Here is a 71,063-nt window from a genome sequence, read left to right as displayed (position 1 = left end):
TCACAGACACCAGGCGGACTTCCCGGTGCTACGACAGCATCCCACTAGCAGTCTATTTTACACATGCTAGTGTGTGTGTGCCAGTGCTTCTCTCTAAACTTGGCCCACCACCCCTTCCCCTCCTGTGTCCACAGGTCTGTCTCTACATCTGTGTCTCTATTCCTGCCCTGCAAATAGGTTCATTGGTACCATTTTTCTAGATTCCATATATATTCATTACCATATATTTGTTTTTCTCCTTCTAACTTACTTCACTCTGTATGAAAGACTACAAATGACCCAATTCCATTCCTTTTTATGGCTGAGTAATATCCCGTTGTATATATATGTACCACATCGTCTTTATCCATTCATTCCTCAATGAATGTTTCAGCTCAGTTCAGTTCGTCACTCAGTCACGTCCGACTCTTTGCGATCCCATGAACTGCAGCACGCCAGGCCTCCCTGTCAATCACCAACTCCCGGAGTTTACCCAAACCCGTGTCCATAGAGTCGGTGATGCCATCCAAGCATCTCATCCTCTGTCGTCCTCTTCTCCTGCCCTCAATCTTTCCCAGCATCAGGGTCTTTTCAAATGAGTCAGCTCTTCACATCAGGTGGCCAAAGTATTGGAGTTTCAGCCTCAACATCAGTCCTTCCAATGAACACCCAGGACTGATCTCCTTTAGAATGGACTGGTTGGATCTTCTTGCAGTCCAAGGGACTCTCAAGAGTCTTCCCCAACACCACAGTTCAAAAGCATCAATTATTCGGTGCTCAGCTTTCTTTATAGTCCAACTCTCATATCCATACATGACCAATGGAAAAACCATACCCTTGACTAGACGGACCTTTGTTGGCAAAGTAATGTCTCTGCTTTTTAATATGCTGTCTAGGTTGGTCATAACTTTCCTTCCAAGGAGTCTAGGTTGGTCATAACTTTCCTTCCAAGGAGTAAGCATGGCTGCAATCACCATCTGCAGTGATTTTGGAGCCCAGAAAAATAAAGTCAGCCACTGTTTCCACTGTTTCCCCATCTATTTCCCATGAAGTGATGGGACCAGATGCCATGATCTCAGTTTTCTAAATATTGAGCTTTAAGCCAACATTTTCACTCTCCTCTTTCACTTTCATCCAGAGTTTAGGTTGCTTCCAAGCCCTGTCTATTGTAAATAGTGCTGCAGTGAACATGGGGGTGCATGAGCCTTTTGAAATTATGGTTTTCTCAGGGCATACACCTACGAGTGGTATTGCTGAGTCACATGGTAGTTTTAATTTTAGTTTTTAAAGGAAACTCCATTCTGTTCTCTATAGTGGTTGTATGAAGGCACTTTTATTTGACATCAATGTCTTGGGATTTTGTTATGCCAGTGTGTGCCAATGATGGATTGTGGCCCACTGTGGATTGTGAAATTAACACATATAGGTTCTGACTAGTGTTTTTCAACTGCTATATAATAGTAAATACGAGGGTGTATCATATACAGTTATAGTAAGCACTTTTTGCTAAAACTTTCATTTGAATTACAAAACCATGTACAACTCCTGTTGTCCTTGTTCTTGAAATAAAATGCTGACTCAAGAGTTAACCACTGGGAAATGTGAAGATGTGAGAACAAAGAATAGCTGTTGGGCTGGGGATCTAGTAACAATTTAGACTATAAATCTGCTACATAACAGAATCATCCAACTCACAGTTCCCTGAAAGATATAGATAAAGGCCTGACACATATTCCTAAATTGGTTTTACAAGAAGCAGATCTCCTCCAGATGAAAAATTGCTGACCACAGGAACATAGACCCTAGACTGGTTGAAACCAGAAGATTGATGATGCTTGAAACTTCACCTTGATGCCAATCAATCTGAGAATTATCCATGAGCTGATCACATCCTGCTTCCTGAACACTATAAATCTCCTCACTACCCCATCCAGGGTGAGTCACAGTCTTGAGGGCATTAGCAATAAAAGCTACTCTTTTCTACTTCCTCCAAAACTCTGTCTCTGCATTGGCACCAGTGAACAGAGGCTGAGCTTTGGCAACAGATACATTTGTTGTGTGAGTGTCTGTAACAGCGAAGCCAAACCTGCTTTCGCACTGGATCTATTCCTTTAGCTCTAACCTTTGTGCTCTGTAGCCTTTGCTTAGTCATGCTGGCTCTGTACTTTTTGTAAAAGAATGCTACCTATAGCCTGAAATACACAGGATAGCCCATTTTCCATGGATCTATTCCTTTAGCTCTAACCTTTGTGCTCTGTAGCGTTTGCTTAGTCATGCTGGCTCTGCACTTTTTGTAAAAGAATGCTACCTATAGCCTGAAATTCATAGGATAGCCCATTTTCAAAGTCTTTTCCTTCATATAAAGATAAAAGTCTTTTCCTCCATATAAGGATAAAACAATTGCAAAACAAAGAATAACATTTGTCTTGTTGGAGGTTTATAGAAACATTATGCTCAGACCTATGTGGATGGTTGGAAGAACAAAGAATTCACATCCTGTGTCATTATGAGTCGGGCTGACAACAAGAAATTTGCAACCAACCAGCCACGCCACCCTCCCCTTTTAGTATAAGCTTGAATTCTAACACAGGTTAGATGGTTCTTTGGGACTCTAGTCCACCATCTTTTCAGTCTGCTGGCTCTCCCAATAAAATCCCAGGCCTTGCCTCGACACCTCATTTCTCTATTTAATGGATGGCTGTGTGGTTAGCAGTATGAACCGGGACTCAGTAATGTGTCAGTATGTGATTGTGTGGTCTGGGTTGTAAAACGTAAGAGACACTTGTGCCTGGGACCAGCCGAAGAAGTCTGGTAGATGTTGCTCTAGTCTAAGGTGTCTGCACTAGTGACATTTGGGGCTGGATCCTTCTTCGTTGCCCTGTCATCGGAGGATGGTTACTTAGCGTCATCCCCAGGAGCTGCCAGCAGCATAGTGCTCCTGTCCCCACCATGGCTGGGTGAGTTCAGCAGTGGTCTTGGGAAAGTTTTATCAGTGATGAGAGTACAGAAACACAGGAGGCATTTAAAAGCAAGGATTCGATTGCTTCGACTTAGGGAGGGACAATTTCAGTACCATTTTTAGTCAACAGACCGCTGGCCAAAAAAAAAAATTTTTTTTTTAAATTTTTGTAAGATTTTGTGGTTGTTGAATCTTTAGCAGAGAAGTCTTTGCACAATAGTTATGTTTCAAAAAAGGCATGTGAAACTGGTACCCTGTAACTTACAAGGCCCATAAGGTAGAAACAAAATGATACGCCAAAAATACCAGCTTACTTAGCAGAGTAACTACAGATATGGAGGCAACTTGATGACAGCCTCTCCAGCTGAGCACTGCCCACTCACACTGATGGACTAGGATGAATGACAGTCAACTTTAGAAGTCACATGCTGAAAATACACCATGCTTGCACAGAGAACTCTTAAAACTTACATGGAAACTTACACTTACTGTACACTACCCACTTCTGAGTGCTTGCACTGCCCACTTGCTTCTTACTCCTAAGATAAATATGCCACTCAAAAAGGATCAGGAAGACAGATCTTAGCATTGCTTCCTGTCTCCTTGCTTAGCTGCCCTACTATAAAGCCTTTTTTGTTGTTGTTGCAAAAGACCATTGCCCCAGTATTTGGCCTTTCTCTTGGGACAAGGAGCTCACTTGCTTGGTTACAAAACTTGAGTTTTCTGTCAAAATAGTTTAAACATTCCAGAAGACTTTTATTTATTTGTGCATCTATTTTCTTCATGGACACCTTGTTTTTGGCTGACACATGATGTATTTCTTCTTTTTAATAAATTTCCTTCAAGCTTCCTCCCCTAAGGCCCCTTCTGCAGTTTCAGGTATCAAGAGAGAATGGCTGGTGGGAAACAAGATAGGAGCCTGATGTGGAACCTGCTTTTAAAGGGTTTAAATTTAGTCAGAAGAACAGGTTTGTCGACAACCTACCATGCCCAAAGAGCCCAATAGTGACTTTATTTTAATTGGTTCTGAGCCAAGGATCATGATTCTAGAAGTCAAGCAAGTCAGAGCAAGGGGAGTGGCTGAAGGCTGAGAAAGCACAGGCTGCTGTGCCCTGCCTGGGTCGGCTCCACCTTCACAGGAGCATCATCCAGGCTGTGACTTTTCCATCCCTCCCTACCCTACATTAGGGGTGCTCCTCATTTTTGTCTAGAACCTATTCACAGATATTACAAGTGCTTGTTCTTCAGTTCTATTTCCAAATCTTCTCCCTTGGGCTTATTTCATTTTTTTTTTTTTTTTTCCCCTGTGAATTCTCTTTTGCCCTGGAAGCTCCAACCTCACTGTGATTTTGCAGGGTCTTTGAGATTCTGAGGCTTCTGTGTATGAGACATTTGTTTTATTCTTTTTAAGTTGGCATTTCTGCTGACTCCCATTATGTTGCATCCTACCTACTGGGGGCCTTCTCTGGTGGCTCAGATGGTAAAACGTCTGCCTACAATGTGGGAGACCCGGGTTCGATCCCTGGGTCAGAAAAATCCACTGGGGAAGGAAATGGCAACCCACTCCAGTACTCTTGCCTGGAAAAGTTCATGGGCAGAAGAGCCTGGCAGGCTACAGTCCATGGGGTCACAAAGAGTCAGACACGACTGAGCAATTTCACTTGCACCTACTGACTTCATGAACATTTTAGAAACCAGCTCTGTGCTCCACTGATGTACCTAGCTCTTCCCTCAAGACTTCTCGAGTTATAGAGCTAGAAGTCAGCTAGCCACTCCTCCAAGTTTGTAATTAATACACTGTACCCCAGAGAGAGCATGTGTTGGCCAGCTATTGAGTTAGTGATGAAGTCTGGATTAGATCTTAGTCCTCCTGACAGACAGACTAGTTTCTTCCTATTGTATCTATTTTGTTATTGAATTTCCACAGCCTGAAGAAATTTCAGTTTCTGTGCCCCCACTAACCTGTGAGCTGTCAGGAAGTAGTGACATCATCATAGTTTTTAACACAAGACATTGCTCAAAATTCAACAAACCTTCTGTGTAACGTGGCATGATTAGACAGCCCAAGAACCACACGTGTTCTTTAGCATTTTCCTTAGAGGACTTGCAAGTTTGCAATTCAGTAGTTTAGAACAATTAACTAATAAACTTGGATCATGATCATAAAGTAATCAATCCTGCTTATAAAACCCAACATTGTGCTGTTTAAACACGACTATCAAAACACTAGAACTCTCCCACAAACTGAAAACCTAATGACTGTGCAAAAAAATTGGGCAAGTGCTTTGGCAGGGTAGCCCAGGAGAATATTTAAGTTGGCAAGTAGACAGAATTTGCAAATTATCTGTTGGGCCGGAAACAGGGCATTTCAAGAGAAGAGCATTATTTTCTTGAATTGCCTGAGAAATAAATCCACATGCACTTGCCTTACTATCCAAATAGCCCTATGCATTTGGATTCACTTGCAATTTTGAATCTTTTCTTCGTAAGAAACTGTGCCCAGGCTTTGGTCCCTATTATTGAACAGGAAGAAGGAGGTGAAGGTGGAGGAGAAGAAGGGAAAGCAGCAAGCTACTCTGTGCTCAGTCACAAAGTAACTCATACAAGCAACAAGCTCAAGGTGGGGAAATCAGCTTTGGAGGTGCAAATTCAGATTCTGACCCACCGCCATTGATGACTGACTTCCCAACAGGAACTGCCAGTTCAAGTGACATGCAACCAATCACATATATTTTCTCCTCATCGCTCAAGTGGGATTCCCCAAATGTTTGACTCTGCCAAATTCCAGTCCAGCAAAACTGTGTGATTTCCATATGAATCACACTGATACACTATCTAGTCCAGAGAAGGCAACTCTAACATAAGCTCACAGATCCCTCCCGGCACTGACATGGTTGCATTTTCAAACTGCTCTTAGTAACACTCTATTTTCCCCAAATCATCAAATTCTCTGCCCTCACTTTCTAAATTCTTGATTATTATTTTCCTCTAAAGACATGTCCTTGAGGAACTAATAAACAACACTTGAATCATCTCCTGAGCACACCAAGAAAAGGCAATAACACCAGGTACCCACATAAAATAACACATTGAAAAATATTTTCCTCCTGAACCAGACATGAGAAACTACATGAGGATGATAAGGTCAGTACCAACCTAATAAAAGTCCTGCTGCCTCTCTGCTCAGTTCCTCGATGCCAGTCCTTGGGTGTATGCTAGATGCTTTAATAATTTAATAACCAGCCCCCGCTTTGGTGGGGTGGGTGGGTCCAGTAGGGAATAGCCCCACACAGTTGACCAGGCTGGCAGAACATTCTGTACATGCCACAAAGAAAGTGATAAATCAACAATGTTCCATTTCAAGGTGATCCATAAATGCACACACAAAGATTCCAGATTTATTTGGCTGCCAGCAGACCGGTGGGGACCATGCTTTCATGAAATGGGATGCCAAGTTTATGGCAGATGGAAGAATCTTGGAGGGAGAGGGAGAGTGTACATAAGAGGGTGATGGCAGAAATGAGGATATGGTCAAGGGAATAGGAAGAGAGAAATCTAAAGTGGTAAAAAGAACTACATGAGGAATGCTATTGCAACTCCAACTGTATACACCCCAAATAACCTTCCCAGTTTGCCCTCGCTCTGGGTGGGAGGGCTCACTGCATCACCTGGGTCATTTTCAGACCATTCTTTTCTTGACTGCACCTTGGCTTTTCTCTCTAGCCCCAGGGCCTTTGCATATACCGTTTCTTCTGCTTGGAACACCCAATTCTCGTGTGTCCTCTAACATATTAATTTTTTGTTTGTTTGTTTTTGAAGTTTTTTTAAACATCCCGCTATAGTTGATTTACAATGTCATATTAGTTTCAGGCATACAGCATAGTGGTTCTGTATTTTTATAGGTTATACCCTATTTAAAGTAATTATTATCATATCACAATTTCAACCTTATGTTTAATATCTGCTTTCCCCCTGTGAACTGTGAACTCCTTGAGGACAAGACTGCCAAGGGCTCACAGTTGACTACAGTGCCTGGCACATGAAAGGGACTTCATCAATATACATAAAATACATCTTTTTCTTTTTGTGGGCTTGCCTCGCAGCTTCTGGAATTTTAGTTCTCTGAACAGAAATTAAACCTGGGCCCTTAGCAGTGAGAGCATGGAATCCTAACCACTGGAGCACCAGGGAATTCCCATAATTTATATTTTCCTAATGGAAAAATTCTAACATATATAAATGTAGAAAAGAGTTACAAGGAGCTTTGACATACCCATCACCTTGCTTTAACAATTGTTAGCAATAGTTTGATGCAAACTGCAGGTTTCATTTTTGTTTAATCAATACATGATTTAATGTGTATCTTTTAAGCTTTGGAGAAATTACTTACATTACAGAAAAATTGCAAAAGTGGTACAGAATTTCCAAATACCCTTTACCCAGTCTCCTCTGACGTTAAATCTCACATGACCACATTACTGTTCATGGCGCAGCCCAGGGAGTGCAGCAGGGCCATGCCCATACCAGGAGCTCACAGAGAGCAGGAGAGGCCAGTCGCTTTCAGGATTATTGGAGACTTACTGGGCTCTGAGAGAGGCCCAGAGGGAAACCCAGCTCTCCCTGGGTAGCACTAAGGTGAGGAGCTAAAAGTGCCATCAGGTGGGAACAGTTGGCCAGGAAAGGAGCGAAGGTGAACTGGAGCACAGATCTGTGTCATTCATGGGATGAAACAGGTTCATGTCACCTCCTATCCTCAGAACCAGCCCCAAGGCAAGCAACTTGTAGAGCCTTATACCAAGGTCACAGGGGTAAAGCCTTGTACCAAGGCTACAGATTTGGAGCCCTGCACCAAGGTCAACTCCAGAACTGATAGAGCCCCATAGCCACCATTACCATGAGCCTCCTGGATCTACTAAACTGGCCATCTCCCTGGCTGCATTTTAGGTAAATATACCAACCCTATAGCACCTAACCAATCACCTAATGCCACCCTTCCAACAGGAATTTTCTTTGTCTTGAAGTTAAAAAATTGGCTTGTTGTTGTTGTTCAGTCCCTAAGTCATGTCCAACTCTTCAACCCTGTGGACTGACCGCAGCATGCCAGTCTTCTCTGTCCTTTACCGTGTCCCCAAATTTGCTCAAATTCCTGTCCATTAAGTTGGTTATGCTATCTACTATCTCATTCTCTGCCGCCCCCTCTCCTTTTGCCTTCAGTCTTTCCCAGCATCAGGGTCTTTTCCAATGAGTTGGCTTTTCCCACCTGGTGGCCAAAGTATTGAAGCTTTCGATTCAGCAACAGTCCTTCCAATGAATATTCAGGGTTGATTTCCTTTAGGACTGACTGATGTGATCTCCTTGCAGTCCAAGAGACTCTCAAGAGTCTTCTCCAGCACCACAATTCAAAAGCATCAGTTCTTTGGTGCTCAGTCTTCTTTGGCTTCCCTGGTGGCTGGCTTCCCTGGTAGCTCAGATGGTAAATAATCAGCTTGCAATGGGTTCTATCCAGGTCTGGGTCAGGAAGATCCCCTGCAGAAGAGAATAGCTGCCTACTCCAGTATTCTTGTCTGAAGAATTCCATAAACAAAGGAGCCTGGCAGCTGCAGTCCATGGAATTACAAAGAGTTGGACAAAACTGAGCAACTAACACTCACCCACTTACAGCCTTCTTTATGGTCCAACTCTCACATCCATACTTGACTGTTGGAAAAACCACGGCTTTGACTATATGGACATTTGTCAGCAAAATAATGTCTCTGCTTTTTAATATGGTGTCTAGGTTTGTCATAGCTTTCCTCCCAAGGAGCTCGTGTCTTTTAATTTCATGGATGCAGTCAGCATCTGCAGTGAGTAGACCATGAAAGTGTCAGCTTTCGCTTGAGCCCACTGTTCTAACAGCATTTCCCACTCAAATAAATTCTATTCTCCTCTCATTCTGTCTCATGTCTGGAAATTCTTTTCCAACCCATGCACAGGCAACACAACTCACATTCTCTGTCCCTCAGACATCACCCCTCCCGCTTCTCCCCAAGGCAGACACAGGGCTGGCAACTCACTTGGGGGCAACTCGAGGGTTTGGGGGAAAATCAGCAACCTCACGCCACGGCCAGGTGTCCTGGAGGAGATCTGCCTGGATCTGTCTCTTGGGCATGTGGCCTGAGTATATCTGCTTTCTGGACATGTCCACCCGGCTGTCCTTCCAGTAACTCAGACCCTGACCAAAGCCCAAGCAGAAATCAGGTTCCAAATCTGAGACTGATGTTGTTGATCCACACTGCTCCCCAGGCTGGAAGCTTCCTGTCTTCCTTGACCCTGCTTCCTCTCTCCACATCTCCCTATTCCCCCTCACTCTCACCAGTCCCTCTCTTCTCTCGGCACCACCCTATCTTCCATGCAGGCTGTCATCATCTCTTGCACAACTTCCATAGCATCCTGCAATGTGTTACCCAACCTGGATTTGGGTCTGCTTGCCCTGCGCACAATAAAGCCAACTCTAGGCTGTGGTTGTTTTCCGTGTTGTTTAGTTGCTAAGTTGTGTCTGACTCTTTTGCGACCCCATGGACTGTAGCCTGCCAGGCTCCTCTGTCCATGGGGTTCTCCAGGCAAGAATACTGGAGTGGATTGTCATTTCCTTCTCCAGGGGATCTTCCCAACCCAGGGATAGAACCCACAATCTCCTGCATTGCCAGGAGGATTCTTTAACACTGAGCCATCTGTAAAGTATAGTCATTTTGTTTGGTTTTTTTTGGTTTTGTTTTGGTTTTGTTGTTGTTGTTGTTAACAAAGAGCTTTATTTTCATGTTCTGATTTCTTCATGTCCTAGGTTCTGCTAACAACCTTGATTCTTGCACTGTTGAGCATGTAAACAGTCACAAATACATCACCTTGAGGAGGAAACAAGTAGCTTTTTTCTAAAGTCCACTGGACACAGCAGGAAGGTGGCCAGCTCCCTGTCCCCGCCCCCCGCCCCCCATTTCTCTCCTTCTCCTGGTGTCTCCATCCCATAGGAAGGATCCAGGTAGGAAGTTGAATCTGAGCACTACTCTCCCGTTAGGCCATTCTCATTCTTGGATCCATCTTGGGGAGCCAAGAAGGGTAATTTCTTTTCCCTAGTTCTCTAATGGAGAGTCTTAACACCAGCTGATGTTTCAAAATCAAAACTGTTAGGTAGGTAGAACAGGCAAAAGGAGTCCAAAATGGCGGTGGCTACAAAACAAGGAAGGGAAAATCCCGCGGAAATGAAACAAAAGAAGGTCCGAGGACCGGAGTGAGGACCTCGGGTAAAACAAACAACACTCCTGCTGGCCCAATTTACATAGGACAGGCCCAGGGAGAGATAAACATATAAACAGAGGAGCCAGAGCAGCTCTCTCTCTCTCTCTCCTGGGCGCTGGAGCACTCTTCTCCTCGTGTCTTTAGATCAACGTGCCCTCACGCCTCAAAGATGAATTTTCCTGCTATCTTCTAAATATAATAGAGCTGTAACACTGAGCTGTAACAATGATTTGTCTAAGAGCTATAACACGGTCCATTGGAGACCTGAGAGCTATAACACAGTCTATCCAAGACCTGAGAGCTGTGACACGCCTAGGAGGCTTTAATGTCCGTCACTCCAAATCTTTGTTGTGACGAGACAAAGAATCGAGCAATGTACACTCGCGTGACGAAACCAAACCAAACACCTGAAAAGCAAGGCTGAATGTAACTGTCTTCCGTCAGGTCCCATTTTCATTGCCTCATTGTCATTCTGAGAGGTTTCTCCTTAACTGCCATCATGGTCTGTCTCATCTTTCACACTGGTGAAATTATGTAGGAAGAATTAACCAAAACTAGAAAATAACAAATTTGAACCCTGTGGAAATTGCCTGAGACTGAACTCTGAGGGGTTGGGGGTGCAGCAAGGGGGTGGTCGGTGGATGCCAGAAAATATAGTGTTTATTGCAGATGCCAAGTAGGGAAAAAAGGCAGCTCATGCTCAAAAACCCTAACTCCCTGAGGTCTTTCAGTTCAGTTCACTTCAGTCGCTCAGTTGTTTCTGACTCTTTGCGACCCAATGAACCACAGCACGCCAGGCCTCCCTGTCCATCACCAACTGCTGGAGTTTAACCAAACTCTGGTCTTTCAGGGGAGTGTTATTAAAGGCAATAGTAGGGATATGGGTAACAGGGTGCCTGATCAACTCTCATTCCTCTGTACTGATTTGTGGTGAGATAACAGGGTGATATTTCAGGAGTCAATACCATCAACCAGCTGGTCCCAACTGGTCTGATGGGCTTGTGGTCAGCAGTTTCTTTCTGGTGGGAGTCAGGTTTCTATAAAAACAATTCAAGAATGTGCATCAGATTTTGTTATCTGTGTCTTTCTGGGTGGAACTAGAGGTTCTGTGATTCTACTCTATCACTGATCTACTGTTTCAATTTATCACCAGTTCTCCTGGCCCAACTACAACTCTTTGTTGCTACACGTTCACATCCTTTTCAGAGATCAATCCTTGAGGCTGACTTTCTGAGAACTCGGAGGCAGCCTAAGGGACTAAAGCAAAGTCTTTTACTGCAAGGAGTTGGAGCGACAGGGGGTGAAGTGGGATCATATACCTGAGAGGGTCCCAAAGGGTCCTGCTTGGCTTCATGTACTGTCTAGGCTTGTGTCCTGTGGTCCTTCATTCTACCCTCCTTGCAGCAGTCAAGGGGATCTCTCTAAGAAGCAGATTTAATCCCATCAGTTTCTGGCTTAAAACCCTTCCCCTAGCCTCTTCTGGCTGCTGAGATGTCTGTGACCAGCCTGGAGGCCCATTTGGAGGGAGCATGTGAGCAGGCCCAGACCTGTTCTGCAGCCTGAGGGGCAGGGACACAGCCCATTGATTGCGTGAGCTGCTGCATCTTGGGGGCACACCCACCGACCTGGGGCAAGGGCAGGCTGGGGCCTGGCCTGGAGATGCCCTGCGACACCCTGTGCTTTCCTCTTGGGCTCTTTATGTATCTGGGCTATGCCCAGGGCTCACAAACAAAGTTGTTTAGCAGCAGTGGGGGAGCAAAAGGGTGATGGGTAAAGATCAGACTCTCACACAGAGTTTAGAAAGCCCCTCCCCAGAGGCCCTCACTGTTGTCCAGCCTCATTTCAGCCACTCTTCCGCCCTCACCCCAACACTCTCACGTTAATACTTTTCTCCTGCTCTCTTTGCCCTCCTGCCTTTGCATGGGCTCTTGGTTCTTAGAAGTCTCTCTTTATGTTTGCCTTCCTTCTGCCTCCTTTTTCCTGGCTACCCTCCTCCTCACTACTGAGGCCTGCTAAAGTGTCACTGCCTGCTGGAAGCTTTCTCTGACACAGTCACACAGACCAGGGCTGGGTAAGCGCTTGACTTCTGGTCATGGTGGTGGTTTATAGGTCCAGCCTTTGGAGACAGACTGCCCGGGTAAACTCACTGTGGCACTTGATGCTATGTGGCTTGGGGTGAATTACCTTCTCTTTCTGTAATTCAATTTCTCCATCTGTTAAATGGGAATGCAAGACTTAAGTCTGTTGTGAGAATGATGTGCAAAGTGCTTAGGTCAGAGCAGTAAAAAAACATGATATGTATGTCTTAATCATTACATTTCTACTCCTATCACATTGCTTCCTAAATGCCAAAACTTCAACCCCATTAGATTATAGGAGGTATGTGAGGATATCTGAAAGCATATACATGTTGTTGATTAACGATGGTTATCTTTGGGTTGTGAAATCAGGATGTGTATGTGACCACATTATGTCGCTTTTTCAAAAGTGTTATGCATTAAGCCTATACTGTGTTTGACATTTAGAAAAAGGTGATAAAATATTTTAGACAGGCAATTATTAAAAAGAATCAAAATACTCAATTATTTCTACACTATGGTTACAAATACATGTACAGAAGCAAAGACACAAAGGAGCAGAACAAGGAAACTAATATGTATTGGGGTACAAGATTGTGAGTAAATTAATTTTCTTTTAGAATGTCCTGGAATTTTAGTATACGATCATTTCTTTATAAATTAATTAAAATCAGGAGAACAGACAGGAAGCAAAAGGGAACTTTCTCTACAAACAGAAGAGAAGAAGGGAGAGACACGTCAAGTGAAGAAATTGCGCATCGTGAGAGCTGTGAGTTAAGTTTTATCTGGGGCAAAATGAAAACCATAGTCCAGGAGACAGTCTATCAGAGATCTCTGACAAACTTCTCTGAAGAGGTAAAGAGGGGAGGTCAGGATGTATGTAATTTTAGTGAGGAGAGCAAGGAGAGGCGGCCCCTTCAGCTAAACGTCCAATGGCTGCCTAATCCCATGAAGCAATTTACCAGCCCCGCCCTATAACATGCCCCCTACCCCACAGTACTCCAAAATAGTCAAGGGGCCAGAAAAATCCCCCACCAGCCAACGGGCAGAAATTTCGCTACTCCTGTACATGGACACGCCTCACATTATCATCTAATAAAGTAACTTTTGGTGGTCATTGGACTCATTAACTGCTCATATTCCATGTACACATACATCTAATTATAACAGACTGAATTATGGGCAGGACATGCACAGTAGAGCACCTTGTTTTATAACCTGCAACTATCAATCAAGACTGTCAGTCAATGACCCCCTGGATTATGCAAATGACCTTGCCTTAAAAACTCTGTACCTTAGCTCTGCAGGACCATTTTCTCTCTTGGTGTGGCCCACTTTTCTCTTGAGGTGTTCTCTCTGTTCTTTCTTTCGGTATTGTCAGTAAACTTTCTTGCAGTAGGTAAGACCTTAGATTCTTCTTCTTTGCATCCTTACCAAGAACTGAGGCCCAAGGAAGGAGTCGTCCCCAAACTCTCCTCCATTAACAGAAGCAGCGCTCACTTTACCTTGGCACAGATCTGCACAGTCCAGCATCGCCCTGTATCATGGAGCCTGGCACAGCTTTTCAGGACAGCACACCATATACTGAGTGCATTAGTGCTGGGCAGAACGCACATTAGCATGGGCCCCATTCCCACCCAATCCTGGGCGCAGGCTTTAGCTTGGCTTTGCATTGCCTTGTATTAGCTTAGCATGTCCTTGTAGCTCACCAGTTATGGTAACTGTACACGAAGTGTGGGGCTTTGAGTTCTAGGCAAAAAGTTGTCTCAATCACTAAGGAAACTTGGAAAGTGGCTTACCATCTCTGAACCTAATCCTTCATCAGTAAGACTACTGCAATGTTTCAAAAGATAATATGTGTAAAATGCTTGGCATACAATTACTCAAAATTGCCCATCATCACGATCATCGTATGTCTGCATTTTGTGTGGACAGAGGGAAACTATATGTACAAGTAGCACCTTAACCGCAAAAGTCTCTGCCTCCAAGGCTCAAGCGGTAGTGTTGGAGAGAGGGTGGTGGAGTGGGGGTTGAAATGCTGGGAGAGACTTTCCAGGAGAATTTCACAAAATGAGGGGCAGAGCCAAGGCAAAGAGGAGGTTATCAGAAATGCAATCGAAGGCAAGTCCACCCTCAGGGCATTCCTCAGAGCAGTGCTCCTCCAGCTGTGCTTGTGAAAGAATTCCCCAAGGACTATAAAAGCACAGATTGTTGGGCCTCCTTGAGCAGAGGTTCTTTTTTAGCCGACCCAGGAATGGGGAGCCAAGAATGTGTATTTCTGTCCAGTCATTGGAGAAGGAAAGCTGTGACATTCCCAGGAGGGGGACTTCTCCCCCTTAGAGACACGGGCCAAGGCAAAGCAAACAACTGTCCAGTCTCCTGGCTTCTGCCCAGCATGTAAAGAGCAACCAGTTTTTTCATTTAAAACACAGGTTAGAAATTCCAAATTCATTAGTAGTCTAGAAAGAACGTCTATTTCAATATCTCTCCCTTCTGCTACATGGCTCTACTGTGGAAATAAACAATTTGAATCTCTCCAGTCATCAAACTGGTGTCTCTGTGAAAGCCAGATGCCCGTGGTGTTAGGTTGAGAAGAACCACACCAGATTTGGACCCCTGGCAGGACACCCCTCCCTCCTTGGGACAAAGTGCTTGGAACTATGCAGAGCATGAAAGAGGTCACAGAAGGTAAAAGAGGCCTACAGCCATAAACGGAACAAGCTGACCCAGAGTAGAATGCAAACCTATAGGTCAAAATGTCTATGTTAAGAGAAATTGGGCAAGCTGGAAACCAAAAGCCAAAGTCAAAATCTTGACTGAAGAAAAGCAAGTAGATTTGATATTTTAATCCAAGCTCTTCGTTCTTACAGTCTTGAAAAATTGTTTCCTTAATTGGAACCCAGACCCCTAAGCTGCATCTGCAACATTAAGGGCAGGGACTGGCCTTGCTACTGATTTGACTTTAAAATCAAATTAAACTGCAGAAGCAACACACTTCATAAAATTGGTATTCTTTACCTTTATGATTATTCAGATATTATTAAATATATACACAACTTGTATGAAGTGAAGTGAAGTGAAGTCACTTAGTCTTGTCCGACTCTTTGCGACCCCGTGGACTGTAGCCTGCCAGGCTCCTCTGTCCATGGGATTTTCCAGGCAAGAATACTGGAGTGGGTTGCCATTTCCTTCTCCGGTGGATCTTCCAAACCCAGGGATCGAACCCAGGTCTCCCGCATTGTAAGCAGATGCTTTTACCATCTGAGCCACCAGTACAACTTGTATAATATACCTAATAAAAATAAAGATTAAAAATATATATATATACATCAATTTGGGAAAAAATACTGCAGAAAAGTTCAATTTCCTCTCACCAAGTTGCCCATCTGAATAGAATGGGCCTTCTTGCCTCTGCTGACCTCTAGTAGTACCAGTGATCATGGTTAAAAGGAACAGAAAAAGCAGGTGGAAATAGAAGAGGGAAAAAAGGACACGCTTCTTGTGGAATGTGTTCAGTTCAGTTCAGTCATTCAGTCGTTTCCGACTCTGTGACCCCATGAATCGCAGCACGCCAGGCCTCCCTGTCCATCACCAACTCCCAGAGTTCAGTCAGACTCACGTCCATCGAGTCAGTGATGCCATCCAGCCATCTCATCCTCTGTCGTCCCCTTCTCCTCCTGCCCCCAATCCCTCCCAGTATCAGAGTCTTTTCCAATGAATCAACTCTTCGCATGAGGTGGCCAAAGTACTGGAGTTTCAGCTTTAGCATCATTCCTTCCAAAGAACACCCAGGGCTGATCTCCTTCAGAATGGACTGGTTGGATCTCCTTGCAGGCCAAGGGACTCTCAAGAATCTTCTCCAACACCACAGTTCAAAAGCCTCAATTCTTCGGTGCTCAGCCTTCTTCACAGTCCAACTCTCACATCCTTATATGACCACTGGAAAAACCATAGCCTTGACTAGACGGACCTTAGTCGGCAAAGTAATGTCTCTGCTTTTCAATATGCTATTTAGGTTGGTCATAACTTTGAATGTGTAGATTGTCCCAAATATGTGTTAGCTAGAAATGCAGTTTAGACCACTGACACGAAAACTTATTGATTGGTGGTAAATACAATTTCTTCTTAAACAAAAGGTTGCCATAGTTGCAAAAATTACAACTATGTCCTTAACATTTTACCTGGGAAGCTACTTGAATAAAGAATCTCAACCTAAAAAAAAAAAAAAAAAAAAAACAAAACAGAAGAAGAATCTCAACCTAAATTTGAAACTTAGGAACTGCCTAAATCAGAACTGAAGGCAGACCAATAGCAGATGCTACGTGGAGGCGGCGTTGGTTTGTATTGTAAGTGCTGTTCACATCCTGTTTTGGAGTTGAAACTGGAGAAGGGTATGAACCCAAGGACAACAGTTATCAAAAACAACCAAGGCTGCCAGGGAGATGGGGCGGCGGAGGCATTCTGTTCCAGGCACTATCTCCATGGCACTGAGAGGACCAAGGTCCTCATTCTACAGCTAAGGAGATAGAGGCTCAGAAAGATAAAATGTGCTTGTCATCCAGCTGGCAGAGCCAGATCACTGGTCTTTCTGGTGCTGAAGTCTGTGCTAGAGTCTCCACGTGCCTCTCACCCTCACGGAAGAAAGGAAGCAGACCGTGAACTGGGGTTTAAGACTTGTACCAAGGCCACCACCACTGGGAGCAAGAGAGGGTCTCAGACATAAAACAAGCAGAGACAGAGTGGGGAGGTGGACAGGGCAGCCTGGGACTTCGACTCCTGAGTAGATAAAACACAGGACACGGGCAACATTTGGGACCTACTTGTACCAAAAAAACTATTCATTGCTAATCTGAAATGCAAATTTAACTGGCCATTTGGATTTTTATTGGCTAAATCTGCAACCCTATTCCTGAGTATCGTTTGTGTCTGGTTAGTTTGAGTCAGAGGCAGAGTCTTGAAATTGTCTTCAATAAGCAAATGTTTATATATGTTGACTCAATGGGCGTGAGTCTGAGTGGACTCCGGGAGTTGGTGATGGACAGGGAGGCCTGGCGTGCTGCGATTCAAGGGGTCGCAAAGAGTCGGACACAACTGTGCGACTGAACTGAACTGACTGATATGGCTCCTATATGGTATACACAGCAGATGGGGGGTGAAAGGAGATAAAACATTCTCAAACCTGCTGAGGGTCACATTCTACGACCCAGTCTTGGGGAGCTAAGAGTGTGTTTGTTTGCAAAGATGAGTAAGAATACAAGGCCGTGTCTAAAATGTCAGTGGGCACATAGATATGTGGGATCTTGTTAAGACGCAGGTTAAATTCAGCAGGTCTGGGGCTGGGCTTGAGACTTTACATTTCAGCTCCCAGGGGATGACCACGCTGCTGGCCTAGGGCTGCACTTCAGTGATATACGTGAACCATGTGGGTAGTTCAAAAGCATGCTGCAGATGGAGCCATTCATACCACAATGAGCAGAAGGCAGTGGGGGCCCATGGCTGAAGTCTCAAGAATCGGTGCTTCAGACCTGTCTGCTGTGTTCTGCCACAATTACAGTCAAGCTGTTGGTCTTAATCATTCACTTTTGGCAACAGACACACACAGCACCGTTCAGCCAGAATTGTTGACCCAGGGATGTTATCTCTTTTCTGTCAGCGATTTCTGCAGTGGTCAAACTGAGCACTTGTGGGCTGGTGGGGCAAAACATTTATGTTCCCCACAGATACCTGTGTTAAAAGATGCAGAGAACTCATTTCATCTTTCTGCCTCTAGAGTAAAGGGACCCCTTTTCCCACAATCCTACTTTTCAATGCTTAATTCTTTTTGAGTTACAGGGAGCAGGACTGAACTGTGGGGCCAGACCTACAGAAGCTGCTAAGGGTCAGACCCTCCTGCGGGAGGTCCAGGCGGGCATTTGGGAGCAGAGAGGCTTCCCTGCTCAGGGCCAGCCATGAGGCTGCCGTGGATAATGCGTCTCTGTTGTTTTTGCCCTCCCACCTCATATTTGGCCAACTTGGAGGCAAATGTCATCTTCAGTTCTTTATTCCTTCCAGGTTTGGAGGGAGAGAAAAACTGAAATTTATGAAGGGTCACTAGCCTGAATTCACCATTGCATTCACACGCTTGTCCAGTTTTTAATTTTTGTTAAATTAATTTCATTTGTGTGAATAAGCATCTGTCTTTAGAGTTTATAGACAAACCAGACGCTGCAAGGGTATCTTCTTACTTTTCTTAATGTGGATGCCCTGATTAAACAGAAGATGATTTTGGAAACTGTTCAGATAATCTTTCATGTGAAAAAGGCTTTGTAATTCCATTTCCCAGGAGAGACTGGGGCTGGCCCTCCCTGTTGGCAGATGTGTCCCTGGAGGCATCATCCGCTTCACTGAACTCTGGCATTCCTTCCAGACCCTGACTCTTCTGTCTGCACACCCGAGTACCTAAAGCCATTCTCTATGACGCCTTCTGGAAATAATAAATGCAGCTAAATTGTAGTTGTAAATTCGACCACAAAGACCTGAAAGGAAAAACAGTCCAATTAAACTAGATTATCAGATTCTTTCGCAATTGTAAAGGGACAACAAAGGCATTTAGACTATTGGGAAAGAGCAGCTACTTCTAGGTGTACATTACAGTTCTGTGAATAGGTGATCCAGCTTGAAGCGGAACTTGGGGGTCATTCTCCACATCCCCATTCACTGTACTGGTTCCTTGTTACTCACAGTCTAATGACAATGCAGGTACTTCCCAATCCTTGCGCCTCCTCTGCTACTGAGGTTGACAACAAGCATCCCTGGGCTAGGCAGATGAAGATTCTTTTCAGCCTCTTATTTACCCGATGACTGTGGAAAATTACTTTAACTTCTCTGGGACCTACCTTCTAAGACAGTTGTTAAGAGGTGGAAACTGTCTAGAACAGAGCTAGACACACAGCAGGCACTCAAAGACAGTAGCTATTATGATTATTGTGTCATTGTAAATAGCAGAGGCAATGGAAAGAGAATTCAAGAGAAAACAGAAAGTGGGGATAAGTGAGGTGAGCCAAATGCCCCTATATCCTCTGAAAAGGCTATTGTCTCAAGTAAATAGAAAACTAGCCAGAAGCTGACCTCTGTTTACCAGGCAGGAACTGGGGATATCCCAAAGGAGAACAAGCCAGATAACCTCCCCACAAGGACTCCCACAATCATTATTTTAAGCAGATAAGGAGGGAAGCATTCCCAGAAAAAAGAGCCAAACATGTTCTTCTTGACATAAGAGACGCCATCTTGGGCCCAAACCATTTTGTGGTCCAAGCTTAGCCACAATGATTACCCTTGAACAGGTTTCTGTGATTAATAATCTTAGGCGAAGTAAACGCAGAAACAAAGGAACAGCAGACAAGAAACAATAATTCAGTGATAAGACACAGTCCCAGTTCCTTCTTAAGGGATAAATATTACAGTTTGATACATTTCTTATAGTTCTGCAAGAATTAAGGCCTCCACCTGGGTGGAAGATGGTATAATAACTACCTGCTGAGAGCCCAGACTGGTTGGAACCTACGAAATGATGATGGGGACTTTTGTGTGTGTGGCCATGCTGTAGGGCATGTGATCTTAGCTTCCTAACCAGGGATTGAACCCATACCCCCTGCCTTGGCAGCGTGGAATCTTAACTATTGGACCCGTCCTAACTTAACCCGTCTTAACTAATAATGGTCTTAACTATTCCCAACATTGCGAAGTCCTGATGTTGATATTTTCTGACCCTCATGACTTCTGTCAACTAAAGCCTGGTCTCTGGCAACCTCTGCCCAGTTCTATGCTGAATGATCTTCTGCTCAAGCCCTTTCATGAACATGCGTGCCCCCTTAGCTTAAAACGTCCATAGTATTGCAGTTCAGGGACACACTGCTTTCAGAAAGATCCCTAGTGTTCCAGTGTTCTTCTTACTGGGAGACACTGCAAGTAATAAATTCTTCTTTCTCCTGGGCTTTCACTTGATTGTGTCCTTTGGTTTGACACCCACCAAGAAGGGAACAACAGATGACCAATCTGTTGTGGTAGTCTGAGCGTGGGTTGGAAAAGAATTTCCAGATGCAGTATTTGAGAAGGGAGTGAGTTTATTAAGAGCAAGAAGCAGAGAAAATGAAAGCATTGCAAATGCAGTGGAGGCAGGGAAACCTGATGCGTGGGTTATGTGTGTGTGTGGCAAGTCCCTTCCATCATGTCTGAGTTTTTGTGACCCCACTAACTGTAGCCTGCCAGGCTCCTCTGTCCTTAGGATTCTCCAGGCAAGAATACTGCAGTGGGTTGCCATGCCCTCCTCCAGGGGATCTTCCCGACCCAGGGATCATGCTCCCATCTCTTACATCTCCTGCATCGGCAGGTGGGTTCTTTATCACTAGTGCCACCTGGGAAGCCCATGTTAGTTGCTCAGTCATGTCCAGCTTTTTGTGACCCCACTAACTGTAGCCTGCGAGGCTCTTCTGTCCACGGAATTTCCTAGGCAAGAATACTGGAGTGGGTAGCCATGCCTTTCTCCAGGGGATCTTCCCCACCCAGGGATCAAATCTGGGTCTCCTGCACTGCAAGCAGATGCTTTGCCATCTGAACCACCAAGGAAGCCAGGGAAGCTAGAAGGGTGGTATTAGAAGACTGATTAGGGCGCTACGGCGTGAATACCAGGATGGGTATCTTTATCTAATTTGGGGTCAGGAAACCTGCTGGTGATGGTCAGGAGGATTTTGGCATTGATTACAATGGGGTTCAGCTAGTTTTGAAGATGACTTTGGTTCTGGGCTCTGCATCTGTGGGCTCTGCGTCTTGGTGCAAGGCCTTGCACCTGTGACCTCAGTATGGGACTCCACAAAATCTGACTCCAGGTGGGCTCTATTTCTTTAGCTCTAACCCTTGTGTTCTATAGCCTGTGCTTAGTCATGCTGGCTCTGCACCGTCTATAAAAAAATGTTGCCTGTAATCTGAAGTACGCAGGATAGCCCATTCTCAAGGCTCTGACCTTTAAAGTATGATGATTTTCCATTCGCAGAGATAAAAAATTTATAGAACAGAGAACAACATTTGTCTCCTTGGAGATTTATGGTAACACTGTGACCAGACCTACACAGACAGCTGCAAGAACAAAGGCTTTTACCTCCCTCTTGGGGTCTGGTTGGCACCAAGGAGTTTGCAATCACCAGCCATACTCCCATCCCCCTTGAGTATAAAAGAACCCTGAATTCTAACTTGGATAAGATGGTTCTTTGGGAAACTAGTCCACCATCTTCTGGTCTGCTGACTTTCCAAATAAAGTCCCTGTTCCTTTCCCCAGCACCTCATCTCTCGATTTATTGGCCTATTATGTGGTGAGCAATAGGAACTTTGACACATAACAGTAACACCATCACCATTACTAGGAAAATGAATCAGTCCCCTCTTCCTGCTACTGAAATTTAGCCTCTGTTCACCAGTGCCAAACAGAAACGCAGAGTCAGAGTTCTGGCTGAGATAGAAAAGAGTAGCTTTTATTGCTTTGCCAGACAAAGAGGGCCACAGTTGGCTAACACCCTAAGACTGTGTGACCCATCTTGGAGGGGGAAGTGAGTTTTATAGTGTTCAAGGATCAGGGAGTAATCAGCTCATGGATAATTCTTGGATCAATTGGCCACAAGGTAAAGTTTCAACCATCATCAGTTTTCTGATTTCAACCAATTTTGGGTCTACATTCTTGTGGTCAGCAGTTTTCACCTGGAGGGGTCTGCTTCCTATAAAACAACTTAGGAATGTGTGTCAGGCCTTTATCTAATCTTTCAGGGAGCTGTTGAGTTTGGGGATTCTGCTATGTGGCAGAATTATAGTCCAAATTGTTACCAGTTCCCTAGTCTAACAGCTATTCTTTGTTTCTACATCTTCCCATTTCCCAATCATTAACTCTTGGCTCAGCATTTTACTTCAAAAGACAAGGACACAGGGGCTTGTCACAGTTTCATTCCCAACCTGGGCCACAGATCTGGAGGACCTGCTTATTATAATGCCCTCACCAGAGCCTGAGCCAAGCAAAGAGGTCCCTGCAGGCCTGGACTCAATGCTATCAGAGACCATGCTGAGAAATGAGATGGGATAATCGCTCCCCAACAGTATCTGGATCTGTTTTATAATGTGTTTGTATTTGTGTTTTATGTCATTTGTTGTTAACTTTGGAAGAAAAAGTGTCTTGGCCCTGGCAGGAGCAAGCCTGGCTTCTCACCCTCAACCCAGTCTCAGGTCTGGGAATCTTGGTCCTTGGGCTTCTCAGGGCCTCAATTTCCTCACCTGGGCAGATGCAAATGATCATATGTCTCTTGGAAGGTTGCTGAAAGGATAGAATCATTAATGGATATAGAGCTCCTGGAAGAGAGCCTGGTCTGCAGAAAACGCACGGTAGATGTTCTTTTTTCTCATGACCTTTGTCTAGCGCAATCTCTATTCTCGAAGCAGTATAGTTGGAGCCTGAGGGACTCTTGATCCCTGATACATCCGTACCTATTTCCTGATCCTGAAATCCCTTTTTGATCGGATAACGCTTTTACCACAGTTAAAGATGAGGCATAAAGGACACACTGCAGAGAGAGGTTATGTAATCTGAGAACTAATTGTGAAGGGGAAAGGGGCTGTAGTTGGAGAATCCAGGAAGAACAGGATCCTAGCTGACTTCTTCGACGTGGATGGCTGTGTGCACAGGGTCCTGCAACCCGGGGTCGGTGTCAGCTCCATGGGTCCTGAAACCCTGCTGCGTCCTGCGTCAAGTGCCTCTGGGGGGGTCACACAGCAGGAGGGAAGTTCACCTTTGTTAAAAACAAACAAGGCAGAATTTTCCCTTCATAGTCCAGTGGTTAAGACCCCGTGCTCCCAATGAAGGGGGCATGAGTTCAATCCCTGGTTGGGGAAACTAAGATCCCATATGCGGCACTGTGCGGCCAAGCACAAATAAATAAATAATAAAAACAACCCCCCTCTCCCACCCCTGCAAAAGAACAGGAAAGACCACAAGACAGCTTTGAAAGGAAGTGACATTCTGACATATGCTGCAACATGGAGGAACCTTGGGAACATTATGCAAAGTGAAAGAGACCCCAAAGGACAAATAATGTATGATTCCAGCTGCTACTGAACCAAATTTGGATCTGCTCGCTTTTGAGCAGTAAAGCCAATCTACTGATACTGGGTTGCGGGGAAGAAAAGTACAGTGCTTATTTTAAGGCACCGGAGGAGTCTAGGATAACTCATGCTCTAAAGGCCTGAACTGCCCAGTGGGTTTCAGGGAGGCTTTTTTTTTTTTTTTTTTAATTATTTGGCTGTGCTGGGTCTTAGCTGCAGCACACTGCCTCTCAGTGGTTAAGACTCTGTGCTCCCAATGCAGGGCACTGGGGTTTGATTCCTGCTCAGGGAAGTAGATCCTAAAGTGAGGCATTTTTAAAGGCCAGGTGAGAAAGGGGAGTCCCAAGGTGTGTGATCAACTCGTGTACAATTTTCGGATTGACTAATGGTAAGATAAAGGGTTGTGTCACAGGGATTAACATTATCAACCCTCAGCCTCCAGTAAGTTTCAGGATTAAGCGCTCATGGTCATAAGTAGTTAACGTCTTCCATTTGATGAAGGTTTTAGCATCTGTAAAATAACTCAGGAAAAAATGCATCAGAAACTTAGTTAGGTACTTCAGACAGGAACTAAGCAGAGAACCTGAGGGAGGGGGTGTCTGTCCAGGGAAGTCCCTATAGGGTCCTATTCTGTTACACACTCCATGACAACCCAACCAGTACTCTTGCCTGGAAAATCCCACGGATGGAGGAGCCTGGTAGGCTGTGGTTCATGGGGTAGCTAGGGATTGGACACGACTGAACGACTTCACTTTCATTTTTTACTTTCATGCATTGGAGAAGGAAATGGCAACCCACTCTGGTGTTCTTGCCTGGAGAATCCCAGGGACGGGGGAGCCTGGTGAGCTGCCGTCTATGGGGTTGCACAGAGTCGGACAAGACTGAAGCGACTTAGCGTTAGCAGCAGCAGCAGTGAGGTACCTAGAATAGGAAAACTCATGGAGACAGAAAACATAATAGTATTTTCTATTAATAATGCTATTAATTTCTATTAATAATTCTAATAATACTCCAGGGCTGGGGTGAGGGAGATGGGGAGTTATTAATGGGTATACAGTTTCAGTTTGAGATGATTAAAATTTTCTGGGAATGGATAATGGGGATGGTTCTGATTCTCTTTATGCTGAGGCCCAAACAAATAAACAAAAATAGGCTTTAATTGCAATAGGGGAAATTCATAGCCACCCAGAGGAGACATTCTCATTTGTCAACATTCCAGACTCCTGAAACGGGAGAGCAAGGTTGGTACCAGGATCTCCAACCAGCATTCCCTGGGGGAGAGGACAGGGACCCACAAGGCCCTGCCCTCTCTCTCTTGTGACAGGCTGAGTCCACTGCCTTCACTTGCCCTTCTCTTTCTGTCCAAAGCTAAGACTCACAGGTGTTGGGGTGAAGAGGTAGGATCTTGAATGTTTCTCGGGGGGTCATTGTGATCTCCAAGGCTCACTTACTTGGGCACCCAGAGTTACCCTACTAGCTTGTATAGAAGGCCCTGGGCCCAAAGAGAGCCCTGCAGAGAAGGAATTATAACAAAGACATGAAGTTGCACTTAGTGGGATTACCACGCAATGAAAATTGCTCTGGCATCAAGGCTGAGCTTTTGTCGGCACCTTTGGGGTACATGCCAGCTTGGGCTCAAGCCTAGGGCTTGTGTTCAAAACCCATGAAACAAAACAAGGCAAAACCAGCTTGGAGCCATGGGAACCCAACCATGCGATGCTCTGCTTCTCAAGGCAGGTGCTAAGGCAAGGAGTGAGGACCCAGGAAGTGGTTGTTTTTAAAAACAGTCTAATGAGGAAAGGATTTTATCTTTCAGTGTAAAAACCTTCCAAATAGAATTACTTACCAAGACCGTGCAATGATCATTAAAAGAAACTGGGTTATAGTTTTGAATATTCCCCAAATAATTTCTTTTTCTTTTTCCTTAATTTCTAGCAGGTCAGACTCTTGGCTTTGGCGGAAGTCAGAGGAAAAAGTCATCCCACACCGACAGGGCCAGGCTCCTTCTGAGCACCCATCGTTCCCTCTCTTCTCCACCATCTTTCGGCCATGGCTGCCCAGGTCGGGGATGAGAAGGGGGCCATTTGCTAAATGTGATCCCTAGGTTGAGCTTTGACTGACAGGGAGCAGGGTCTCAGGCTCCACCCTGACTGGGCGGGAATGCTGACTGGCCTGGGTTGTCATAACCGATGAGCAGTCTGTCCTCTGAACGGGCAGGAGGAAAGGATGGGACAGGGTGTAGCATGGGAATGCTCATGTTCTGTGGTTGGTCCTGAGGAAACCGCAAGAAGTCTGATGAGTCATTAAGCCATTTCACAAGTCAGGTCATGTACCGAGGTGTACACACAGAAACAGACCCAGTGTGTAGCCTGGGCAGACATCCCAGTAGCAGTTTAGGGCTCGTAAAGTTGTCTACCCGAAGTCATTGGCAGGGGCCCTGCTCCAGACCAGAGACTCCCGGCCCCACCGGGAAGGCTTGGAACATCACCCTAAAGAGCTCTTCATCCCTCCCCCAGCAGAACCCTGGACTGGGGTTGAGTTTCAAATTTCACAACTTGGGAACTTAATAATCACCTTTTAAGAAAGTATCTCAAGGCTAGGGAAACTTTGGGTCAATTTGTGTAATTATTCATCAGTTATGTTTCCATATGACTCAGATGGTAAAAAATCTGCTTGCCAATGAGGGAGACCCAGGTTCAATCCCTGGGTCAGGAAGATCCCCTGGAGAAGGGAATGGCAACCCACTCCAGTATTCTTGCCTGGAGAATCCATGGACAGAGGTGCCTCGTGGACTACAGTCCATGGGTCACAAAGAGTCAGACACGACTGAGCAACTAGATTAATTAACACTGCATCTAATCTCAGTGTCACTGTAGTTGGAACTGTTCAACCAAGGCAAAACCTAGCCTCAGGTGTCTCTGTTAAGTGGAATAAGGTTGTCTAATTGTCCATGATTTTTCCACGGCTGCAAAATGTTTTCTGGACACTCTCTGTCCCCCATGCTTCCTCTTAGGATTAACTAGTATCACCATCATCTTACTCTTGATTTGTCATTTGCCACTTTTTTCTGTCCCCAATACTCAGAATCACTGTGGGTGTTGGAGAGATCCTGCCCTCTCAAATCACCACTCACTGGCTTCCCTTGTGGTTCAACTTGTAAAGAATCTGCCTGTAATGTGAGACCTAGGTTCGATATCTGGGTTGGGAAGGTCCCCTCGAGAAGGGAAAGGTTACCCACTCCAATGTTCTGGCCTGGAGAATTCCATGAGGTCACAAAGAGTTGGACACGACTGAGTGACTTTCACTTCCACTTCCCTTAATGGTCCTGGTTTAGATGCAGACAGCAAGAACAGTGCCCTCTGTAGGCCTCTGCCTGAAGAATTTCATATCAGTGTGTGTTGACCGTGTTAATCACTCAGCTGTGTCTGACTGAGAAGGCAGATTTAACCATCTGAGCCATCAGAGAAGCTCTTTTTTTTTTTTTTTGTAACAACCTCCTCTTTATTTACTCAGAGTAGTAATTTCATAAAAGTTGTAACCATCATCCACAATTGACAAGCTTAAAAATTTATCACACATCAGAATGGTTTTTTTAATTGCATTTACTTGGCATTAGCTGCTGATAGCAATGTGGTTTTGTTCTTTTTAGACATGTTACTCCTAGAATCTACACCATTTGCTTTGCTTCGCGACAGGAGCCAGTGCTGCAATTGGTTCATTAGTCTGCCGACGTTAAGACTGCTGCCGTTAGAACTGCAAGACGTTCCTGACAACCTCAACATAGTGGCTATCGGGGGGCGGCTTCCTCTGACTCCCAGGCTGCAGGAACTTCTTAATGGTAGGAATGTTGCTGATTCTTGTCTTAAATTCCTGAAATGAGAAATAGTAAAATCAGGCTCTTAAGAGCAGTCACAACCTTTAAGGGAGCCCAAAACTTTGTTACAAGAGGTGGAAAGCTTAGATCCTCAATTGGTGAGGCCTAGAATGTTCAATTGGAGAAGGCAATGGCACCCCACTCCAGTACTCTTGCCTGGAAAATCCCATGGACGGAGGAGCCTGGTAGGCTGCAGTCCATGGGGTCGCTAAGAGTTGGCATGACTGAGCAGCTTCACTTTCACTTTTCACTTTCATGCATTGGAGAAGGAAATGGCAACCCACTCCAATGTTCTTGCCTGGAGAATCCCAGGGACGGGGGAGCCTGGTGGGCTGCCGTCCATGGGGTCGCACAGAGTCGGACACGACTGAAGTGACTTAGCAGCAGCAGCAGCAGAATGTTGAATCCAAGTCACTCCCTTGAATCATATTTACTTGGGTATTCCTGAGAAAGTAATACAACTGCAGGCCTGTTTGGCATAAGTGAAATTTTCTTAGTGAAAAATCATTGACACCATTAGGTAGTGCATATCAATAACTCTAGAAATTCATATTTTTTGAAGTATCAATTCCTTTCTAGAAATTAATTATAAGAGAACAAGTAAGAGTGTGAGATAACTATAAGAAAGTTGCCACAATGAAAAACTGGAAATAATTTATATTTCTCAGAAAATAAAACTATATATAAATTGTTATATCCCTAAAAGAAATAGGTCAGTATTTTTTTTCATAATTTAAAATTATTTAATGATATATGTGATACATAGAACATAAAGATTGTAACCTAAAGGTGGATAAAAGCGCTGAGACATACTCCTAACTACAGAGCTACATGCCACAGTTTCTCCCAAACATTTTAATGGGTATTTTTTCCTTAAAATGATAACATCAATGTTACTTGATATTCAAAATGTTTTGAACTGCTTTCTATGGTAGCAGGAATAAAAAAGAGAAAACAGAAACGGACATACCCCAGTGGAATTAAAAAAAAAAAGCGGGGGGAAGATTTTGGCTTCTTTTTTAAGAGGCAGTCTGTTCCTTCCATGAACCGTGTTCTTTCCTTAAAGCTCTGGGGGTGGGGTGGGACCGGTCATGGCTTTCAGCGCTGGACAAACCGAGGGTACAAACACACATCTCAGATGTGGTATCTGTCCAGAATCCAGGTTAAGAATCGTTCCAAGCCCAGGCCATAGCCGCCATGTAGACACGTGCCATATAAAAATATGGAACGCTTCATGAATTTGCGTGTCATCCTTGCGCAGGGGCCATGCTAATCTTCTCCGTATCGTTCCAATTTTAGTATATGTGCTGCCGAAGAGAGCACAGGTCAGTAATTTAAAATGATATTTTACATATAAAAGAAAAAAGGAAGATCCCTGTATTGACAGGGATTGTACTGTATTGCATTGTTTAGTTTATTTATTTTTTTTCTTTTTTTTTTTCATTGTTTAGTTTAAAAAAAGAATAGCCCAGGGCAGAACATAATATACACAATTTTCCATTTTGTGTGAGAAAGTGGGAGGAGGGGAGACAAACATATAACGCATATTTCCTTGTATCTGCATAAACACTGGACGGGCACACAGGAGCCAATAAAAGAGATTATAGAGGTGAGAATGTAGGAAGGTGGTGGTGAGAATGAAATTTCACAGTTTATGCCCTTTTTATATAAGTTCTGATTTTTCAAAAAAGATGAGACTCTCCTGCCTAATAAAAACAAAAGAAAATAAAATTATATTGCAGAAGAATATGTGTTGACTGTAAATATATTTATGATAAGTGAAAAGAATGTTAAAAGCAGGCCACAGAACAATATTTAGCATGATGCCATTTGGGGGGAAAATGTAAAATAAGAGGTCAGGAAGTCTAATGCATAACCATTTGGTTGGTAGGATTATAGGTCTTTTTTTTGGGGGGGGCGTTATACAAATGTCTTATGTACTTTTATTTTGTTATTAAAAAGTGTTGCTCTGGAACTTCCCTGGTGGTCAAGACTTTGTACTTCCACTGCAAAGGCTCAGGTTCGATCCCTAGTCAGGGAACTAAGATCCCACATGTTGTGTGGCAAAGCCAAAAAAATAAAAAATGCTATTCTTGAAAGTACAAAACCTGTGGTCACCTATTAGAGAAAATCTTTGTAAGGAACTGAAACAGAAGCTAGGTAAGGTCTGGCAGTGTCAGGATTCAGAGAGAGGTCTGAGGACTGGCAGTGTAGCAGGAGAGAGGCAGGCACATAGGAACACAGACACACACACAGACACACACACACACCCTTATGTGTGTGTTAGTTGCTCAGTTGTCCTGATTGAGCAGAGGCGGTACCCTCTGAGCAGAGGCTCTGAGCAATTGAGGGCCTTCATAGCTCAGGTGTTCAAGGTGGATTTAGAAAAGGCAGAGGAACCAGAGATCAAATTGCCAACATCCATTGGGTCATCAAAAAAGCAAGAGAGTTCCGGAAAAACATCTGCTTTATTGACGATGCCAAAGCCTTTGACTGTGTGGATCACAACTATGGAAAATTCTTCAAGAGACGGGAATATCAGACCACCTGACCTGCCTCCTGAGAAATCTGTATGCAGGTCAAGAAGAAAAAGTTAGAACTGGACATGGAACAACAGACTGGTTCCAAATCAGGAAAGGAGCACATCAAGACTGTATATTGTCACCCTGCTTATTTAACTTATATGCAGAATACATCATGAGAAATGCTGGACTGGATGAAGCACAAGCTGGAATCAAGATTGCTGTGAGAAATATCAATCACTTCAGATATGCAGATGACACCACACTTATGGCAGAAATCAAGGAAGAACTAAAAAGCCTCTTGATGAAAGTGAAGGAGAGTGAAAAAGTTGGCTTAAAACTCAACATTCATAAAATGAAGATCATGGCATCTGGTCCCATCACTTCATGGCAAATAGATGGGGAAACAATGGAAACAGTAACAGACTTTTATTTGGGGGGACTCCAAAATCACTGCAGATGATGACTGTAGCCATGAAATTAAAAGATGCTTGCTCCTTGGAAAAAAAGGACAACCTGGACAGCATATTAAAAAGCAGAGACATACTTTGCCAGCAAAGGTCCATCTAGTCAAAGCTATGGTTTTTCCAGTAGTCATGTATGGATGTGAGAGTTGGACTATAAAGAAAGCTGAGTGCTGAAGAATTGATGCTTTTGAACTGTGGTGTTGGAGAAGACTCTTGAGAGTCCCTTGGGCTGCAAGGAGAGCCAACCAGTCCATTCTAAAGGAAATCAGTCCTGAATATTCATTGGAAGGATTGATGCTGGAGGTGAAACTCCAATACTTTGGCCACCTGATGTGAAGAGCTGACTCATTGGAAAAGACCCTGATGCTGGGAAAGATTGAGGGCAGGAGGAGAAGGGGATGACAGAGGATGAGATGGTTGGATGGCATCACCAACTCAATGGACGTGAGTCTGAGTAAGCTCTGGGAGTTGGTGATGGACAGGGAAGCCTGTGTGCTGCAGTCCATGGGGTCACAAAGAGTCGGACACAACTGAGTAACTGAAGTGACTGAGCAGATAGCATCAGGGGGAGGAAAGGGGACAAAGTGGTCTGGTAGGAGCTGGAGAGGAAAACAACACAAGCAGACCCATCAGCCAGGAAAACCACTCAAAGTACCACAAAAACGGAAAGCATTAAATGTTCATGGTAGAAATAAAAATCTTCTTTCTCCCTCCATAAGGTTTTATTTCCTAATCATCCTATTCTGTGAGCAGGAGACAATTACCAAAATGAGTGAAGTAATGATTTTTAAAACAGCCTTTTTAACTTTCTTTGGAGATTGGCCTGGGGGCATATTTTGTTTCAGTCTTTGTGTCTGTTCCTGTTTCCCTGGACTCTGGGTGGATGCTAAAACTCTACCTTTAGCAGAGGGAAGTCGGAAAGAACAGAAGCATCAAGTTCTTCCACCATTAAAATAGCTTCCAGGAGTTGTATGTCTGCCCAGCTGAATTTGTTGCCAACGAGAAAATCCTCTCCGTGGTCTCTCAAAATCTGCAGAAAGAAAAATAAAGAATATCAAATAAAACTAAAGACTATTTTGCCTGGCTAAACACTTAACAAAAGTATGGGTTTTTTTGTACAGATCAAATTTACTTAAGAATCTTTTTCTTGATAATCTCCAAGAATGCTTGCAAGGATAGAATGAAACTAACACCTTTATGTGTGTGTGTTAGTCACTCAGTCGTGTCTGACTCATTGGACCCCGTGGATTATAGCCTACTAGGCTCCTCTGTCCATGGAATTCTCTAGGCCAGAATACTGGAGTGGGTAGCCATTCCCCTCTCCAGGGAAGCTCTCTGACCCAGGAAGGTTGCTGGATTGAACCCACATTTGTGAGAATCACACGACTGAGCGACTAACCCTTATACATTGCCGTAATCCACACAATCTTCTTGGAAATTTGACAGTGATGATCAAGACAATTTGAGTGGTGAAGTACTGGAGTGGAACTCCTGTTATGAGCAGTAAAACTGTACCCACCAGCATAGAAGACATAAAGGTCATAATTAACTAGAATCTGGCTACTACACCACAGATAAGGTATCAGTGGGATACCAGAAGCTCAAACATGAGTCTTTTCACCATCCAGTGAAAAAAGAATATAAAAACTCCTCAGGTGCTGCTTTGAGTAGCAGATGTAAAAAACAAGTTTATTCCATAAATAAGGAACAAAGGTAAATTTGTTGTTATTCAGCCGCTCAGTCATGTCCAACTCTTTGTGACCCCATAGACTGCAGTGTGCCAGGATTCCCTGTCCTTCACCACCTCTTGGAGTTTGCTCAAACTCATATCCATTGCATAGATGATGCCATCCAACCATCCCATCCTCTGTCATCCCCTACTCCTCCTGCCCTAATGTTTCCCAGCATCAGGGTCTTTTCCTATGAGTCTGCTCTTTGCATCAGGTGGCCAAAGTACTGAAGCTTCAGCTTCAGCATCAGTCCTTCACTGCTCTTGGTTTATTCCAATTTTGTTTGGTTAGTTCAGTTCAGTCGCTCAGTCGTGTCCAACTCTTTGCGACCCCATGAATTGCAGCACGCCAGGCCTCCCTGTCCATCACCAGCTCCCAGAGTTCACTCAAGACTCGCGTCCATTGAGTCAGTGATGCTATCCAGCCATCTCATCCTCTGTCATCCCCTTCTCCTCCTGCCCCCAATCCCTCCCGGCATCAGAGTCTTTTCCAGTGAGTCAACTCTTCGCATGAGGTGGCCAAAGTACTGGAGTTTCAGCTTCAGCGTCATTCCTTCCAAAGAAATCCCAGGGTTGATCTCCTTCAGAATGGACTGGTTGGATCTCCTTGCAGTCCAAGGGGCTCTCAAGAGTCTGCTCCAACACCACAGTTCAAAAGCATCAATTGTTTGGTGCTCAGCCTTCTTCACAGTCCAACTCTTACATCCGTACATGACCACTGGAAAAACCATAGCCTTGACTAGACGGACCTTTGTTGGCAAAGTAATGTCTCTGCTTTTCAATATGCTGTCTAGGTTGGTCATAACTTTTCTTAGAGGTTCCATAATTTTATATCATTTATTTGGGAATCCTTATTAAAGTTTTGGTCCAAATGCAGTACAGCACCAACACAGCTTCTGCCTTTTAAGATTTCACTCTTTACTCTTATCAGCAATAGGGAATGTCACTGTCCCTGATCCCTGCAGCCTGGGAGGTAGACCAGGGGACTTGCTGCGCTGTGTACGCCCCTCCCCCAAGTCTCGCCCTCCCCCCGCCCCCACTGCCGCCTGGGCTCAGGGGGAGGACCCGGGGGCGGGGACTTGGGAGGGTCACCCTCGTAGATGTCAGCCCCGCCCTGCTCCCCTGGAGGATCTGAGCTCCCAGCTGTCGCAGACCCTCACGCTGGGCCTCACTGCCTCGGCCAAACTGGATCCCCGTAGCCTACCTTTTCAAACACGGGGAAGTACCGGGTTTTAGCTTTCTTCACAACTAAAGCCAGGCTCTCCTCTTTTTCTTCTGGAGGTTTGAACGCAGCCAGCGCCACCATCTGCATGAGGTCCAGGGTGCCGTCGGCGTACATGTCGATCCTGACAAACAGCGGGAACTCTCAATCCAAGAGAAACCTTTGAGTGAGGGGTTTCCTGATCCACTACTTTTTTTTTGGTGTGACTAGCAAATATGGAAAACTCAGCAGTGGCCACAGGACTGAAAAAGGTGCTTTCATTCCAATCCCAAAGAAAGGCAATGCCGAAGAATGCTCAAACTACCGCACAATTGCACTCATCTCACACGCTAGTAAAGTAATGCTTAAAATTCTCCAAGTCAGGCTTCAGCAATACGTGAACTATGAACTTCCAGATGTGCAAGCTGGTTTTAGAAAAGGCAGGGGAACCAGAGACCAAATTGCCAACATCCGATGGATCATCGAAAAAGCAAGAGAGTTCCAGAAAAACATCTATTTCTGTTTTATTGACTATGCCAAAGCTTTGACTGTGTGGATCACAATAAACTGGAAAATTCTGAAAGAGATGGGCATACCAGACCACCTGACCTGCCTCTTGAGAAACCTGTATACAGGTCAGGAAGCAACAGTTAGAACTGGACATGGAACAACAGACTGGTTCCAAATCAGGAAAGGAGCACATCAAGACTGTATATTGTCACCCTGCTTATTTAACTTATATGCAGAGTACATCATGAGAAACGCTGGGCTGGAGGAAGCACAAGCTGGAATCAAGATTGCCAGGAGAAATATCAATAACCTCAGATATGCAGATGACACCACCCTTATGGCAGAAAGTGAAGAACTAAAGAGCCTCTTGATGAAAGTGAAAGAGGAGAGTGAAAAATTTGGCTTAAAGCTCAACATTCAGAAAACGAAGATCATGGCATCTGGTTCCATCACTTCATGGCAGATAGATGGGGAAGTAGTGGCAACAGTGGCTGACTTTATTTTTGGGGGCTCCAAAATCACTGAAGATGGCTATTGCAGCCATGAAATTAAAAGATGCTTACTCCTTGGAAGGAAAGTTATGACCAACCTAGACAGCATATTAAAAAGCAAAGACATTACTTTGCCAACATAGGTCTGTCTAGTCAAGGCTATGGTTTTTCCAGTGGTCATGTATGGATATGAGAGTTGGACTATAAAGAAAGCTGAGCACCGAATAATTGATGCTTTTGAACTGTGGTGTTGGAGAAGACTCTTTAGAGTCCCTTGGACTGCAAGGAGATCCAATCAGTCCATTCTAAAGGAGATCAGTCCTGGGTGTTGATTGGAAGGACTGATGCTTAGGCTGAACCTCCAATACTTTGGCCACCTGATGTGAAGAGATGACTCAGTTGAAAAGACCCTGATCCTGGGAAAGATTGAGGGAAAGAGGAGAAGGGGACAACAGAGGATGAGATGGTTGGATGACATCACCGACTCAGTGGGCATGGGTTTGGGTGGACTCCGGGAGCTGGTGATGGACAAGGAGGCCTGGCGTGCTGTGATTCAGGGGGTCACAAAGAGTCGGACATGACTGAGTGACTGAACTGAGATATTGGAACAAATGACTTATTTTTTTTTATTTATTGAAGTATAATTGATTTACAGTATTGTGCTAGTTTCAAGTGTACAGAAAAGTGATTCAGTTATAAGTACGTAAGATATATTTATTTTTTCCTTATAGGTTATTACAAAATTTTGAGTATAATTTTTGATAGGTCCCTTTGAACAGGTCTCCGACCACAAATCCAGGAAAATTTTTACTGTTGCGTCTTCATTTTAAGTTTACTCATTTCCTGTAAAACTACTATTCCTGGGAGAAAGAACCCAGCCATGCTCAGCCAGGCCTAGCACAATGCATAGCGCAGAGTGGATCCCTGTGGTGTAGAAATGCAAAAAAAAAAAAAAAAAAGTCACAAATCTTCACTCATAAAGCTTGGCAGCTCTCCCATTAGTAGATGGGGTCTGCTGCTTGGGCTGACCACAACTCGATTTGACCACTAGAATGAGATCCCAGTTCTGAGCCCAGAAGCTAACAGCCTGTGTGCTTTCACTCTTTCTGAGAACCCTACCTGGCTGCAATCAGAACAAGCTCGGGAAGAGAGGACAAGAGACAGATGGCCACTTGCTCACCAACTGACGGTCAGCCAGCACCCCAACCAGATTCTCCTTGCTGACTACCAGTTGACCACAGACCTAGGAATGAGTCCAGCCAAGATACATCAAGCCTGGCCTGAAAATGCTGACACCCAGATGACCCATTGACTGGTGGCGTTGTTTAGTCACTTGAGGATGAAGGTGAAGGTGAAGGTGAAGTCATTCAGTCGTGTCCGACTCTTCGAGACCCCGTGGACTGTAGCCTACCAGGCTCCTCCGTCCGTGGGATTCTCCAGGCAAGAATACTGGAGTGGGTTGCCATTTCCTTCTCCAGGGGATCTTCCTGACCCAGGGATCGAACCTAGGTCTCCCGCATTGGAGGCAGACGGTTTAACCTCTGAGCCACCAGGGAAGCTTGTTTAGTCACTTGGTCATATCCAACTCTTTTGCAACCCCATTGACTGTAGCCTGCCATGCTTCTCTGTCCATGGGATTTCCTAGGCAAGAATTCTGGAGTGGGTTGCCATTTCCTTCTCCAGGGGATCTTCCTGGCCCAAGGATCAAACCCAAGTCTCTTGCACTGGCAGGCAGATTCTTTACCACTGAACCACCAAGTTTTCTCCCATAGACCAGTGAGCAATAACAAGTCCTTGCTGACTTAAGTCCCTAGGCTTCATGGTGGCATGTTATATAGCATTATTTGCAGGAATAGGTCATTGATACAATGCTCAATATTTGTTTGCTGAATCAGTCATTGCCACCTTTGTGCAGAGTAGTTTATGAGATCTTTTTATGAGAACAAACTTTGTTAGGAGTGGGGAGAGAATATGAGAATGTTGAAAGCAGACCGCTGTGAAGAATAGGAGGTGCATCAAGGAGCAGGTGTTTAGAGCATGCACAAGACATACCGGGGTAGCACAATCACCTCCCCTTGTCTCCTTGTCTCCTCCCCTCCCTCCAGGCTGAAAGGCTGCATCTGATCTGGGTCTCAGTGTAGGAAGACAGAGCTTGGAGAAGAACCAAGTATTGGCATGGGCACTCTGGTACCTGACTGTCTCCTTCGGGTCCTTCCCATGCAAGTTGTACTTGGCAGCAAGGTAGCTGAGGATGGCTCTTGTCTGTGTCAGCTCCATTCCATCAATTTCAACCAGAGGCACCTGGCCGAAAAGCAGGCATCCATCTGTGGTTTGAGCGAAGAGATTAGGTTAAGAGACCCTCCCTCCGTGGTTGTGGTCAGCCTGCAGGAGGGTCCACTTCTAATTTTGTTGAGTGATTCTTAGTTTTCATCCAAAGGGGTGAGTTTAAGACCCCAGTTGTTGAGGAAATGCCTACCATTTGTTTAATGGAAAATGTGAGATTTGCTTGATAGGTTCATGGGTTTTTGCATGTTGGTTAATCATGGTTATTTAAGGCTTGCTACATTAGCTCTGACTGTATTATAGTATCAGTGTTTTTGGTTTTCAAAGTTTCAGGTGTACAAGAATCACCTGGAAGAGGTAGTTGTAAAAAATACTCACCCCACCCTCCAGATACTCTGATTCAGGGATGGAGTCTGAATTCTTTAAAAAGTACAACAGGTATCACTCTAGGTCTGCACAGCAACGAGATGGATGCGACAGCAAGAAACCAGGTCCTGGGCCCAAATGTCAGCTTTGGCCCTTCAAGCCCTGTGACTTTAAGCAAATGACTTATCTGAGCTCCAGTTTCCTTTTCTCTAAAATAGCTGTAATATCCATAGAGCAGGATTTTGAAAAGATGAAACATCATAAGTAAAACACTGAATACTGTCAACAATCAAGGTTCAGTAAAATCAAATTATTCTTCTTTCTGAGTGAACTGCCTGTATAAATAATGCATTTAAAGGTGTACTTTTTCATGGGGTCTTGAAGGAATGAGTAGCCTTTAAATTTTCATTAACACCTCTACATTAATGAGAATAAGGAATTTTACCCAGAATAGGAGTCAGATTTCACTAGTGCACTGGCAAAGGCCACAGTTAATTTCCCCAGCTTCCAATAATTGACCTAATGAGACGTGGGAATGTGGTGGCAGAGAGCTAGCACAGGCACCGTGGCAGCTTTCCAGGAAGCCAGTGTCCCTATCTTGTGGGGGTGATGGAGGACTTCAGACATGTCTTTCACTTCTCTGAGCCTGTTTTCTGATCTGTAACAGTATCTGTCCTGCCCATTTTACTGAGTTTCTTTGGGCAAGATGGTACTTCAGAAATATCAATACTATTTTTAGTGGAAAGACTATGAAACTTCCATTTGCTAAGACAGTTCTACATTTGTCTAAAACTGAATAAACATCTAAAGCTGAGCTCTATGTTGCTGTTTATGAATGATGCAAACAGCCATTAGAAATGATCCCTGCTTCTAGGAGCTGATGATCCTCTTCGGAAGAATTGAAGAAAGTCTCAGATCAAGAACACAGGAGAGGACCCTTGAGATCGTTTAGTTCAGTTTGTTCATATTATGGACAATGCACTGTGGAGGCCAGTTGGGCAAAGTGACTTGCTCGGACCCAGAGGGGACAGCTAAGCCGGCAGAAGGGGCCCTCCTGACTCCCAGTCCAGTGCTCTCTCTGGCTGCCTCTGCTTACAGCAATCCCCAGGAGGCTGTCCTCAACAGCCTCACAGACCCAAGGAGGGATGGAGGGTTCCTTAGCATTTCCTGCCAGATTGATCATGGAAGAGTTTATACAACAACATCCATTTATTTACTCAATGGATAGGTATTTAACCACTATTATGTGACTGTCCAAATTTAGAGTAAAATGGGGCAGAAATGAAGAGGAAGAGGGGAAGAGGCGCTTCAGAGGGATTCTAGATAATAAAGGTCCTGGACGAAAATTAGGGAAGGGCTAAGCAGGTCTTCCCTCTCCATGAAATTTCCTGGTACTTGGCAGTCAGGACAAGGAAGATTCTCTTACTGTATGGCAAGGGGACAGGATGAAGAGAAATGAAAAGTCCTGCCCAAAGCCATGCAGTGTGTAAATGGCAGGTCAGCTGATGATTCGCTGAAAGTCTTTCTCAAAAAATAATCTGTGGTAATTGCATGACTGCTTATCAACAACAATAGGGACCCTGGGTTTCCTTAAATAAAGAAAATAACATTATGGCTGTGAGAAGTAGGCCTGGGGAAGTATCAGTCTTCTCTCTTAGTGGGAGAAAATCGGGGAATTGTAGGGATTAAGAACTTCTTCCGAACATAATCATATTTGGATCTTTTCTATAGTTTTGATTCTACAGTTGTGACCTGGTAAAATGATCTCTGTTTATCTGCTAAAACCACTAAGAAAAAGTGACTATGAACCACGAGAACCAAGGAATATGTTAGATCTAATTCACCCGCCCTTTTGTTCCCTCTCCTCTGGCCCACTCGATCATTGTGAAGAATCCTTGAAGGCTTCTCTGGTGGGATGGGGATTATTGAACCAGTTGGCACTGGGTCAACCCAGGCTGTCGCTGAGTCGAGGCCAGAGTCATAACCTACTTGATACATTTTTATGAGGCTAAGGAGGCAGAGCCGATGACACCTTTAGCTCTATGCTGGGGGCACAGTGAACAGTCAGTGTTAGCAATCATGTTGTGTGCCTTTTCTAATGGTTGTCATTCTAGAGTTCTGTGCTGAAACGAATATTTCCGGGAACGTATCTTATTTTATTTTTCCCATAAGATAACATTGAATAAATCTAGGCTCACCCTTCTGCAACTTCTCATATTGTTCTCTTGTTTCAAGAAATTCTTCTTCAAACTAAAAAAAAGATACATTGTTATAGACCTAAGGTGAGAGAAAGAAAGAAATGCCTACAGTATAAAATTCCCAACAGCTTCCAGAATGAAAATTTTATAAAAAATAGTTTAAAAAATTAGCACTGGTTCAAGAATTTGTTACTGAGAGGATACCCTCCTTTAAGTGGATAAGTGTGTTTTCATCTCCTGCATAAACATACAAATTCATTTTCAAATAAAAAATCACCTTGAACCAGAAAAAAAAAAAAAAAAGAAAGAAAGAAAAGACCACAAAGTTATCAACTACCATGTGGCTGAAAACTCTGACAGACCATGTATGTAAGAGTAGCTTAGGCTAACATGGGACTGGCAGCCCTTCTTGGGTGTTGCCTGATTAAAGGATCCCCAAGCCCCCATTCATATTTTTCCTTTTCCGCATCTTAGCTCTGCCTTCTCTCCAAACTCTTGCCCTTTCCTCCAACTGCCCCCTGACTTCTCCTCTTCCCTTTCTTCTCTTTTTTTCTTCTCTCTCTTCTGCATCCTCCTCCCTCCATATCAGGTCAAATTAGGCATTTCTTTTTGTTCACGTACTCAGTGAAAGGGACCCAAAGATCATTATTCAGGTAGGGGTACCATCATTTACTGATGGGGTTTCCAGAGCTTTTGTGGGACAGAGTGACTTTTTGTACACCAGACCTTGAGATGGGGATTAAGCTAAGGGGAGTAAAATAAAGCAAAATAAAGAAGATCCTAAGTCCGTGTTCTAGAGGAGGTGGCATTCAAATAGGGACAAGGGAGTCTACATCTGCATGAGACAGAACAATTCCAAAGCACTTGTAAGAAATCTATGAAAAAGTCAGAGAGAGGGTTAAGAAAAAATCCTGAAGTTAGGGAAAGATCCCTGTGGGGTAGGCCTTTAGGAGAAGGGCCAAGGGTTGGTGGGCAAGCTGCAGCTGGGCCCGAGGTTCCAGTGGACAGCCATGGGTAGAACAGGACTGAAGGGCTGGCCAGAGTTGGAAAGACCCCAGGAAATGAGCTGGTCTCAACTGAGAGAATGATTCAAATGTGTGTCTCCTCTCTCTCCTCAATTTGTGATCTTCCAAGATCTTTCCAAGCTCAGGAAGCTTCCAGAACACCTCCCTAGGCGTCTCCCTTCCTACCCCTGTTTAAGCAGAGGACTATGAGCCCACCTTCACCTCAGGAAGGCAGTTGGAAAGGGAAAGAGTGGATACAGCTTGAAAGGAACCATCCTGACTTTTGAAAGGTGAAGAGGACCACTTCAGTCTCACCCAGATTACCCCCTCTTCCATTTCCCAATTGGGAACCAACCTCCACACCAGCTGCAGCCAGCAGCCAGCGGATAGACTCCATCCTGCCTCAGCCGTGGAAGTACCAGAGCTTGGGTTTGGCCGCCATGACTGCTGGCTTGGGTTTTCTGAAGGGCAAAATAAGAAAATATATTTAAAAGAACAAACTAGCACAGATTACATGGTGTATCTCCCCTTAATTCCAAAATTGGTGAAACGAAACTATTATTTAGGGATGCATAGATAGGAGGCAAAAGTATGAAGAGAAGCAAGGAAATAAGACACAAGATGGTGGTTACCTCTAGTGAGGAGAAATGGGAGCTGTGATTGGAGTCGGGGTATGGGGGTTCTGGGATGCTAATAACATTGTTTCTGAAACAATAATTAGCCTTTATAATTAATCTTTAAACTGTATAGAAATACTTTTGCACTTTCCTGTGTGTATGCTCTATCTCATAATTTAAAAAATAGGAAAAGAACAAACAAACTAGTTAAGCACCAAACTGACCCACACTAACGTGCTAGCCAGGATCCCAGTTAAAGTGGCTGCTTTTGCTAACAAAACTCGCAAGGAAGTAAAAAATCAGAATAACAGTAGTCAGTTTATGATAAGAAACGTAACTGTTAATACCCACAATCCTATGAGAGCAGAGTCACTTGGGTTCTCAAAGTCTTGCAGGTTTTTGAAGCCATTTCCCCCACAACCAGCCACTTCTCTGTGTTGGATTTACAGTTTAACTCTTGGAGAAGTTTGATTCCTTTCCTGCTGTCTTGCCACTTCCTGGGCACTGCCTATGTTCAGTTGTCAAGATTCATTCCTTTTAAACTGCCTGGTTAGCTCCTGCATGAGAATTTCAAGAGCTTCTTGAAAACCGACCACTGTATTGTCCTGGGAGACACAATGATTAAAAAGGTTCCACAGTTCTGATTAGAGAAGCTATGCTTAAGTCCAGCAACTCACTACTAACAAACCTTGAAACAAATTGTACAATAAACCGAATGTGGAGAAAATATGAGAAAAGGAGACGGTGACTATATCTTCTTAACCTCTCTCCAACAAGATAACTGCTGAATCCTCTGATCTCCTGGAGCATCCCTTGTAGGATGATTAAGGACCAGATAGAAGCAGCCCCTCACACTCTTAGAAATCAAAAGGAGGACGGTGCAGCCAAATACACACAGTTGGTTCCTGTGCCCTGAACATTCACATCCAGATGGCCAGCTTCCAGGTCCTGATCACGTGTCAGGAGGCAAATGAAACTGGCAACTGACAAATGGGTCCTGGCTCAGAGGACCCCCTCCAGGTCTGCAGGCGTTCTGCAGCTTTCAGATAAAAATCAAGCAATACTGGTGAAGTCGAATGCCAGTGTCTCACTTGGGAAGCTCCATCTCTCCTCTCTCTCTTGGGTGCACAGTGCTCCCACCATTTGACCCCTCTCTACCTGCCCTGAGAAACAAGGATGAGGATGTAAGTCAAACTGGGGCTGTTCTGATGTTGCTTCCTGTCATTCTGTGTTCCTGAAATGTTTGGTCCAAATTCTGTTGGAAATAAACCCAATGGGACAAAGGAAATCCTGGTAAACCTCTTTTTATAGTGATTCTATTCTGCTCCCCTAGTTAGCCAAAGTTGAAAGTTACCCTTTGGTTTAGAAACCGTGAATCTAAATACAGTCATCTCTGGTAACTTCCAGAAAGCGGTTTCTGAGCAGTGGGTGCTAAAGTGTAGGCTGAATAGTCTTTCTTCTGTCTGGTTATTCTCTTAGTGAGATGAAAACTCACAGCCCTGGACTGCTCATAGGAGACGGGCACCTCATGTGGCCACCGAGTGTCATGACTTGGAGGCTCCAGATTATGTGTTAGTTCTTGTCAAGAGTCAGCTACCAATGGTGCCAATGATATAGAACTCTCTCAGACAAAAGGACTGTAAGCAAAATGCCATTCTAAACGTGTTAAGAACAGGACAAGCTTCTTGTTGGCATGGCAGTCCACATTCGAAGGGATGTAGAGATATGTGCTTTCGAGGTGTAATCAGTGAGAAGCTGCAAACTTCGGACAAGTGGAGAGCAGTCTGGCGTCAGGAATGGAATGAGGGGAGAGTCACTGAGTGAGAGGGAGGGCTGGGCTCTGTTGAGTACAACCTCCTGGATGTGGGTAACAACCCCTCGGGCCTGTCTAAGAGAATGAACAGTGAGAAAGCTTGTAACTCACTGTAGGACTTTGTGGGGACTTCTAGGAACAGACCGCTTTTCTCCTGTCCTCTGTTGTCACTCCTTTCTGAAGTACCTAATTAATAGCACCTGATGGACATTCCTGAGTTGTTTTATAGGTGCTAAAACCACCACCAAATGGGAGAAACTAACTACTTGATGATCATGAGCACATAGGCCCCAGACCTACCAGAGCCTGAGGACTGATGTGATACCAGCCCCCTAAAAATGCTTTGCTGAAATCCATCGGAGAGTTTGCGCTTTTTGAGCACTAGCTGTCCTGGACTCCTCACTTGGTACCCTGCAATAAGTGCCACTCTTTCCATCACCACAACCCAGTGTCAGTAGATTGGCTTTACTGAACGTAGGCAAGTGGACCCAAGTTTGGATCTGATTCTGTTCATGTACAGCCTGCTCTGTTAGACATGGGGTTGGATGCTCAAGCAGAAGTGATGAATGAGTGTGACTACTCCCGTCTTTCAAAGGCTGGGGGCTCTGCGCTTTAGTCATGAGTCCTCACTATTGTACAACCTTATTCCATCTCTCTAGGCCTCTGTCTCCTAATCCTTAAGATGGGGGTAGTGGTTGTATTCCCTGCCTCAGAGAGTTTTTGTGAAGACCAAGGATTGAAAAAAATTAATAGATAAGATACATACCATAATGTCTCACCCATATCAACTAGAGTCTTCCATGCTTCTTTAATCAAATTACAGGTGGATGTGGTATTTTCTTAGAATTTTTTATGCTAAGATTGGCTTGTTTTATACATGATTTATGTTTGTCACAAATGCAACTGATATTTGTAAAAGAGAGGTAAAATTTTAGGAAATTTGACCAGATATTGCAATGGAAGATATTTAAAATGTAAAAACTGATGTGGTTTTTGCCTTCATTTGTGATTATGAGGGTAATTGGAGCACATGCATGGTTTGCTGCTGTAAGGAAGTGTATTTGGGAATTTTACGTGTCCCTTTGTGTTCACAATTTCCCTCCCCCGCCCACTTACTTCTGCCTGACCCACAAACATTCTCAAGATGTGTAGGAGGTTAAAGAATGAATCACTCCCCTCCCCACCACTACCTCCAAGTCTTCCCTGGTGCCCAAGGGAACCCCCAAAGCCGAGGGTTACAATGAAGGAGAACTCATTTCAGATAAACAGGACCATAGCCTGCAATCTTACCTTCCAGTCCAAAAGAAGGAAACTTTTTTTCTAGTTGTTAGTAACCAGCCACTACTTCTTGTAAAAATCCCAGCAAGCGTTCATGTACCCCACTGATGGCTGCCTCTAGCCAACCAGCCGCTCTTCCTCACCTCTCAGCCCACACTCCACAACATTCCGAACTGGGCTCTCAGGTGAATGATGGAGTCTCAACAGGACTCTGATCCCCACCCAACCCGTCCCAGGAGGTCTATTCCTTCTAGAATAGCAGAGACAGACAAGGGGTCCAGTACATCTTACAGTCTCACACCACAGCCCAGGATGAACTGCTCCCCTGGATTCAACACCACAATATATTAAACTCCTGGTAGGCAGGAGTCGTGGCATAGTTCTTTCATCTCCTGCAGAACCAACCTGGCACTATCCTAGACCCATGGCAGCTGTTACCTCAATGAGGCACATACGGAGACCAGTTTTTTCATTTGTTAAGATTTCTGTGTTTGATCTTTCATTCTTTCAACATTAAATGTTTATGGATCTTCTTCTATGGCTATAGTCCCAGGTTGCACACTCCAGTCATACAAAGATAAATAAGATGTGGTTTCTGCCATTGAAAACCTTATATGTAGTGATGGAAATATCCAGACCATGAAGAGGTAAGTCAGAATAAGTGTTTAAGAAAAGCATAACATAGTATTACAGGAACAGAGCCTTACAGATTAGGTATATGTAAATATGTTTGGTTCCTTCAGCCCCACCTCTTCCTACTCCCAAGGCATTATAGATTAATGGCCTAAACCAACTTCTTCAGTCCTTTATCCTTGACCTCTAATGAATTTCAACAAAGATTAATTTCAAATCACAACTTGGTAGCACAGAGGCCCCAGTTTACGCTTCAGAAAGTAAATCCCGTTCTCATTGTTAAAAAAAAGTACACTGTCAAAGCTTGAAAAAACAGGTGTGATGGAAATATTCATCCTGCTCGTGGGAAACAAAGAAGCCAAGAACAAAAGAATTCTTTCTGGATTTCATCCCAAATGCAAACAGCTCTGAGAACACAGCTTGCTGAAAGAACAAGAGCCTGAGGGGTCACGCTGAGTATAAATTCACTAGCATCTCTTCAAGTCTGCTTTTTATGTTGACCTCGACTGACAGGTATGTCCTGAATTAAATACACCTTGTTCCCAAAGTAGACTCCTTGCGTGACTGCTTTTACAAAAATGATTTTTTAAATTTATTTATCTTGGCTGTGCTGAGTCTTTGTTGCTATGAGAGCTTTTCTCTAGCTGCAGGGAGTGGGGGCTGTCTCGAGTTGTGGTGTGAAGGCTTCTCACTGTGGTGGCATCTCTTGCTGAGGAGCACAGACTTTAGCACATGTGGGCTTCAGCAGTTGCAGCATGTGGGCTCAATCACTGCGGCACACGGGCTTAGTTGCTCCGTGGAGGGCTTAGTTGCTCCGTGGAGGGCTTAGTTGCTCCGCGGCATGTGGGATCTTCCAGGATCAGGGATCGAATCCACGTCTCCTGCATTGGCAGGCGGATTCTTTATTGCTGAGCCACCAGGGAAGCCCTTCCTACATGACTCTTTTGACATTAGGAATTGAGACTCATCTCTCAGGGGTGTTGAACTTCTCCTGTGTGCGGGTTTACCTGAGGTGAGCAGGGTTATGCATATCCCACTTACAGCCCCAGCTGCCCAAGGCAAGGTGGGCAGAAAGCAGTCATGATGGTATGACAGCCTTTAGATATTTGGTGTGTGGTCTTTCAGTAACAAGCATGCCCTAAATTTCTTTTTCTTTTCTTCTTTTTTTTTGTGTGACTGTAAATTAAGCAATGACTAATGTGATAAAAAAACAGAAAGCAAAAACCACAAATTTTTAAAAATTGCACTTACCAGTATTTAAAACTTTGCTTTTCGAAAGGTATTTTTTAACAAAAAGAAAAGGCAAATCAAATATTGGGAAAAATTATTTACAAAGCATACCTGATTGAGGAACTCATCCAGAATATATAAAGAACACTTATACCTCAATAATAAAAACAAAACCAACTGGTGTTGTCCAATCCAGTGGACAAAAAAAAAAAAAAAAAAAACCCAGTGGGCAAAAATTTGAGCAGATAAAACTAAAATAAAAAAAAATTTTTTGGAAAATGTGGAAGAACATGTATCTGAGTCAGGCCCTGGATACCAGGAAAAGCAACGACCTGTGTCTAGATTTCAGCTCCTCTTCTCACCTGAGAAGGTTTTTAAACCTCTCTTAGCTACAGTTTCCTTATGGTCCCTAAATCATTTGGTTAGTGGTAGAAATGTGATAGTGTACAAACAGCCAAACATAGTAAGGATTCATAAAATGGCACATGCGCCCGCACACACACACACATCTATATCTCCAGATTGTAGCAACAGTCACATATGAGAAAAAAAAAAAAAACAACAATGGAAGTGGAAGGCATTCTTTGGAAGTGTATTTGTTGTTTTCTGCTTTGCTTCTTTGGCCATGTGGCATGTGGGCCCTTAGTTCCCTGACTAGGGACTGAATCATGCCCCTGTTAGGACCAAACAGGCGCCATGACAGGCTTCAGGGGGCCAAGGCAGGCCTAAGTCTCCTTTACAGAGGGGCTGAGTTATTGCCAAGGAGGAACTGAGATCATCCTCCGCCGGCACCAGAACTCGACCAATCAGTATACTCCCCGTAGCCAGGTTCAAGCTTATCAGGACGAGGATAAAAACCCCCTAAGAAAGCCCACGCACACGAAAATCTAGCCAATTAGTAGATGCTAAGGAACCCTTGCAACCAATCCGCCCCTGCCAACTCCCTGTCTTTGTCTTAAACCTATAAATACTGTTGTAATTCAGGGCTCGGGGCCCTTGCTCCACTCCACTGCGCTGGATGTGACTTGGGCCCTGGCTCGAGCTAGCAATAAACTCCCTTTTTGCGTTTGCATTGCCGTGGATGTCTTGTTTTCTCAGCTGTGGGGACTTGGACTGCGGGCATAACAGCCCCCTGCTGTGGAAGGACCGAGGCCTAAACACTGGACCACCAGGGAAGTTCCTACAAGTGTAATTTTGGACCAGCAGCATCAGCTTTGTCTAGAAACTTGTTAGAAATGCAGCATCTCATTTCCTGGGCTGGATCTACTGAATTAGAGGCTGCATTTTTCATAAGACGCCCCCCCCCCGCCCCCGGGGATTCATTTGTACACAGGCAGACCCGGGAGAAATTAGGGATATGGTTCCAGACCACAGCAATAAAGTTAATATTGGAATAAAGTGAGGCACACTTTTTTTTTTTTTTTGGTTTCCTAGAGCATATAAAAGTTATGTTCATACTAAACTGTATTTTTTAACTGTGCTATACCATTATGTCTAAAAAAATGTACATAGCTTAATTAGAAAATATTTTATTGCTAAAAAATGCTTGCCATCACCTGAACTTTCAGCAAGTCATTATCTTCTTGCAATAGTAACATCAAAGATCACTTATCACCATAACAAGTTAATAATAATGAAAAAATTTGAAATATCACAATATTTACCAAAATGTGACACAGAGACACAAAGTGAACAAATGCTAATTGGAAAAATGATGCTGACAAACTTGCTTGAAGCAGGGTTTCACAAAAATTTGTGAAAAAAAAAATAAAAGAAACAGTGCAATATCTGCAGAGCACAATAAAAACGAGGTGTACCTGTACTAAAATTAAGCTTGAGGAGCCAGATCTAGAGTGAAAGCCAAACTAAACTACACCTGGGGCTGAGGGTGTGGCCCCAGGTTCTCCCAGGGTTTGCTGAACAGGCACGAAATGCTGAATCTGATGTTTAAAACGCAGGCTGAGCAAATGGTGATGTGCAGGAGGGTGTGGGGCCAGAACAGAGAAAGGGAAGGGAAGAGGGAATCAGGCAGGATTCTAAGTCCATTTCCGATGTTGAATCATTTACACTGGCCCCCTTAAAGAGAGGAATCCCTAGAATGCAAGGCCTCCTCCAATCTCCAAGGTTAACCAAGTATCAGGCGTGTAGATTCAAGCCTTGGGCCGATCTGGAAAAACGGATGTCAGTTTCTTCAACTGTAAAATGAGGAGTTGGTTCAGAATTCAATCATCTTCCTTTTCGCAGCTTTAACAGTCTTTCTAATCTTACTTCTTTCCCCCCATATTCATTCGCCCTGTACTCCTACCTGCTGAACATACATGTTGGGAAATCAGCCAGTCTTTCGGGGGTGGTGGGTGTGAAATTCTGCTGACAATGTTAACAGTCGTTCTGGATAATTTAGGCATACCAACGCACATTTTCCTTGATTTCAGTTAGGCAAAAAGCAGGCTTTTATTGAATTTTCAAGATAATGAAAGTTTTGAGAGATTAACTTAAGAAGTTGCCAGTTTTAGCAGATGTTTGGGGCCAGAATACAAGAGGTGAATCTATTATCACTAGAAATATCCTTGACATTTATTCTGCTTCTCCAGTGGATCAGAACCGTTTACCTTCATGACAAAGCAGGGCAGTGCGTGGGATCTTCGTTTTCCAGCCAGGGATAGAAACTGTGCCCCCTGTACTGGGAGCACAGAGTCTTGAACACTGGACCCCCAGGGAAGTCCCTGGATCTGACACCTTACTTAGTTGGATTTGACATGCTATCAGAGGGAAAGTCTCCTACATCGAGCCCCCACCCCCGCCCCACCCTCACCAAAAGAGCTGCGCTAGTGTTTACATGACATTTTAAAGACACAAATAGCTGAACCCTATTCCTGGGTGGGGCAGGAGTGGGGATTACTTATAGGATGATGAGGGAGGTAATTTTGTTCCAAGTTCACATGCTAAGTATCTTCTATATTTCAGTTACAGAAATGAAATTTCCTTTGCATTAAAGTCTAACAGATTGATTCATGTTGACGTCTTTCCGCAAGGCTAACGAACTTACTTAAATGAAAAGTATAGCTGAGCGAGGAGACTTTCATCCCAGGCTCCTTGGAGGATAAACAAAGTGAACCACAACATGGCCCACTGCTGTTAAAAACTGGGGCAAATTCTAGAAAAACCTGTGTCAGGGTTTGACTTAGAGACTCCTGCTTTCAACTTGGCGCCATCTCCTGGGGAAGCAAGACCCCAGGGGAAAAACCCCAGTGTCAGATCACTTGAACTGAATCTTCCAAGCATACAAGGGGCGCAGGAGGTTGAGTTTACCTGTTAGGCACCTGGCACAGGGTGGGGGATTTCTGTGTTCTTTTCAGCTGTGTTCAAAACGATGCAATTGGGACAAGGAGGAGAAAACGTAATGGCTCAAAAGTTAATAAACGCTTAAGTTCCACCAAGGGCGTTATGTTCACCAATCAACTGAAATACCACTTGACTCTTACATACTTATTTTTGAAGTTACACTTAATATGTAACACAGTTTTAAGGGCATTTGAATGTCTGACATTATGCACATTTCATGCACCGAAATGATAGTCTTCAAAGGCCTTGTTTAGATGTACATTTGCTATTTCATTTTCATTTTTGTATCTACTCTGCAGAAAAAAATACCCGTTCCTTTTGTTTGATATAGGCAAGTTTAGAAATAGTCATTACTGTAGAGCAGAGAATGGAACAGCATTTTAAATCGACTATACTTCAACAAAAATAAAAGGAAATAATAGTCATTAAGTTAACCATAAAATTAAAAAAATTTCTGACTACAAGTGACAAACTGGTCACAAAGTAAACTATCCAACCAAGCCTAAAAAGAGCAGATAAGAACTTCACCACTAACCTTATCTCTTCCTGGCTCTCCTCTCTGGGGTGCTTCAGGGGGATTAAGTGAGGGTTTATAACCCTTTCCTTTGTAATTGAAAGCTCTACCCCTTTAAGAGATTGGCCAATGAGCATTCCAGTTTGTACATACGTCTAGGGCTTCACTTTACATCCGTTGTTTGGATGTTTGATCAAGTTACTCAAGTAAGTAGAAAGAAAGATTCCACTGGCTCATTCAACAAATATTTACTGAGTACCACTCTGTGCCAGGTACTGTTTTAGCCCCAGGGTTATGCATGTCAGACTCAAGCCCTGCATTGGTGGTAGTGCTTACATTCTAGTTGGGGAAGACAGGCTGTATGAATATATAAGCAAATAAATGCAGGGTGTTCAAAGTAATAATGCCAACAATATATCAGATGATTATAGCTTATGGATAAAAGAAATCTATGACAACAGTGTTATAAGGGGTAGGACGGAGGAATTATAAGCAGTTATAAGGTACCTGAGAAATCTGTATGCAGGTCAAGAAGCAACAGTTAGAACTGGACATGGAACAACAGACTGGTTCCAAATCGGGAAAGGAGTACGTCAAGGCTGTATATTGTCAACCTGCTTATTTAAACTTATGTGCAGAATACATCATGTGAAATCCCAGGCTGGATGAAGCACAAGCTGGAATCAAGATTGCCAGGAGAAATATCAATAAATAACCTCAGATACGCAGATAACACTACCTTTATGGCAGAAAGCAAAGAACTAAAGAGTCTCTTGATGAAAGTGAAATAGGAGAGTGAAAAAGTTGGCTTAAAGCTCAACATTCAGAAAACTAAGATCATGGCATCCGGTCCCATCACTTCATGGCAAATAGATGGAGAAACTGTGGAAACAGTGACAGACGTTAATTTTTTGTGCTCCAAAATCACTGCAGATGGTGACTGCAGCCACAAAATTTAAAGACACTTACTCCTTGGAAGAAAAGTTATGACCAACCTAGACAGCATATTAAAAACCAGAGACATTACTTTGCCAACAAAGGTCCGTCTCGTTAAGGCTAAGGTTTTTCCAGTGGTCATATAGTTGGACTATAAAGAAAGCTGAGTGCCAAAGAATCGATGCTTTTGAACTGTTTGGAGAAGACTCTTAAGAGTCCCTTGGACTGCAAGGAGATCCAACCAGTCCATCCTAAAGGAAATCAGTCCTGAACATTCATTGGAAGGATTGATGCTGAAGCTGAAACTCCAATACTTTGGCCACTTGATGAGAACTGACTCATTGGAAAAGACCCTGATGCTGGGAAAGACTGAAGGCTGGAGAAGGGGACAGCAGAGGGTGAGATGGTTGGATGGCATCACTGACGCGATGGACATGAGTTTGAGTAGGCTTCAGGAGTTGGTGATGGACAGGGAAACCTGGTGTGCTGCAGTCCATGGGGTCACAAAGAGGCGGACATGACTGAGCAACTGAACTGAACTGATAAGGTACCTGCATGACCTGTGAAGTGATATAGTGTTGTTGGAAGTGGCCTTAGTGTTGTTGTATATAAATATTACAAACTTCAGAACAACTACTAAAACCAGAAAAATACAAACTATAATTGACATGCTAAGAAAAGAGAAAAAATAGAATTGTATAACATGCTCAGTTAAAACAGAGAGGGCAGAAAAAGAGTAGAAGACAAAGCAAAAACAGTGGGGGGCGAAGAATCAAGGCAACAAATAGAAAAGAGTCACACAAAGAAGAAAAGAGTAGAGATTAATGCAACCACATCAATAATCAGTTTAAATGTGAACTGTCATGGTCTATGCACAAGTTGGAAAAGAATCTCCAGACATGAGACAGAATGCGAGGAGTATAGAGTTTATTAAAGCAGGAGACACTGTTAGAACAGTGGGCTGGCTCAAGGAAGAGCTGACTCCTTTCATGGATTAGTAGCCAATTTTTATAGTCTCAAGACAAAATTCCTGCTGGAAGGGTTGCATTATATGATTAGTTAGGGTGCTATAGGGTGGGTAATTGGGTGAGTATATTTTCCTAATATGGGGTCAGGGAGCTGGCCAGTTTAGATCAGGGAGGCTCATGGCAATGGTTACTGTGGGACTTGGTCAGTTTGGAGATGACCTCGGTGCAGGGCTCCACCTCTGTGGCCTCCATATAAGGCTTTACACCTGTGACCGGGATACAGAGCTCCATATGAATGTTGTAAACATTCATGAGTGAATTTTAAAACAAGACCTTATTTTTGGTTTTCTGCAAGAAATCCACTTTAAAGACACAGATTGGTTAAACAGAGAGATTGATGGTGGGTGTCAAGTGCTTTGAAGAAAATAAAATAGGTTGATGAGAAAGAAACATGGGGTGTGGGGTTGGGCCACAGAGTTCATGATCAGAAGATTCCCTTAGTGGGAATGTTGAAGCTGATGAAACAAGGAGCCTGCCACGGAATCTTCTGGGAAGACAATTTGGGTTAGAGGAATAAAATGTACATACAACAAAGCGGGAACACCAGCAGGTATGAGAGCCTGGGCTGGTGGCCATTTGCTGCAGACCCTGCCCCCTGGAATTCACCTTCTGCTGTTCCGTCCACAGGCCCTTCCATATTCGCCCTTCTTAGGGACCCAGGCAGGAGTGTCTTATGTTCCTTTGGGCACCCAGTCTACCAAAGCCCCTCTAAGCAGCTTATGTTGGGTCCTGGGCTCATTAGGTGCTGCGCCTCCTTCTCTGACAGACGCCAGAACCTCACACCGTTCAGCTCCTCCTTTTGTCCCAGAGGACACTGGCGCCCCCACAACTGCCCTGTTTATCTGCAGGGTGCCCTTCCACCCCGTTGGCTCAGCTGCTGTGGGGTCTAGCCAGTGGGCCTCATGGGTCCCCTCTGCCCTGTCTCCCTGCCTCACACGGCTGGTGCCTTTCTGAACACAGCATGCTGACATCTTTGAGGACAACCATCCGCTGCCTGACCTCCTGGCTCTTTTATCAGAGTCTGGTGGCTTGTGAAGCTGGGACGGTGGAGGCTGTTGAGACTAAAAGGTCTGGACCCCCCAAAAAGGTTATGACAAGGCCAGGAAACTGCACCTGTGCAGGATGGGGGAGGGGGAACTTGTCTCCAACATGGGAAGTGAACTGAATGATTTAAGGTCGTGTAACCCTGAGCAGCAGAGAAGGCAATGGCACCCCACTCCAGTACTCTCGCCTGGAAAATCTCATGGACAGAGGAGCCTGGTAGGCTGCAGTCCACGGGGTCACTAAGAGTCAGACACGACTGAGCGACTTCACTTTCACTTTTCACTTTCATGCATTGGAGAAGGAAATGGCAACCCACTCCAATGTTCTTGCTTGGAGAATCCCAGGGACAGGGGTGCCTGGTGGGCTGCCGTCTCTGGGGTCGCACAGAGTCAGACACGACTGAAGCGACTTAGCAGCAGCAACCCTGAGCAGAGCAATGTGGGATTCTGTCTTCACTGGAGGCAGCTTGGCCTTCATCTTTATTTTCGCTAATCCTCCAATTCAGCGCTTCCTGACTGGTTGTCTTCTCCAAGAGCCAGCCTTGAGGGCCCCCTTGTGTCTGAGAGAATTAAAACCCCCAAAGCACTGTTTGCACAATGGCTTCTGGTCTGCTCGCATAATATTATCAGGCAATGGCCCTGGGTATTGAAATCCCAGCCAGTCATATAACAGCTGCCATTTCCTGTTGTCCTACACAGCTCAACGACAGAGATCCCTGGTTGTTACCAAGTCAGTGCCTGCTCCCATGTGTAAATTAATCTCCAAGTGAGGGTAAAGTGCCCTCACTGAAGCGTTGGAAGGGAGCAATCCAAGACCGCCCTTGCTCTGACACCAACTTCAAGTTCACGGTGGTGGTGGTTTAATTGTTCAGTCGTGTCTGATTCTTGTGACCCCACGGACTGTAGCCCACCAGGCTCCTCTGTCCATGGAATTCTCCAGGCAAGAATACTGGAGTAGGTTGCCATTTCCTACTCCAGGGGATCTTCCTGACCCAGGGATCACACCCATGTCTCTTGACTTCTTCTGCGCTGGCAGGTGGGTTCTTTACCACTAGCGCCACCTGGGAAGCCCACAGAGTGTCCCCCAGATGGCCTCATGTGCCCGAACAGTCTGCCGGAAAGACTCACAGAACTCAGAAAACGGTCATACTCACAGCAACGGTTTACTATGGAGAGGACACAGATGAAAATCGGTCAAGGGAAGAGACGCACAGGACTGAGTCCAGGAGGGTTCCAGGCTCGGAGTGTCCAGATGTCCTCATTCGGCAGAACCGGAAGTCCTGGGTTTTATTGGAGCTCCATTACGTGGGCATGACTGATCACCCACGTGGCTGATCTGTCTCCAGCCCCCTCTAGAGCGGGGCTGACACCACATGACCCAGAGCCCCGCCCTACATCCCATGGTTGCTGTGGCTCAAAGCCTACGCCTGAAATGATATAGCCATTGTTATCTACCCGGCCCAGGGCCTCTGGCAAACAAAGATACTCCTATCAGGCACGTCTCCGAATACTAAATGGTAAGAGAGATTCCAAGGCTTAGCGATCAGCTTCCCGAAGCCAAGGCCAGACCTGTATGTGGGGAAGGTGATTCTTTCCGCACCTCCATCCCCACACCTATTCAGTTTCTTCTTTTTGGTCCTTTGCTCCCAGGAGGCTGGTGGGAGCATCAGCCTGGACACCAGTGCTGCCTAGGCCTGCCCGGTGATGCACGTGCTGCCAGCCCTTGCTCCTTCAGCAGTCGTAAGTATCTAGTGATGACTGAGTGTTCAAATTGTGAAAATGTGAAGGCAGAAAACCATCTCCACATCTGTGTTGGATTTTCCTCTAATAAAACTCCAAGGGGCTTACATTGATTGTGACAGGCATGAAGGGTCATCTCAGGACTGTTTTTTTACATCTGGGCAGAAATCCCTCTTGCAGTAAGAAATGAGTGTGTTTTCTTTATAAGACGCGGATCAAATACTTGCCTTTCTCCAGTTTTTAAATTCCCAAGTATTAGCTACTCTTGAGCGGCAATTTTTTCTTTCCTAAAATTACTTCTGCTATTGATGCATCCATCTTGTCTACTGTGTGGTGACTTTTTTCTAAAGCAGGGCTCTGTTTTAGGGTTCTGCCTTCTGGCACCCTGCCTGGCACATAATAGGAGCTCAATTAATATTTAAGATACAAGTCAACACATGTACTTGTGTTGTGTTAAAGATGGATTATATACATTTGGCATTTAGGAAGTCTTTGAACATTTTAGGTAATTAAGCTGCTTAATTACCGTATTTGTATTAGCAAATAAATACCACTGAATTTCTGACTTCAGATTTCACAATGAAGTTAGAAATTTTAAAACAGTACTAATAAGTCATACTTTTAGTTCTGAAGGGCAAAAAAACTGCTGCTGCTAAGTCGCTTCAGTCGTGTTCAACTCTGTGCGACCCCATAGATGGCAGCCCACCAGGCCCCCCTGTCCCTGGGATTCTCCAGGCAAGAACACTGGAGTGGGTTGCCATTTCCTTCTCCAATGCATGAAAGTGAAAAGTGAAAGTGAAGTCACTCAGTCGTGTCCGACCCTCAGTGACCCCATGGACTGCAGCCCACCAGGCTCCTCCATCCATGGGATTTTCCAGGCAAGAGTACTGGAGTGGGGTGCCATTGCCTTCTCCGGCAAAAAAAAACTAGAAGCTTCTAAAAAACCATTTGGGTAATAACAGGATAAAAGCTATATATATTCATATTTTCTTACACTTATGTCAAATATAACTGGAAGAATATACAAATGATGATGATGTTTACCTGCAGGGAGCAGAACTGAAAAGAACTGGGAGGCGGGGCTGGAAACACTTCCAACAATATACGTTTATTTACTTTTGGCTGTGCTGGCTCTTTGCTGCTGCGCACGGGATTTCTCTCGCTGCAGCGAGCAGGGCCTGCTCTCTAGCTGCGGTGTGTGAGATTCTCACTGAGGTGGCTTCTCTTGTTGTGGAACATGGGCTCTAGAGCACGTAGGCTTCAGCAGTTGTGGTGAGTGGGCTTAGTTGCTCCATGGCATGTGGGATTTTAGGTCCGGGACCAGGGATCAAACCTGTGCCTTCATTGGTAGGCAGATTCTTAACCACTAGGCCACCAGGGAAGTTCTTGTATAGCCTTTTGTATATTTTTGATTTTTGAACCATGTGAATGCATTATATATTCCAAATACTTTACCTTAAAAATTCTAGCAGCAGGGCAGTGATTTGTAAATCCTTTATTTTAGTGAATATCAAAGGCATTCATCACTACCACGGATCTATTATAGCTCAGAGGAGAGTTACTCACTATCTAGTAAAAACTCCATTGTTATTAGACACTAAAAACAGGAAGAGACTGGAGGGGGTGGAGAATGGGATAAGGAGAGGACAAAAGCTCAGGGGACAGACGATACAAGGTCCTACCCATCCTTGTACCAGGAAATGAACAGACAGAGCAGATCTAACTTAAAGGCTGACCTCTCCAAAAATTTTTCAGAAGAGGTCCTGTAACAATCACTCACTGGACAAAAAATACAGGTGGATGTTTCTCAAAGAGATATCAGGACATGAAAGACCAACTTAGGAACGATATACACAGCACCACGACAGAGCTGGATCACGGCAGCCTGGCTTCAGTTAAGACACTACTGTGGACACAGCAGTCTCTGGGGGCAGTGCTCACTCACAGCTGTACTGCTGTCCTACGGCATGAAGATGTTGTACACGGTTCTCACGTAGATGTCATCGGGGGGAGGCTTCTTCTTGCTGCCAGGCTCAAGGAACTTCTTAATTGTAGGGATATTACTGATTTTCACTGTGTACTCCTGAAAAGAGAAAACGCAAAAGTTCAAGGCTAAAAGCAAAGGTGTTTGTTTTTATGAAAATTGAACTTGAACCTGAAAGTTGCTCAGTCGTGTCTGACTCTTTGCGATCCCATGGACTACACAGTCCATGGAATTCTCCAGGCCAGAATACTGGAGTGGGTAGTGATTCCCTTCTCCAGGGTATCTTCCCAACCCAGGTATCAAACCCAGGTCTCCTGCACTGTAGGTAGATTCTTTACGGGCTGAGCCACTCTATGAAAATATGGTGCTGCAAAATGGCCCATCAAAATGTCTGCAATAAATATTTGTTACAGGCATCCAAACAGAGCCATAATCCAACATCTGTTGAGGGGCTGATCTGTTGGCATGATTATTTACAATTTCTGCCACAGTGGTTGGGATCTAGACCAGGCTTTATGCAAATCCACACCATGATGTCAACTCTTTTCAGAGACAGCAAAATAAAAAAGATACTTAGAATGGGATTATACTTGCTTAAAGAGAAAAAGAAGAAGCACAAAAAAGACATGAGAAGTACCTTAAATGTATTGCTCTAAGAAAAAAGTTTAAATAAAAATACTTTTAAAATTCATCAGACAGTACAAGTTACATTTTAAGGTTCAGCTTCCTTGGACATTTTTACTCCTATTAACAAATGAATTCTCTTTCCAGCTATGTGTGGAAGATGGCCAGTTGCATTTTTGTAGCCTAGGGTTCAGACACCAGATATTCATGTAAACTGCAATGGAAGAAAAAAAATCTGTTTTCATTCATAGAGTCAAATCTAACAATTTTCAGTAACTGAGAGGAAAAATCCATTGGATCTGGTAAAAATTCTAAATTATATGGGAACTGAACATCCATTATCTATAATTATTCTAATAAAATCTTTCAAAATAAAGAGGTCATGTATTTAAAAAGCTACTATTTACCAAATGTCTCCTGTGTACAAAGCACAGCCTTAATTAAGCATGTTTACAGAAGTATTCACACATGTCACTAATATTAACAAAAATTCTAGTATGGAATTTGTTCCAAGAGTGTAGTCATGCAGCAAAATCGAGAGACAACTTGTTTCATGTGTAAAAAACTGCTCAGCTCTAAGGGCCTGGGAACCAGAAAACCAATTTCAAGTCTGTACTTTCGCTTCATTTTAGTAACCAGAATCTAGCTTCCCTGATGGCTCGGTGGTAAAGAACCTGCCTGCCAGTGCAAGAGAAGCAGGTTTGATCCCTGGATTTGGAAGATCCCCTGGAGAAGGAAAGGAAATAGCAACCCACTCCAGTATTCTTGCCTGGGAAATCCCATGGACAGAGAAACCTGGCGGGGTACAGTTTATGGGGTCACAAAACAATTGGACATAACTTACAGCCTGCACAACAACGCCACCATAATGAGAACCAAAAAAATTACATACACACACAAATACAGAGCCAGTCAATCAACAGACATTGAAGGAAGGCCCAAGAGTTGTGGGTCAATCTTCTAAAACATTAGTTTATTTACCTGAAGGTGAGGGAAGGCAGACAGGATATTAGGAATTTTCTCTTCTAGAGCCAAAATGGTCTGGAGTAGAATTATGTCTGCAAGACTCAGCTGATTACCAACAAGAAACCTTTGTCCATGACCCCGTAAAACCTGCAGGGTATAAATGTTTTGTATCAGTTACAATAGTCGACATGGGGAAACTAATATAGCTATGGAATCAGTGCAGCACCTGAGAAGAGCTGAAACCATGGCCTTTTTCTTCTATCTTTTTACAAATAACATCAATTAAGAGGAAGTTCCCTAAGAGAGAATCAGCAAAAAAAAGGTGTAGAAATGACAGCATCCATAGGTCTCTACTTTATAACAGAATGAGACCCTGAAAAGCAGAAGGAAGTATTAATTCTGGATTTAGCATCTGGTGCTTTAAAAGGATACAGCTGTAAACGTGTCTACAGAAAAGAATTAGTCCTCATGCATTCAGGAGATGGTGGGAAGGATGTAAGTAAGAAGTAAGCAACTGGTCCTATCCAAGGAGTCTAATCTCATTTCCCAGTTCTGTGTTTCTACGACTGTCAGGACTCACAGTCGTAAACTAGACACGACAGTAAATAAAAAAAGCAGGCTTCCTTTAACATCTTCTAAGATCCCCTGGAGAAGGGAATGGCTGCCTACTCCGGTATTCTTGTCTGGAGAATCCCATGGACAGAGGCTAGTCTGTGGAGTTGCTAAAAGTCAAACACGATGGAGCGACTAACATTTTTACTTCACTTTCAAGACCAAGAAAATTAAAAGAATGAGAATTCATCCTGACTCCCATACTGAGGGTTAGGTGCAGAGATTCATAGGAATAGATGGCGATTAGAAAGAAGCAAGGAACAGGGGTAGACCAGGGGAGAGCCCCTTTGCAGATATGTGTATGTGCGTGTCTGTGTGTGTATGAGAGAGAGAGAGGGACTCTAAGATGATTCCAAATCAAACAGAGTGACTGGAGCCAGACTGGAGAAAGACAGAGAGTCTGGAACTGTAGTCAGAGGCCAGAGTTCCAGTCCCGGCTCCCCGCTTAGGCATGTCACCAAGTCTCTCTGTGGTTCTATTTCATTACATGTAAAAAGAAGGTAACAGGACCGGTGGTCCAGTGGGTAAGAATCTGCCTGTTAATGAAGGGGACACGAGTTTGATCCCTGGTCTGGGAAGTTTCCACATGCTGTGGAGCAACTGAGCCCTCGTGTCTCAACTACTGAAGCCCACGCATCCTAGAGCTCCTGCTCGGCAACGTGAGAAACCACCATGATGATAAGCCCACGTGCTACACCTAGAGAGTAGCCCTCATTCACCGCAACCCGAGAAAGCTGGTGTGCAGCCACAAATACCCAGTGCAGCCATAAATAACTAAATAAATAAGAAAGTAATAACTTTTAGCTCGTATGTTTGGCGGAGTTCTGATGTAGTCTGACTCACAGGGAGACGGAAGCTGGCAGTGCCTTTATCCGAGACACCTGTTCCTCCCTCACCACAGCCCATTTCTGCATCATCATATTTTACATTCACAAAGTTCCTGCAGGCAAGAGACCATGAAACCAAGGACAGAAACGCTCAGAAAGTACCTCTCTTCCTTCTTATCTACTTCCACGTCAATGGCCAGAGGAAATCTGCCAATTCCCGGCTTTTACTTGCTCTTGTTTTTTAACTGAGGCATTTAAAACACTCCTTCTCCATTGAGGAAAAGAGAGGAGTTGAAGCTCAGAAAAACAGAAACGAGACAAGGAAGATAACAAAAGAGAACAAAAGGGAAGAGAAACAAAACAGCCAGGGTTCTTCTCTTCATATGCAACTATCAAGTAGGATGGAACGAAAGGAGTGAAGGAGCTGGTTTCTGCTCTTCTGTGTGTGTCCTGTACAGGGTGGCACCTGGCAAAAGCAAGCAATGAGTGCACACAGGGGTGAGCCTGTATCTTTGCCAGAGAGCATGGAAGACTCTGGAAGAGTTGGGGAGGCTCCAGGACATGCTGGCTTTGTGCTGATGCAACTGTCAGCTCTTTGGAACCCAGGAGGCTGGTCTAGCAGGGCTCAGCTTTTACTCTGCCTGAGCAGAAGAGGGGTATTTTGTGGTCTAGTGATGCTGTCTTCACAGGCTTCGCTGTCACCTACCTTTTCAAACACAGGAAAGTATCTAATTATAGCCTTCTGGGCCATATTAGCCACTTCCTTTTGCTGATCGTCTGGTTTGAGGAAAGGATGCATGATAAGCAGTTCCAGAAGATCCAGGGTCCCCTCCACATACATGTCAATCCTTCAAAACACACACAAAAAGCATTTTCTCAGTGGCCCCTCATTGGCTCCCACAGCTAAATATCCAGACGGCTTTTCTCTTACAGCTCGGGCTACTTAAGTATCAAGAAGCATTCATCTCCACCTGTCCCTTAACAGCAAAGATGCAAAGTCAACTCTAGTTATAAATCAGAAAACTTCTTCAGAGAAACCCATCACAAATCTCTAAGTACCAGAGTTATGGATGTCCTTTCTCCTGGCCCCTCACTCCAGCACCCATGCTCAGTATGTGTACAACTTCACATTTGTAAAAACAGTGGGTACCATTTACAGAATACTTGATGTGTACGAGGAGTGGTGCTATATACCCTACATCTAATATTTCATTGAATCCTACAGCATTATGAGGAATATACTATTAGTAACCCCATCAGGACACTGGAGCCTAACACTTTGCCCAGAGGCATGATCCAGGAGGTACAAAGACCAGGCTCTGAGTTCAAATTATAAGCCAGTGCACAGTATTCTGGGCCTTGAATGTCACAGCAGCTACTGATTCCTAATACTCAGTGATAATAGATTTGCAAGAACGGTAAAAAAAAAAATAATATCAAAGCATTTAAGGATGTTGGAACCTGCACCACACCCCAGACACAATCTCTAATATCCAAACTCAATCCTTTCCTTTCATCTTACTCAGACTCTCTGTACTGACTTTCCAAGTGGTCTTGATGACCTTTCTGGAGGTTTGTTCCCTGTTCACACTAACGATATAGGACATGCAGTGGACCAGGGAGCTGTGGAGGATGGCTAATGAGCTAAGCATTGGTAGAGGTACAACTGAGAACACTCCGGAGGAGCCACAGTACAGGGTTCTCTCCTTGAGGTCTTTGCCGAAGAGATGGTGCTTGTCTGCAATGTAGTGGAGGATGCTCCGGGTCTGCACCAGCTTCATCCCGTCAATTTCAACCATTGGCACTTGCTGAAACAGCAGGTGGTTACCTGGGAACAGAAGCCCGGAGTTAGAAGTGCTCTCTCTCCTTTCCCCCATCCCTCGAAAAATGCTCTGCTGAATGGGGCCACAGCCTTAAGAAAGTGTAAAACTCTCCCAGCTTCATTCAGGGGTGCTGATTTAGCCATGAAACAAGACTTAAAACTAGCATGGACATAAAGCTTTCAATTTTCACCCCAATAAAAACACTTAGTCTCCGTGTAAAGGGTGAGGGGTAACACAGTGAAGACATCTCTTTATAGAGCTGTGCTGGCCAATACAGTAGCCAGTAGTGACATGTGTATAATTAAGCCTAAATTTAAATTGAACTTTTTATTTATTTTTTGTGTGTGGCTGAGGCATGCAGCTTGCAGGATCTTATTTCCCTGATTAGAGATTGAACCTGGACCCACAACAGTGAAAGCCTAGAATCCTAACCACTAAGCCATCAGGGAACTCTAAATCAATTAAAAATTTTTAAAGCTTAATATTTTTTTTGGCTGTGCCTGCGCCATGGGGCATGCAGAATCTTAGCTCCCTGAGTGGGGATTGATTCCGAGCCCCACTGCAGTGGAAGTGCAGAGCCTTAAGCACTGAGTCACCAGCAAAGTCCTAAAACTTTTGAAAAACTTACAAGTCACTTCCTTCGTCCCCATGGACACAAGTGCTCAGGAGTCACATATGGCTGGTGGCTCTTGCAATGGCCAGTCCAGAACAAGACAACCCATCCGTGTAGAACGTCTATGACTGTGTCACTTTGTCAGTCTGATGACGAAGCCCAAGACACCGACTGATACTAACGTATAGGCATCCACTGCCACAGCCCACCTACTGCCAAATACGCAGTCACTGGTCAAAAAGTCACCCCTTACTTTCTTCAAGAAGACTGTCTCAAACACTTTACCTACACCAAACCCCAGGAAGAGTCACAAGTATAGCACACAGCCCAGTCCTGGAGGGCTTGAGGCGGGTTGAGGGCAGATATATACTCAGCACATGCGCAGTGTCACTCATGATGGAGACATCACAGCCCTGCCGAGCTGGTCCCTCTCCAGGGATCCTTGAGTTGGGCCTCAGGACCCTGCTGATGGCAAGGAAGGAGGCTGCTTACAGGGGTCTGGGTGTGGAGGGAGGGTGTGACCAGGAGTTAAAGGCAGGCCTTTCACTGCAGTCTCATCTGTTTGGTACTTACTTGAGAAGGCAGCCCAGTGTAAACGGGGACTTTTATCTGCACACTTCAAGCAGATGCCTCAGGTAATATATAGGAGGTGGAAATGGAGGAGGGAAGGGATGAGGGAGTGGAAGAAAGAGGGGTAAAGGTGGAGGAAGGTCGGGGAGGATAGAGAGATGGAGAAGGGCTGCCCAGTGGACACAGGGAAGAACTACTCCCCTTTTGATTGGCTTTTATAGAACTACTGAAAATCAAGTGACTTTCTAGCAATTTCGGCCACTGTTCCCTCTCGCTTGTCTGGTTTTAGGATACTGTTCTGGATGTTTAGTGTCGGCTGGATCTTTGTCCTTCCACTTAAACATCGTTTCTTAATTACCGACAGCAATACATTTTTATACTCACCATCCTGCAACTTCTGCAACTGTTCTTTTGTTTCTAAAAATTCTTCATCAAACTAAATTAAAAAAGACCCCCCCAAAAAAAGAAGGGAAATGTCATTACGGTTTTAGGACCGAAAATACCAAGTTAAACCGCCCGAAAAACAGGAGAACATACTCAGTACCCATATCTTGGTTTCTAAATATCCTTGGGCTCCCAGGAGTAAAAGTTGATTCTATTATGTCAAAAAGTGAAGATGTACTCAAAGACTAACAGATATATGTCAAAGGCAAAGACACCTGGGACCCTACCCTAGAGGGATTCCCTAGCTACATTTGGGACAATTCAAGTGATATCAGGCATAGATGAGAATATCATCAACCAAAAAAATCCTTGTGTCCATAAATGATGATTCAAAAAAAAGAAGAAAGAAAGCTCTCTTTTCCAGAATTAGCACTAATTAATGCAGAATTAAGCTCAGTTCCCCACTGGGGCCACCCTGAGGCATCCCACGCTCCCTGCTGTGACAGTGAGGACACAGCGGACACTGCAGAAACAGCATCCCAACAATTCAACCTGGACGGAGCTGCAAGGTGAAACGGGGGCGTATCCAGAACGTGCGACACTCTGCGGTATACAAATGGTCTGCCCTCTTTCCAACCTACAGAACTGTTGTTTTTAAGCTCCTCCAGGATGGATAGGTTTGGAAGCCAGTGGGGGGACAGACTTTCTGCCTTTGCGGCTCCCGCTCTGTGATCTTCATCACTTGTCTGGCTTCCGCATCCTAGACATCCATCCACTTCCCGACTGAAAGCATGAGCCCTGCTCTCAAGGGCAAATCTTTATTTACAAGGGATTCGACTGTAGCCAGGTAAACCGCCCCTGAAAATTCTTTAGGACATTTGGCCTCCAAGTCACATTACGGACTCTTTATTTCTCTTGGCAGAAATTCATGCAAGAGATTCAATCCCTCCTTCACACATTCCTTCTCTGTTAAGTGTATGAAAGAAAAGAACAAAATGTAGATTCTGCTCTAGATGAAAAGAGACTAGAGACATAACCACCAAGTGTCTAAATCTTGATTAGATCTTGGATGGGGGAGTGGTAGTTATAACTACTAAAGAGGTACATTTAACAGTTATATAGACATTTGGGGCACAAGAGGCAACTTCTGAATTTTGATTGTATGTGCTTCGGCTGCTGCTGCTAAGTCGCTTCAGTCATGTCCCACTCTGTGCGACCCCATAGACAGCAGCCCCTGGCTCTCCTGTCCCTGGAATTCTCCAGGCAAAAATACTGGAGTGGGTTGCCATTTCCTTCTCCGATGCATGAAAGTGAAAGTGAAGTCCTGTCCGACTCCTAGTGATCCCGTGGACTGCAGCCTACCAGGCTCCTCCATCCATGGCACCTTCCCAGCAAGAGTACTATAAGATGTTGTAAAACTGATGTTATTTCCTTAGTTGTGAAAATGATATTACAGTTATGGGAACAATTTTATTTTTTTCTTAACAGGAAGACACACGCTGATGTCTGCAACTTACTTTCAAATGATTAAGAATTAAAAAAGCAGAGACAGAAAAGGGAAGGAGGCAAACAGCAAAACGTTAGCACCAGGTGAGTTTAGTTGAAAGGTATCCATTTTACTATTATAACTTTTCTGTAGGTTTTAAAGTTTCCAAACTAAAAGTTTGGGAGGCAAAGAAACACTGGAAAGTCCCTTTTCTTGTGACACATACAATACGCTCAAATACACTGATGTCCTTCTCATGCCCACTGAGGCCCCAGGTCCCTGGGTGGTTCCCAGTCAAGCCTGCACCCTGCGCTGCGCCTCACCCCATGTCATCCCAGGAAGGACAGAGCCGTAGCACACACCTGGCCATTCTTTCCTCTACCTCATCTAGTCGACCAGAGGCGCATCAAGATGACGGGGTGAAGGCATGGCTTCTCTTATTCCCAGCCCTCCTGTGTGAGGAGAGGGCCTCGGTGCCCCTAGAGGCACTCCATCTGGGACCCAGGAAGCAGTAGCCTCAGGGTAAGAACGTTCTGGGCATTTGTCCAAATGCCTAGCCGGTCAGCTGTGATGCCAAGGTGTTTCTACTGCACCACTGCTCTCACACTTTTATGACTCTGATCATGTATAAAGCACATGAGAAAGCGTGTGTATGTGCCAGACCCCAGGCCCATCCCTCAAAGATCCACCTCCAGTAGCTGGGAGAGACCAGGAATGTACATTAAAAAACAACAAGCCCAAGTAAGTCAAAGAAAAATATCATATGACATCATTTACATGTGAAATCTTGAAAAAAAATGCCACAAATGAACCTGTTTATAAAATAGAAACAGACTTTCAGACATAGTACACAAATTTATAGTTACCAGCATGGAGGAAGAGGGCGCAGGAGGGACACATTAGGAATTTGGGATTAGCAGATATACAAAATGTTAGTAGTATTAGCAGATATACAAAATAGATAAACAACAAGGATCTAATGTATAGTGCAGAGAATTACATTCAGTATCTTGTAATAACCTATATTGGAAAAGAATCTCAAAAATATTTATAACTGAATCACTTTGCTGTACACCTGAAATAGTATAAATCAACTCTACGTCAATAAAAAATTTTTAAAAATTCCTTCCAAATGGTCCTAATTCTGGTTTCTGACTCCTGGGAATATGTAACAAAATGCATGCTCTCTCTCACTAGAAAAACTCTCTCGTGTCAAACTTTAAAAAACTATTGGTCTGTAAGAAGAAACTGGCACCAGAACAGGAGATGAGATGGCGGGAGACGGAGGAAGGTAAAAAGAGCACGAGGCAGAGCTTGGAGGAGCTGGGGACTGTTTGGGGGCTGCCCCGGGGCTGTAAGGACAGACAGTGTGTGGTTTCTGTCCACACAATCAGCCGTCTCTGTTCCCTGATGGGGTGCTGGTCCCCCAGGGGATCCTCTGGAGAAGTGCCCCCATCCATGTCATGCACTCCCTCCCTCTCCACACACCCCCTTCTTCTGAGCAAACTGCCCAGAAGTCCTGAATGAGCAGTGTATGGCCTTCATGCCTTCTCTCTTTTTTTTTGTTATTTTTTTAAATATAAATTTATTTATTTTAGTTGGAGGCTAATTACTTTACAATATTGTATTGGTTTTGCCATACATCAGCATGAATCCGCCACAGGTGTACACGTGTTCCCCATCCTGAACCCCCCTCCCACCTCCCTCCCCATCCCATCTCTGGGTCATCCCAGTGCACCAGCCCCGAGCATCCTATATCATGCGTCGAACCTGGACTGGAGATTCATTTCACATATGATATAATACATGTTTCAATGCCATTCTCCCAAATCATCCCACCCTCACCCTCTCCCACAGAGTCCAAAGGGCTGTTCTATACATCTGTGTCTCTTTATGTCTTCTCTTTTACACTGTTCATTCCCCCTTTCACAAGGAGGATCTGACCGGGTTTGGGGGTCTTTGGGCAAATGAAGCTCCAAGCAGCCAAGACGCAGCATCCAGCACACAGCAGTGTCTGAGGACTCAAACCAAGTATGAGTCGGAAGATGCTGACTCCTGCAACTAGGCCAGGCTGCCTCTCAGCAGGTGTGAGGCACCTGGTTACTGGGATGTATGTGCTTTACACATCAGGCTCTACCTGACACTGTGACCCTGGAAATCGTGAACTGACCCTGCCGCTGTAGCCCAGCTCTCCTGACTATTGAAGATCTGATTGAACACAGATGTGGCTGAAAATGTCTTTGGGCACAGACATGGGAGGGATCCCCAGTACCAACTCTGGGGCATTGGTCCTGTAAACCATGCGGTCAGCCCTCATGAGGGAGGCCAGTCTTTCTCCTGGTTAGAGAACCTGGTCAGAGTAGACTTGAGACCCGCGCCCCACACTGGGCTAAGTAAGTACTCTACCTGCCTGCCTGCCTGGCCCGGGGGAGGTGGATCATAGGACCCATGTTCCCTTCTGTTTAACTTACTTAGGGTTGGGTTGCTATGACTGTAACCAAGAATCCTGACCCACAGCTGAGTAGGAAGCACAGAATGAAGCTAGGGAGGAAGGGATTCGGGGCTTCCAGTATCTATACACACAGGACAACAACTGCAAGCTCAGAAGCCCACAGGGTTAGACAGGTGACATAAACAAGCTGAACAGACGCAAGTCAAGGGATCAAGAACTGCTGCACTCTCTTCTTAACACAACTAGAGAAAGTGTTCTGAGATCATAGGGAATGGTGGAGACTACATAAACTAGAAAGGTCCATCTGTAGGGGCTGTCCTTCTTAGAGTCAGCAATGGCTGCCCTATGAAAATGAGGCCCTAGGAGCATCAGACCTTCCAACTTCTCAAGTCAGAAATCAGAATCTGTATATAAAAATGGTATCAAATAACTTAGCAAACTGTAAAACACTGTGTGGTGAGATATAATGACAGGCAAGGAAAGCAAAGCCTAACCAAACCAACAAATAAAAAACAAAACCCCAAACCCAACTATCTTCATTTATCACCTTTGGAGGTTGGTAGGGTAATGACTCATTATTCTGAAAATTGACAGAGAGAAAGAATCAAGCATTTATCCTGCTTTTCTTAAGTGAACTGTAATGTGCTTCAAGGTAATTAAGAAGATAACCAGTGAACAAATACTCTATAAGAGAATCACAGTTAAGCTTAGGTGAAATAACAGAAATAGAAAAATCACCATTTTGTAACCCCTAACAACGGTGATGATCAAGGCTGCAAAGACAGTAGCTGTAAGGGTAACAGAGGAAAACTTCATACTGTGGGAACAGGCTGATGTCATGGAAACACAATATCACACTCAGCAACGCTGAAAACGAGACAGGCTGACGTCACGTGCCTGTGATGTCGCATAAGAGAAATATGTCCATACTACCACCTTTGCTGCAGTCTGGCAAGGAAAAAAAAAAAAGAGACGGAGGAAAAGGAGCCTGGATTTGATCAGACTTCTGGATCCAATTAGTAGTTTACAGGAAACAGAGAAGAGGGGAACAGGTTAAAATAAGAGTAAATCCATCAAATTCAGAATGAGGGGCATTCGACAAGCAGTTACTTCCACAAAGGAACCCAGGCACAACCACAGACACGCACCCAAATCGTGACTACTAATACCTGTTTTATGTTTCTATCAAGAAGCAGCTCCAAGAACGGAGCAAAAACAAGACCAAAACCACTGTGGGCCAAAGCATAGGGGCATGCAGGGGCTTCAAGCCTGAAGCCACTAAAGTAAATAGGAAACAGACCTAAACCTAGAGATTTTATGGTCACCGAGTTCTGGGTGTAATTGGCAAACTGCAGGTTCGGGCCTGTTTTCCTCATTATAAATATTTACTGGTGGTAGATCAGAAGCAAATGATTAAGGCTGAAAGTAAAACAGAATTTCATCAACTACACTCCATTTAGAAAAAGAAAAATTCTTGAGAGGAAGGACTCTTCTGACTCACTGAAGCAGGTCTGTAATATTACTGGGAGAGGACAGAGCTCAACATTATAAGACAAATCTGTGCAGAAACACCAGTATAGCTAGGGTACCTCGACTCCGGCAGCAGCTAACACCCATCGCACAGATTCCATCCGGCCTCGTCCGTTGGGATAGTGGAGCTTGGGTTTCGTGGCCATCACGGCCTTTCAGGTTTTCTGAAATACAAACGCAGCACTCCTCGCAAAAGAACAGCCCCAATTTCGCGTTCTCAGTCCAGTATTCAGGGGCTAACTGAATATTCAGGGTTTTGACAAACTGGGGGGTTCTGTGGGGGTTGGGGGAGGAGGGATTTTGTGGGGTTTTTGTTTTTTGTTTTTAAACTGCGTTTTCCCTCAATCAATAAAAACAGACCACCATTTTAAAACCTTAAAAAACAACCACCACCTTTGCCTTTCAAATAGTTTCATAGCTTTATGATTTATTATTCTGGATCTTGGAAAGCAGTGGGCTATTTCCTGTTAAAGACATTTGGGCTAGCAGCGCAGGACTTCACAGAAGCAGAACATCATATACTTTGACCTTGAAAATCTGAGATTTTCCCAAATTCGGCCTGTACAGGCCAGACCAAGAACCGCGGAGGAGACGTCCACACCCATGGAACCTCTGCAAAAATTCACTTTCACACGCATCAGATTCGAGCCTCACAGCAACAGAAGGAGGGGTCAATTATTACTATTGTCTGCAAGACGTGCGTCTGCGGGCAGGCCCGGGTGGTGGCCCCGGGCCCTGCACACGCCCGCCCCGCCTGGACAGAAGCCCCCAGGCCCTTGTTGCGCCCAGGCCACCGCTCCGCACCGGAGACAGGCTCTTACCGCTCAGGGCGGCCGCTCAGTCCGCGCTGGGAGACCATCAGAGCCTTCCACCCAGGGCTCTGAACTGCACAGGGCGGGTTAATAAGGATACGCACGCCGACCAAGCAAGACCCCCAACCCCAACCCAGGGGGTTCCTGTCTGCCCCAACAGGGACAGGGTCGCAGGAGGGAGACAGGGATAGGATGAATGCAGGGGTGATTCCAGGATGGGGAAGGAGCGTGAGAGACTCGGAGCCGGGAGAAACAAGAAGAGGGGGGAAGGGGAGGTGGGAGTGACAAGAGGGAGACAGACCTGGCTCCACTTGGAGTGACCAGAACCGCACAAAGGCGCCCAGCGAGCGGTCTGCAGCTCGGAGACCAGTGGGCGGTCCGAGGCGCCCTCGGTAGGCGAGGCTCCAGAATATTTCACCAATAGAGACGGCAATATTTAGCATGCTCCACCCATCTGCAAGGCATGCTGGATAATACGCAAACAACTCCAAATCGAGCCCTTTTTAATAGCAAATTTTGCAATTAAAGGGAATAATTTTTAAGTGTTAGCTAGGTTTGGACCTTAGTTTAAGATATAATTTAGAGATCCGGCATTTAGAAAGCAAAGAAAAAGTCGACATATGCTAAAAGACAAAAATTTCTTGTAGTTTATATACTGCGTGCACTCCTAGTGTCTCTCGGATGTGAGGGCGATCTGGTTGCGACATCTGTCACCCCATTGATCGCCAGGGTTGATTCGGCTGATCTGGCTGGCTAGGCGGGTGTCCCCTTCCTCCCTCACCGCTCCATGTGCGTCCCTCCCGAAGCTGCGCGCTCGGTCGAAGAGGACGACCATCCCCGATAGAGGAGGACCGGTCTTCGGTCAAGGGTATACGAGTAGCTGCGCTCCCCTGCTAGAACCTCCAAACAAGCTCTCAAGGTCCATTTGTAGGAGAACGTAGGGTAGTCAAGCTTCCAAGACTCCAGACACATCCAAATGAGGCGCTGCACGTGGCAGTCTGCCTTTCTTTTGACAATTCTACAATTTTATTAATTATTATACATTATATACATACACATACTTGTATATATTTTATTTATTCGTGTATTTTAATTTATATATATTTCCTCTTCCCTCTTCCTTGACTCAGTGAATCTTCTTGAGCGTCTTCATTTCCTACACTTTCGACAAAACTGATTTAATCCACAGGCTAAATATAGCACCTTCTTGGATGGGAGGAAGTGGGGGCCTTGGGATAGGGGTGTCAGTGGGGCTACAATTATAATCTGGGTGGTAATTAAGCTAGAGCTTTAAAACATTTTAAGACTATCAAAAATTTTTATAGAAAAATTCACACAAATTTTAAGGTTAAAAATATATGCCACCAAAAGGACTATTTCTTGTTTCCTGAGGCAGCCTCTCCTATTTCGCAGACTATGCTGCTGCTGCTAAGTCGCTTCAGTCGTGTCCGACTCTGTGCGACCCCATAGACGGCAGCCCACCAGGCTCCCCCGTCCCTGGGATTCTCCAGGCAAGAACACTGGAGTGGGTTGCCATGTCCTTCGCCAATGCATGAAAGTGAAAAGTGAAAGTGAAGTCGCTCAGTCGTGTCCGACCCTCAGCGACCCCATGGACTGCAGCCCACCAGGCTCCTCCGTCCACGGGATTTTCCAGGCAAGAGCACTGGAGTGGGTCGCCATTGCCTTCGCAGACTATAAATGTTGATTACTGTTTTCAGACCCAGGAGGGGTTCTTGAAAATAGCTGTCTTGAGAAGCCTGTGCTGCTGATCAATTGCAGCAGCTGAGATGATCAGATTTTATTTTCTGTAGATGTCTCTGGCAAAAACAGGGAGAGTGAATTGAGACTGTTCAGGGTGGGGAAAGAGAAACCTGGAAATATCCGTGTGTATTACAGTAGCATCATAAATTAGAAGAAGATAGGTAAGAAAAGGTAAGATATTAAGGGGGTGGATGGGAGGAAGAGAAGTCTAAACTGATGCCCTCTAAGCACACACACACTTTCTTTTCCATCCTCCTTGTTTACTTTTTGTAACATTTATTGTCATATAATATACTATTTATTATCTGTCTGGAATTTTGATAGAATGTAAATTGCAACAGGTTAGGGGGTTTTCATATTTCTTAAAATGTACCTTTGTATACCCTGATCCTAGAAT

General features: G+C 44.5%; 2 protein-coding genes, 1 long non-coding RNA gene and 1 other non-coding gene across 5 annotated transcripts in view; all 4 read right to left on the bottom strand.

The window, feature by feature from the left end:
• Positions 1–6,184, bottom strand: part of LOC120870016 — a 7,193-nt gene extending 1,009 nt beyond the window's left edge. The window contains exon 1 of the long non-coding RNA XR_005722703.1: positions 6,095–6,184. This is a non-coding gene — a long non-coding RNA (uncharacterized LOC120870016). The remainder of the gene's footprint in view (positions 1–6,094) is intronic.
• Positions 6,185–26,997: 20,813 nt separating this feature from the next.
• LOC120870013 (glutathione S-transferase alpha-4-like) lies at positions 26,998–53,772 on the bottom strand. Of its 2 annotated transcripts, none has more exons than XM_040249466.1 (7): positions 53,637–53,772; positions 40,404–40,509; positions 39,045–39,096; positions 36,389–36,521; positions 33,200–33,341; positions 31,165–31,296; positions 26,998–27,273 (listed from the first exon to the last, which is right to left on the bottom strand). In XM_040249466.1, exons 2-7 carry the CDS (start codon positions 40,443–40,445, stop codon positions 27,151–27,153), a joined length of 624 nt encoding a protein of 207 aa, XP_040105400.1. In that variant the 5' UTR covers positions 40,446–40,509; positions 53,637–53,772; the 3' UTR covers positions 26,998–27,150. The 2 variants fall into 2 exon arrangements, with proteins under 2 accessions (XP_040105400.1, XP_040105401.1); XM_040249467.1 differs by lacking the exon at positions 53,637–53,772 and adding an exon at positions 49,497–49,562.
• On the bottom strand, positions 28,494–28,600 carry LOC120870643. Its single transcript, XR_005722843.1, has one exon. It is a non-coding gene; the product is annotated as a U6 spliceosomal RNA (small nuclear RNA).
• A 1,930-nt stretch (positions 53,773–55,702) lies between the features above and the next one.
• Positions 55,703–69,316, bottom strand: GSTA4 (glutathione S-transferase alpha 4). The gene is made up of 7 exons (XM_040249465.1): positions 69,207–69,316; positions 68,153–68,257; positions 62,626–62,677; positions 60,931–61,063; positions 59,942–60,083; positions 57,812–57,943; positions 55,703–56,305 (listed from the first exon to the last, which is right to left on the bottom strand). Exons 2-7 carry the CDS (start codon positions 68,237–68,239, stop codon positions 56,183–56,185), a joined length of 669 nt encoding a protein of 222 aa, XP_040105399.1. The 5' UTR covers positions 68,240–68,257; positions 69,207–69,316; the 3' UTR covers positions 55,703–56,182.
• Between the last annotated feature and the right edge of the window lie 1,747 nt (positions 69,317–71,063).

Source organism: Oryx dammah, unplaced genomic scaffold (genome assembly GCF_014754425.2).
Source record: "Oryx dammah isolate SB20612 unplaced genomic scaffold, SCBI_Odam_1.1 HiC_scaffold_11, whole genome shotgun sequence".
NCBI lineage: Eukaryota > Metazoa > Chordata > Mammalia > Artiodactyla > Bovidae > Oryx > Oryx dammah.
Note: the sequence above shows the minus strand (reverse complement) of the source record. Positions and strands in the feature narration are given on the sequence as shown.

Coding starts and splice junctions, on each gene's coding strand:
- LOC120870013 (XM_040249466.1), bottom strand. CDS start 40,445: ATGGAGTCTATCCGCTGGCTGCTGGCTGCAGCTGGTGTGGAG. Junction 36,522..39,044: donor ATATGAGAAGTTGCAGAAGG/GTGAGCCTAGAT, acceptor CTCAAACCACAG/ATGGATGCCTGCTTTTCGGC. Junction 33,342..36,388: donor GACCCGAAGGAGACAGTCAG/GTACCAGAGTGC, acceptor GCTGTTTGTCAG/GATCGACATGTACGCCGACG.
- GSTA4 (XM_040249465.1), bottom strand. CDS start 68,239: ATGGCCACGAAACCCAAGCTCCACTATCCCAACGGACGAGGCCGGATG. Junction 62,678..68,152: donor TAGCTGCTGCCGGAGTCGAG/GTACCCTAGCTA, acceptor TTTTTAATTTAG/TTTGATGAAGAATTTTTAGA. Junction 57,944..59,941: donor ACTTTCCTGTGTTTGAAAAG/GTAGGTGACAGC, acceptor TATACCCTGCAG/GTTTTACGGGGTCATGGACA.